We start from the raw sequence: 72089 nt of genomic DNA on the forward strand, positions 1-72089 counted from the left end.
TAACCCAGAAATTGGCAGGGAGAAATTATTTCCAATGCATTAACAAGCCAAAGGGAGAAAACAAAATTCTAAATCAGTTTCATGTTATCACCAAACACTGCTTCTTTCAAACTCAATGATATGAGAGGGAATTGGCAAATAATACAGAGACACAAGAAAATTGTTAGAAAGCGACATTCAGAAACACTGAAGCTGCACGAAATTTAATAAACTTCTTCCTTGAAAAAGAATAGCTTGTAACACTCACACAAACAGAAAGTGTTAGCAAGCAACATCCAGAAACACTGAAGTAGCACAAAGTGGAATAAAAGACTTCCTTAAATAGAACCAGTTGTTTTGATCAATTGGCATCCTTAGTTAATATTCTTAATTTCTTACAACTGAAAAAATAAAAATAAAACTGAGAGATTCTTAATGAAAAAAGGAAGAAAAGTTAATACCTCTGTTGGACCATTGAGATGGTAATAAGATGATGGATGGTCAAAAGATGGTAACCGTCCAAGTAATGATCCTGCAGTTGCTCCTGACTCAAGAAACTCTTTGAGAACCAAGCCTGTGTCATTGACACATTGAGAACTGATCGAAGATACTGATAAAACAGTCATTTCAATCCCCTGGCCAGCCTGGGAACTAGATAAATTGCCCTGGGGAGCTATTGCAGGACTGCATCTCTGAGAAAGAAACTCCACACCAGTTTCACTCTTATTATTCTCAGGAAATTCAGAGGGCCCATCTTCGTCACTGCAAGCAGCTGACAAGACTTCCGGAGAACGATTTTTAGGAGTACAAATATTAGCTTCTGGATAAGAGTACGCTTCAGAGAAGCCTCAGCAGGTGGAAACCAATTCACATCAAGCTGGGGAAAGACAAGTGTAATTAGGCATGAATAACATCTAAAGAATCAAATAAATGAAAGAGCATAATCAATAGGTTATAGTGTAAAACACAGTCCACACAACACAAGCAAACAGAAGGGGAGATGGAAAAAAAAAAGGGTGGGGGGGGGGGGGGGGGGGGCAAAAATAGAGAAGATTTAAATAAGGGGAAAAAGGAAAACGAAACATCAAAACAGATTGGCTTAAATTCAAATTGACGTGTAATATAAGCTAAAAATTGCAATTGAAACAAATTATAAAGCTTACACCACAATCAAAACACTTGTAATAAAGGGTTCCACTAAGTATGTCAGGATTTCATGCAATCAATTTCAATACTTTACATGCCACACTCAAAATTCAAGGAACTAAAATGGGAAAACATATTAAAATATTCATGACGCAAGATGAAAAGTGACAATTAAGCAGTCTACTTACAAACTTGGAGGACTTGATTATTTTGAATGGACTGAAATTAACAGGAGTTTCTGCTAGGAAGAGCTCCAGATAGTCGAGCAGAAATAGACCACAATCGCATGAATTCTCCTGCTGTGGCAGCTGACATGGAATGTGAATTAATGTCAGAATAACAAAAATTATACATAACCCATCATTTGGTGTGGGGGGAGGGGGGGGGGGATGTACAAATTACAGCCAATTTCTAGCAAAAATAGGTCAAAACAAATTATATGCTAGGGAAATGAAAATAACCAGATAAATTAAGCTAAAAAAAAATTGCATATACTTCATAATTTTCTCAACTGGTAACTATAACTCAAAAGGAGAGTTGATTATTTTTTATAGCAAAAGGGAGGAAATATATGTTAAAATTAATCTTCTTTTAAATTTTATTATCTTGTGTAACTTTACAGATTAGTTATCTATATAACTAAACAAAGTAGAATGCATCTGTAAATTTTATTATCTTGTGTAACTTTACAGATTAGCGATCAGCAAAAGTAAGTGTTAGATAGGATACAACAAAATACATTAATGTATTTCATTCATATGAGATATCTATAACAGGCTCATTATATAGAGTGCACATTCCATCCACCCGCTCACACATGAAAAAAAAAAAAAAAAAAAAAAAAAAAAAAAACAGGGATCAATAATTCAATATTAAACCCATAACTTAAGAAAACATGCACAATAACTTATAAAGAGAAACAGAATGCATATGAATTTACTTGCACTGAAATAGCTTACGTAACTGTATTTTCCGATTTGAGTTGTCTCCTTAATGAGAAATCAATGTATCCATTGGGGAAACCTATGTTACAGCTGATCCTTAATGAGAAATAGATTTGGTTCCAACTAAGTAGTACCTCCTCCATGTGCTTGAGGCTAGAGGGTTTGTACAAGCTTGGATGCTCCTGTCTGGAAACCAATGGATTGACTCAAATGAATTAAACAGGACTTCATTCAGCGCAAATCACCAGTGCAATATGGTAGAGTGAGAAACCTGAGTTGTACATTATATACTACAATAGACATGATAGATATTGTATTTTTTAAATTCCTAGTGCAATATGAATTCTTACTATTATAACACAAGCAGTAAGTTATTGTTCCTCTCCCAATGCCTCTTAGTCCTTTATGATCAATCAAGCGAATGGCCTTCAAGCCCCGCAGGTTCTTTTTGCAAAAATGGTTTGAACCTCCACATGAACAAGGCATTGCAAACACAATCAAAGACATTACTAATAGCACATTCGCAATACAAAGCACACGAAGGTATAGTTATTTGAAGCCAGCTCATGCAGGAGAGCAAAAACTGCCCGCTTTTCTTTAAAATATCGATTGTATGGAGTAGTTTATTTCAAGGATTCTTCTAAAAATTTGTGACCCACGAAATAAGGTTGCTTTAAATCAGGCTAGGCACATTAACTAGCATTTATTTCCACGGTGTTTTGTGAACCCTTGAAAAATGTGGGTCAAATCAAATCAAGTTTTGTAAGGTTGAATTTAATCAATCATGTGTGGGCTTTATTCCATGACAAATTTGCTTGTAATACAGCACTTAGAAACCTTGTATTTAGGTGGGAATCATGTAAGGGTAGTGTGTGAGAGAGTGTGAAAAAATACTCAAGACAGTGCAGTGAAGCAGAGACTCGCGGCTAGGACTCGCGGGTGGCTCGCGGCTTGCAAGCCGCCAAAAGTTGCTCACGTGCAGAGCATGCAGGGGAGCTGAACAGTCATGCCACCTGGAGCACTACACGACAAAAATCCAGACTGGCCATTAAGTTAGCTCGCGGCTTGAACTTGCAACTCAGTCAAGTCGCGAGGTCAAGTCGCCAGCCAGCCCTGTTTTTGGAAAAACTGACTCTTTGCATTCCATTCTCACACCAGTATAAATACCCCTCATTTCCACAAGATATGTGTGGCCATTCAGAGAGAAAAACCCTAAGAGAGGTTTCTTCAAAACACCCACCCAATTAGAGAGAGCTACTCATTCTTAGAGAGAAATCTTTGTAGTCTCTTCTCATTCCCTCTCTCATTGTCATACCTATTGAGATGAGATTTCTACCCAAACACTACCCACACCCATTTAGAGTGTTGAGTGTTTTTGGAGTTTTGGGAAGCATTGGAAGATGCCAAGGATGGCGGATGCTATGGTCAAGTAGCGGAATCCGGTAAGCTAGAAAAGAAAAAAGGTTCGACGCAACCTCGTTGGAGTAAGAAGCTTGGAGGGCTTAGGTACATCGGGTAGATTAGGCTTGGAGGGTCTATTGCTGTTCATGTATCCCAACTACATTTTCTAGTGGATTATTGACCGCTTGGAGGGCGGCGGAGAGGTTTTACGCCGAGGGCTTCGGTTTCCTCTTCGATAACACATCGTGTGTTGTCCTTGTGTTTGCATCTCTCTTCCCTTTATCTTTGCCTTTTATTTTCTGCTGTGGATGTGTTTTTAATTGGCTTAGATTGTTTACCAATTCTGTTTATAGCTTTTGTTCATTTTCCGCACACTAGTTGTTTGTCATAAAGCTTGAATTGGTTATTTTGTATTTGGGGATCTAAACGTTCAAAGGTGTTTATACACATATTTGAACTTTCAAGTTTCTTGTAGTGAGGCAAAATCCAAAGACCCATAAAATTTAAGGGTGTTTTTTGTACTTTAACACAAAGTTTTATCAATAGGCTATAAAAATTAAGTGAAAAGTTAATAGATGCCCTAAGCACATTAGTTTAGAAAATATTTTCAAAAACGTTTTATGGAAAAAGAAAAAATTAACTAATTTATTTGATAGTTTTTTATATTTCTATGAAAGTACTATTAAAAGTTTTATAAAATGATCTATTAACAAAGAATTTGAATTTAGTAAGGATGAAGTATAAAACTCATATTTTATACCATTTAATAAAAGATTGTCATATCAGTTTTTTACTTAAAACTAAATATATTCTAACACATCTAAGAGCATCTCCAACAGCTAATGTAAAGCCAAATTTGGACCACCAAACAGCACTGTTCATGCTCCAGCAGATTCTCCAAACATCCAAATTCTCCAAATTTATTTTTGAAGTTGCTACAGTGATTCTCTTAATTTAGAGAATACTGTAGCAACTCCAAACCTATTTTTCTGCTTAAAATATTATCTCAATTACTATTATATCAATTCTTTCTCTCTCCTCCGGATTTTTTTTTTCCTCTCATTCTCTCTGTTTCTCACAGAATCCAAACACAAAACACAAAACAAAATCCAATTCTTAAAATAAAATTGAATCAGAACAAGCAAATATGGAAAAAAATAAAAAAATTCATAACAATTCTTTCTCTCAAACATCTCTAAAAACTCGAGCATAATCAAAATACAACTCAAAAACATAATCTTAAAATTAATCAAACCATAACAATAAAAGCTTTAAAAAAAGAAAAAAAAAAAAAGAAACAAACTATCTACCATCAGGGCTGCGTTGGGAGGAAGACGAGCGGCAGCGGCAGAGGACGACGAGCGGCGGCGGCAGAGCGGAGCCATCTAACCCATCTGTTCTTTCTCTCTCTACCTATTTCTCTGATTCTTATTACAATGAAAAAAAAAAAGTTCAGAAAGAGAACTGGAGAAAGAAGATGAAAAAAAAAAAAAAAAGTTGAGAAAGAGAACTAGAGAAAGAAAGAAAGCCAGAGGGAGGTTCTGGAAAGTGGAAAGTAGAGAAAACAAAAAGGGTGGGGATGGGATATATGGGTATACATGTGTGGTGGAGAAAAATAAAGAGAAAAAAAAAAAGAAAAAAAAAAGAAAAGAGAAACGTATGGATGATAGAATAGAAAGAAAGAAATGAAAAATAATATATAAAAAAAAAGAAATGATAATTTAGAAATTCTACCATAATATTTTCACAATAATTTCATAATAAATTTTAAATAATATATTGTTATTAGCTAATATTGGTAAGTAAAAATATAACTTCAACAGTGGGTTTAAATTAGAACTAGTAACAATTTTTCACATAAGATTTTGATGTGATTCTTATGAAAGTATTGCGAAAAATATTGTGAATATAACACTTTCCATTGAAAAATATAATTGTTGGGAATGAATATAGAAAGAATAAATGATGATAAAAAAAATAAAGAAAGAATGAAGAAATAATATTTAAATGAAATAGAGAATGGAATAGAGAATCTGTTGGAAAGTGTATTTGAAAAAGTGGGTAGGTAAAAGTTAAATGTCACTGTTCATTCTCCAAACAGTACAAAAATTTGGAGAAGCTGCTGGAGATGCTCTAATAACACTACATCAATCTTTTACTTAAACCTCAAATATAATATTTATTAAGATGTTATCCTATGTGCTTAGATATATTTATATTTTAATAATATAATGATGTGATATGTACTTATTGGAGGGAGCAAACCAAAAGTTTACACCAAGTATTTAAAAAAATTTAATCTTGCTTGAGCACTCACAATAAAGATGCTAAAATAACTCAAAAGTTATTTTAGCATCTCAACCACAAAATAAAGCCCTACAACAAAGTTGCTAGAGCTAAAATTTTTAGTTATATTTTACCTTCATGTCACAATGAGCTGTTATCAATAACAGCTCAATGTAGCACGAAGGTAAACATAAAAATCATTGTTTTATTCCCAACATCTCTTTTATCTCAATCTCAACTCTCTTTTATCTTCTCTCTCCTCTCTCACTTCTATGTTCTCTGTTCTCTCTTTTCTCTCTCTCCTATGCCTTGTGATTGTTCATGGTGGTTTCTTGGTTGTGCTCTGGCGTTTCGTGGGTTTGAATTGGTGGGTGAGGGCATGAGACACGATGGTGATGTGGGTCTGATTTGGTGGGTTGCATGGGTTCGATTTGGTGGGTCTTAGTGTCTTGGCTGTTTTGTCTCAATGGCTTGATTTGGTGGGTCTTGTTAATGGAGGGTTCAGAGATGTGGTGGAGCACGGCGCATGGGCGGCGCCATGTATAGTTCAAGGGGTTCAAATGAACCCCCTAAGCTAGCAATTATATATATATATATATATATATAATATTTTTTTTATTTGACCCTTTAAATAAAAATTTGAACACTCTGATTCTAAATTTTTTTAAAACCCATTTGAAATAAGTTTAATTATGATCATCTTAACAATATTTTGATCTTCTTAATACCAAAAAAAAAAAAAAAAAAAAAAAAAAAAAAAAAAAAAAAACAACAATCCAAATTTATCTAAAATCTGGGAGAAATAGTAAGCCCAACAACAAAGTACATTTATTTTTTCATCTAAAATTGTTTTAAAAAGCCCATTTAGATCTTAATAAATTTGAAATAAACTAATGGAAAGTTCATAGTTTACACTGTACTATCATTGTAATATTTACATTGTTTCTAAACAAATGTGTACAATATTGTATAGTTTTTGTAAATGTGTATAGTATAAATCTTACATTGATAGTACAATGTAAACATATAATTGTCATAAACTAATAAATAAAAGTATTTTAAGCAATAATAATTAAAATTCACTTAACAACAACAATTAACATGTTCATTATATTAAGAAAAAATATGTCAAATGAACCTATAATTTCATTTTTATTCTATTACTAGTACATACTATAGAAATATTTGTAATAAGAAATCCATTTAGACCATAATATTCATTTTTTACCTAAGATGTATCTTTTTATTGACCCCTCCTAGAAACAAATCCTAGAGCCGCCACTGGCATGACGAGGCTATAGTTGGGAGTGTTGGCGTCTTTAGAGAGTGAGGACTTGGCGAGGCGGCGGGGCTCAGGGCAGTGGGGCTCAAGGTTCCATTCCATAATCGAGCTTGATTTTCAGATTTGAGGTTTGAGTTTTTTTGGTATTGATATTTGGGTTTTTGGTATTTTGTAGAGAATATTTTTTTATGGATATTCATAATCGAATATGATATTAGGATTTTTGATGGGTTGTGGGTCACTGTGGGTCATGGGTCATGGTGACTGTGTGGCTGAGATTTGGTGGTGTTTGTATCGGTGGTGTTTTTTGGAGTTTTGAGTTGTTATGTTTGTATTGGTGATGTTTGTATCGGTTGTGTTTTCTGAGTTGTTGGGTTTCTCGGCGGCAGTTGGTTGCTAAGTTTGTCTCAGTGGGTCTCGGAGGTTTGGGTTTTTTTTGGTGGGTCTCGGTCTTGAAGAGTCATTGGGTTTTTCTTGGCAGCAATAATTGTAATGGTGGATTTCTTGGTGGATTGTTTGGGTTTTTTTTGGGAGGTGGCTTTTGATTGTAATGATGGTTGTTGTGGTTGGCTGTGTTGCTCTATTTTTAATGGGTTTTGTGGTGGGTTGTTAATGACAGTGGTTGTGGTGGTGGTTTTTTTTTGGGTTTTTGTTTTACGGTGGGTTGTGGTTGCCACGGTGGTGGTGGTTGGTTGTTGTGAATTTTTGTGGGAAAATTTTTATTTTATTTTAATAAGTTGTGTTTTATTATTTTAATGAAATGAATGTCAAAATAGCGTCTTTGATGTTGAGTAATATTGGGTGTGAGTTGTTAAAATAGATAAAATTGATTTTTAAATTGTTAAAAGCTATATTTTATAGATTCCTTAATATGAATGCTCTTCACAAATGCACGGGCATATTGCTGTTATTTTCACAGAATAAGGGCAAAAGCCCAATATCCCTAACACGAGGATATGGGGCATTTGCCCTTATTTTGCAAAAATAACAGCAAAATGTCCCTGTTTTCAAACTATTTAGGTCCTTGTCCCTGTTTTAGTACTCGATTATATAAAAGTTGATTTCTACATGAAACTCGATCATACTAAAATTGGGTTATATATAACTCAATTTTACTATGGCCAAGTTGGTTTCTTGTTTTTACCACGCTGGATTGCCACTATGGCTTTTCTGCAATAAAATATTCCAGCTAGACAGTTTAAAACTCGGCAATGTGAATATCGAGTTCTATGTAGAATAAAATCAAATTTTGAATGTAACGTCTCCAAAACACTTTGTCTCCAATAGTCCGATCAATAGCCACCTCTCCATCGTGTCTCTTCTCCAAGTTCAGTACACTGAAACCTCTCCAACGCGCCTTCTCTCCAAGTTGTCTTCTTTCTACTAGTAGACCGTAACACAACCCAAACCCTAACCTAACCCTCACCTGCAACTCTCACTATAACCCTCACCTATAACTCTCACCATCAAGCATAGAAATTAGAGTTAAAGGATTAGAAACGCATTAAGGTAATTTCTAAAATTTGAGTTCAATTTTTATTGCTTCTGCATTTAATCTGAGTTAAGTTTGGCTTGTGCATTTAATTTGATTTGAATTTGGCTTCTTAAGCCTAAAGAGTTCTAAATTTTTCTCTATTATTTTTTGCCTAATTTGCATTGATTTGAGTTTGCCTGACATTCCTAATTTGCATTAATTTTCCTGAAAAAATCTTAGGCAACTGGTAGACAAAAGCTATAGCTGCTTTGAAATTGAAAATTATTTGGTTGTTCTTCAAATAATTGTAAATCATGTTTCTTGGTTTTTGTAATTGAGTATTAAGAGTTATATCTACATGTATTAAGTATTGCCTAATTGTCTTCACTTCCACTATGCTGATATATTGTGGCTAGCTAGAATTTCTTTCAAAATATAGTAATTTTGGTAGCACAACCATAATAACCCATGTTAACTTATAAAATCTCTCTCCATCCTCTTGATGCTGGCTCATAGGTATCAGTCATGACCAATTTGTTACAAAGGTCAACAAGTTACCTCTTATCAAGAACTTTCTCTATTTATCTTTTAATATTGTAATATATAAGTCTATGATAGAGAGCTTATTCAAAAGAGAATATAAAAGATACAATACTAAAGAAAAGCTAGCATTGAGTGGACCCATTTTGGATACAATAAGAAAGAAAGGATAGTAAAATAGCATAAAAGACCAAAAATAGTACAAAGACCATGAAGTCCCAATATAGCATCTCACATCTCAGAAGTGAGTGTGCTACTCTTGGACAGAAAGCCCACCTGTTTTTTTACAATTGATTAGACATATTGTATAAGCTCAAGAGTATAAGCTCGAATGTTTCTAAGCTAAAATCCTATCCTAAGTGATGACCATCTACATTGATATGTTTCTTTATGTCATGGTAAACTGGGTTATCACAACATAAAAGTATGGAAAAAAAACTCCATTTTCACCGTTCAACCTTTACCCATATCTTTTAATGGGTTTTATGGTAAAGAGATATTTTATTTGCATTTTAATATTTTGTATTGTATTATACAGCTCTAGCATTTTTATTATTTGAAATATTACTATTATTGCGTGTGTGTCATTTTGTGATAGTCAAGTGTCATTTTGTTAATGTTTGCCTGAGATCAATGGTTTATTAACATGATTGCATGTGTGTCAGATATGCAGCCATTGTCAAACGTGGATCTTGGACACAAGGATGCTACACGGTTGAGGTGGCAGTCGAATCATCAATCCATGCCACTGTGGGGGAGGCACACCGCTAGTCAGGTACATAGTTGTACTGAACTTTGGACATTTGGAAATAGTATCTTTTTCTATCTGTGGGGTTCTTTATTCGTATTATTTGTAAATAGATGTTGATTATGTTTGGTCATTGTATGTTCACGTCTTTCATTTTCTCTTTTGATTTTGGCAGAATTTTATTTAATCCAAATTAAAATTTTGCATACGTTTAATTTAGCATGAAGTGTCCACAGACATTTTATGGGACAATATCCCAATTTGGATTGATTGATCTCATGTGCATGATTTATACTAATCTTTGTATGTCAACCTACTCTGTATGTCAACCTGCATTGGAAAATATATCCTCAAGATTTAAATGAGCTTTTATTATTCTTTAATATTCTTAAACTCAAATAATGATTTTTTCTAGTAAGTAAAAAAGTATATATAATGAGAAGCTTATACTAGCCTTGATGCTAGTAAAACTATTGTTCTTAATATTCTTAATGTTTTGGTTCTTTCATGGTTTATTGAACATACTTCAGTAAATGAATGATAAGTAGGGTGGCTATTTTGGCTTGGTTGATTAATTAGGATGCAAGTTGATTAGAAAAGCTTATAGGTGGATAGCACCTACGCAAAAAACACCTAGTTCTCTCAAATAGCACTCAAAGCTACATATTTCATTAACTTCAAAACTTACTTATTACAATAGAAGGTTAAAGGCCTATTTATATAGGCCGTATCAGAGTGTAGCCAAAAAATCAACCTGATCTTATCTTATCTACTATTGAACTAGACTAAATAACCACTTAACATCCTAACTAATATATTACAAAAAGTTCTCAATGTTTACTGCTCTCTAGCAACCTTTAGCGTACTGTTTCTTGCATATTATTATTATGTAGTATTTTTATAGTTATTTCGTATGCACTATCCTAATATAATGCTCTTTCATGTGCAGGTAGTGCTAGGCATGCTAAAGTGTCGACGTCGATCTTGTTTGTTACTCCAGGGTGGGCTAGAACCATGAATCACCCGTTACCTAACTGAGGCGGGTTTGGAAGGATTATTTCAGGTTCTAGAATTGGAAGTTGATCACAGCATTGGTCAAGCGTTGGCGTCCGAAAACGTACACGTTCCACTTACCTCATGGAGAAATGGGTATCACCTTACAAGATATTGAGGTGATGCTGGGGGCTCCGTTGATGGGTTGCCCATGGTTGGGAAGACAAAGTTGAATTGGAAGGCGTTGTGCACTGAGTTATTGGGTCATCAGCCTCCAAACCCGATACCACATCCCAATGAAAAAAAGTCTATCCTTGCTAGGGTGAGGATATGAGTTAGCTGGCTTGAGGCACAGTTTAGAGGTCCCTTAGCTGTGAATGCTACTAACGCTGTAGTGCAGCAACATGCCCGCTATCACATACTAGTTTGGTTAGGGTCCATACTGTTTATGGACAAGTCGGTAGACCGAGTGTCGGTGATGCTTCTAGAGTTATTGAACCCAATCAGTGATGCAAAGAAGTATAGTTGGGGTAGTGCAGCATTAGCCTGACTGTACAAGCACCTATGTAAGGCATCAGACAAGAAGGCAATGCAGATTTGAGGAGCAGTGATGTTGGTGTAGCTATGGGCATATTCAAGGTTCTCATTGATATGACCTATTACGAGGCCGCCACAAGAGCTGGTGCAGGTAGGTCCCCTCGCTAATAGGTACGTTATTTTTTTCCATAGTTCAATTTAAGCACGTATTAGTGAAAAGCATAATTCAGTTTCCTCATTAGGGAAATTTCCCTTCAATTTTTTTTCTTGTTTGCATTCTCCATTAGCCAAATGTAGAGAAAAACTTGGAAAAACAGTTTTGCTTCATTCTGCAACAACACTGCAAACATAGATGCTTGTTGTAGCAAATATACATTGTTGCTACACTCATTATTCACCCTACAATTGCAAATACACAACTCTTTAGTGAAAAATTCACTTCATGAATAACCTTCAAAGGTTTGGCTAATGTATACAATCAAATGGAAGAACAAATGGGTTAGAAATTACGATCAATGGAGTTAAGAAATAAACTAAAAATATTAATGTAATGTCTTAAAGTTAAGGATTATTATCCATTTTCATTTGGCAGTCCATAGGAAGGTTTATTTTTACTTTCTTGCTTACAATAAGTGAGGGTGGGAGATTCAAACTATGTTCTTCTATAGAGATAACTAGGTAATACCACTAAACTATAAGACTCTTGAAGGTTTACATAATTAGCTTTCCCACAATATCGAACTCATATGCTTCACTGGGTTTCCAAAGAGAGTCATAATTTTTTTCACAGTTGTTGAAGTGACATGTTATCATTGATATACTGTCAGTGGTAGATTTATGTGAAAGACTAATTAGCATGAGATACTTACAAATTGAGGAAGCCAATCAATTTCATGATTCTACATACACACCACATCCAAGGGATAAGCAGCACTTCTCTTAACAAACCTACTTCATGTATCCCATCTTACATTATCATGTAATGAGTAGGTTTCTGAATAAGAGAGGTCTCCTCGGTACAACACTGCTTTTGGTTTACGGGGGTCATTTTGACAATGAGTGAGTGTTGTATTTGAGTTATAAGTTTGACTAATATCCCCTGCAAAAATTGTTCATTACATGTATAAATGATCAATTATTAGTTAGCCCAAAAGTGCAAAACTTTTTTTCTAGTTAATTAAAAAAATTACTTGGTGAATAATCTTCATGTGAATAATTATGCAAACTTTTGCACTGTACATCATAAGCCCGTTGTTGTTGCACCAAGTCTAGTCATATCAAACATATTTGACAAACCACATGCGCCAACAGACGCCACTGTTTAGCCAAGTCATGTTCACAATTATGTATGTACTATTCAACAGCTCGGCACTGTTTCACCCAGTCCAGTTAGATAAAACACATTCACGTGAATAATTACCCATGCAAAACTCTTATATATAGGAGGGAGAAAGTTTCGATGAGAGGGAATACTATGCCTAATTGAGGCGGGAGTGGGACTTCGTCATTAATGGGTCCAGTGCTCTACACAATGATCTAGTGCTACTCAGAGTGCCTCTAGTGGACCGTATCTCGCTAACAATGCTAAGGCGAAACATGGACCAATGTAGGCGTGCAGTGGCAAAAATTCGAAAGGAGAACAATCTGATGTTATTCCGTAGGTGCAGATATCACATGCTACAACTTGCAGAAGAGTTGGCTGCCATAACCAACTAGTAACTCACACCAGCGGAAAGTAATAATGTTCTCAACTATGAGGACTACCTGTTAGAATGAATACCTATGTAAGGCATCGCCTAGCTAGGTTCTATGTGGTATGTGTATTATGTCTAGGATTAAGTTAATAATGTTAGTACCGTTAGTATTCGATATGCAGTGCATGCATATTGATGGCATCGTATGTAAGAATATTTAAGTTTGTTGTGTTATGCATATAATAAATTGGTTCGATATGCAATTCATGCATATTGAAAAACATCATGTGTGAAAATATTTAAGTTTTCTGTGTTATACATATAAAAAATTGTCTACCTCTTCACCCTAAGTAGTCATTCAAGATTGCAAATTACGTGCATGCTTGTATTGACAATAATAAGGTTTACATTGTCCCCTAAAAGTAAAAATTGTTCTCTACATAGTACAAACACAACAACAGTGAGACACATACATCTAAAACATCGTTAAGGAAAGTAGTTATACAACAAAGTCCAATTAGACCACTACACAATTACTCTTCATCTGACATCTCCATGTCTGACTGATAAATGTCTGTTGCAAGAAGTGATTGTATGTATCGTGCTTGCTCGTACAACTTACACTCCACTAATTCTCGAATCTTGACTTGGGTCCGATATTGATTAAAACGTATCTTCATTTGATTATTTTCTTCTCCTATGCGATTCAATGCTTTAAGAAGATTGTCTATTGTGTCTCTTGGCATCTGCGATTCGAGTCGTCGAGGTACTGGCAACTTATAATCGACCAACTCATCATAAAGCATTTCCTGTTCATGGAGTAACCAAGCCCACTCCTGCCTCATGGTATTATGAACTAGTGCATTATTTCATAGATTCAGATTCATTCAATAGCTAAACTCATCTTCCAATACCCAGCAATGACCCATCGTGATGAACACATCACAAGGCCTATAGATTAAAGAGTTGCCAGAACCAGACATTGATGTTGAATACAATAACATCAAAATGATCGAGTTAACAGTGTGTATCAACTATTGGTAAATAATGTATAGCTACATAAGATGGTACGTGACAAAGATATTCATAAATTTATATACTATTACATGCTAGAAATTAATTGCTAACACTCACATTTGACCATACCGTAAATATATGAATAATCGTACCTTGGTGCATAATGCATAGCACTGTGTCAATTAAATATGATGCTCTGTTCAAGTATACTGCAACTACTGCACACATATTGAAATATCACTATAACATTGGGAACATGGATAATCCTGTTCGTATATTGTTTCTCCAGCTTGTATTGACATGACAAGCCCTGATAACTCATATATATTATAATGCTTGGACCATGAAATGAGGTTATAAATGCACCACAATAATGATTTATTTTTACCCCACTGACTTCTTAGATTAACTAAGTTATGAGTTGCAACACCTCAACATCAAATCGTACAGTGCGAAACAAGTTTGGATCTACTTCAACAAATGCATCATCACAAGTTCCAACAGAGCAACAACTACAGACATACATAGACCACTATGGAGGGAAATGGGTTGGAAAGAAAAGAGATTTCATTAATGTTCCAATCTACATGTACAAGAGTCTTGATAGCGTCGGACACATCATGGTTGGCAAACCTACAAAACTGAGAATAGATACCACCACAGCAGAACCACCATGGTCAACCCTATACGAGAAGAGGAGTGAGTTGGAGGTGTATTGTCGATGGCACGGATTACGAGTTCCTACGGAACGTTCAGCCGAGTTACCTAGAGATGAACCTGCTAACATACTTGCTCGTCTTGAATAGGAGAACAATCAAATGCAAAGGTGTCTAGACCATTTTCATGCAATCCAAAAAACTAGGAAACATCTATAGGGGAAGATGCAAGAGCAAACAATCAAGTCTATTAATGAAATTACTTCATTAGATGATGAAAAAGATATTTCAAACTTCTCAAATTCAAGCAATGATGATTTCCAAAAATTTCTACTTACAAAGATTAGATATTGTTGTTAATTTCTACACATTGTGTGTAATACAAAGTGTTGTTGTTAATGTCTGACAATGATGTACGTTTAACTTTTGCAAAATAAGAACTTCTGCTTTCTACCTACATACACTTTCAGTTGCATAATGCAAATTTCTGTTTTTTAAATTTTCATTTTTCAACATGAAGTATGAAATGCATTAAGATTTATTGTTCATTACTTCCAGCAAATCTAAAGATTTTAATTTTTTGTAATTAAAATTTACAACACCAAAGAACCAATATAACCCCAATGTATTCACACAACACTCATCACCCAAATAAGATTTATTGTACATTACTTCTAGAAAATTTAAAGATTTTCATTTTTTGTAATTAAAATTTACAACACCAAAGAACCAATATAACCCCAATGTACTCACATAACACTCATTCAACAAAATACCAAAGCACAAGCAATACAACCTATCAAACGAAAATTCTTCTCTAATATGAAAATACATTATGGATGATAAACATTTGCAATATCTAAAACTACTCCTCACTTACACCATAAAATTCTCTATGTGCATCAAATTCTTATATGAGTTTTTTACCTGAGATGATAGAGAGATAACACCAAATCCAGGGATGTCTAGCTGTGGATATGTAAGGAGAAGTTGTGAGGAAAATGAGAGAAATCTGTGAATGGAGTTGTGTATAGTAGCATTACTCGATTATTTTGAGGTCGAGTAAGCTTTAGTGTACTCAATATTCCTTTAATCGGGTTACATACACGACAAAAAAAATTCCCATGCAACTTGGTGATGTAAATTTCCCTCAAGAACTCAATTTTATTAGGATTGAGTTATGGCTTAATTAAAAATTTGGGAAAAGCCATGGTAGTAATCCAGCGTGTCCCAAACGTGAAACAAATTCGACCATAGTAAAATCGAGTTACATAGAACCTGATTTTAGTATAGTTAAGTATCGTGAATAAGCCGACTGTTATAAAATCGAGTACTAAAACAAGGACACAAACCTAAATAGTTTGAAAATAAGGACATATTGCTGTTATTTTCACAAAATAAGGGCAAAAGCCCGATATCCCCAACACAGATTCAAATATGAATACGTAGCTTCTTAAATTGACAAACTAGTCCATACACTCACCTATGTTGACTATGACAAATTAGATGACCATCACACTGAGTTTATGACCAAGACACTATTTTTGGAACTACCTTAGTTCAGTTAAAGCCAAACAGACTGACGTACCTAGAAATATCCACAACCCTTGACTGCCAAAAAATTCAATGAACCAAGACAATAGTAACCATTGCATGGCGATGTTGACTAAAGTAAGAATTTTGCTATAAGATTGATGAATTATACATATAATTTTGTCGTAGGCTATTTTAGGCCAAAGTGGTCAAATATCATCTTTACCCAAAATATTTAGTAATTTATTATTGTTTGTGAAATATTTAGCAATATATTACTGTTTTGAAACTCGAGTTTGTGAAACTCGAGTTTGACATGTAACTCAAGTTCTATGTAGAACTAAAATGGTAGTAAATTACCGAATATTTTGCAAACAGTGTTAGATTTCTAAATATTTTGAATAGAGATGATATTTTGCCATTTTGGCCAACAAGGAAGTGAAGGAGCATTAGACAGAACTCTAGTTTTACAAACTCACGTTCCATGTGGCATTTTTAATTTGAAAAAGCAAAATCAACTTCTGCCACCGGGTCATATTTTTGGAACTCGATTTTCATAAACTCGAGTTACAAGTCAAACTCAAGTTTCACAAACTTGAGTTTCAAAACAGTGATATATTACTAAATATTTCACAAATAGTGGTAGATTACTAAATATTTTAGGCAAAGATGATATCCGGCTATTTTGGAGTACTAAACCCAAAAAGAAGCTAGACTAAATTTTTCTAATGAGCTAGTGACCACATGTGAGGCCCATCCTTTTTTTCAGAGTTGGAGCACTACTTCGAAAGTACCTAATTGTTTTCCATTAGTGAAGGGACCTAGCCCTAGCATAGTACAATTTCTTTTCCTGAATCAATCACAGCCACTTATTAGTCAATCACACACAATAATTTCCTACAACTTTATTGTAAAGTTGAATCCACAAGAATACTTTATATAAAATGACAAAAACTGTTAAAGCATCCCCAGCCGGCCTTGCATATGCCAAATGTAAGATACATTTGGCATATAGGCCCAAAAAATCCCAACAACGGGAAGGCCAAATGGGAAAAGGCCAAATTTTTTTTGACATATAGCTACAGTACCATCTCAAATGTAAGATGGTACTGTAGTTGAATGGGATAAAAAAAAAAAAAATTTTAATACTCTCAAACCGTTTTAACCTATCAATTTCTCTCTCCTCTCTCATTTTTTCTCTTTCTTTTCTCTCTCTTCCTTCTCTCTTTCTCATCCCCTCTCTCTCTCTCTCGCCATTGTCAAGCTTCTCTCTTTCTCACTGAATCACCAAGCCCACTTTTCTCTCCAAATCACCAAGCAAGATCGGAGCTCACACGTTGAGTCTGTGCAGATCATCGGTGCCGTGGGTGGTTTTTAAAGTGGATTTTGCCGTGGGTGGTTTTTAAAGTGGGTTTTGCCGTGGGTTTTGCAAATCACTGATGTGGTGGTTTTGCTGTGGGTTTCTGGGTTCGGCTTTGTGTGTTTGTGTGTGTGTGTGTTTTTTTGTTGGTGGTTCTTGTAGTGGCTGTTTCTTATGGTTGTTGGTTGTGATTTTTTGCAGTTTCTTTGTGTTTTTTTTTTTTTTTTTTCTCTTGGTGGTTTTTGTGGTGGCTGTTTTGCGGTGGTTGTTGTGGTGGTGGGTTTGGTGGTTTTTTTAATGGGTTTTGGTGGTTGGCATGGCGGTGGCATGGTGGTTGCTAGCTAGTGGCGTGGTGGGTTTGCTGGGATGTGAGTGACAGTGGTTTTACGGTGGTGGTGATGTTTTAGACCCAGAGAGACTTGCTGGTTGTTTGTTTTTTTTTTTTTTTTTTTTTTTTTTTTTTTTTTTTTTTTTTTGTTCTTGTGCCAGAGGTTGAGGGAGAGAGACAAAAAGGAGAAGAGAAAGAAATAAATAGTAAAAAAATAATAAAAAATAATATTTAAATAAACTGGGAAAAAAAATAGAATTTTGGGATGCTGGGTGTATTGTAAAATGATATGGTATAATTGATAAAGTAACTTTTTGGGATGGTAAAATAAGATGAGATATGGCATCCGGATGGAGATGCTCTTAAGTTAAAATCTAATTTGAAAAATCAACAAAGGCAGCTATTCAGTCAAGGAGAAAACAAGGGCATTTATTAAATAATAGGGACTATTAATTCGAGTTAAATCAACACGCAAAGAACGGTAGGGGTGTCAATTCGGGTTAGCGTGTCAGGTTTGTGTAGTGTCAAGGTAAGGGTATTCGACTAAATGGCTCAACCCTAACCCGACCTATTTAATAATCGTGTCATGATCCTTCAACCCTAACTCAACCTGTTAATAAGGCGGGTTGACCTGACCCAACCCATTTGGCACGCTTAATAAACGAGTTGTGTTGGGTTGACACGAATGTAACACAATCCATTTTAATCTGCATAATATTAAATATAACATCCATCCAGAAATAATTTTTTTTACATCCTAAAAGGAGTGCATACACTTCAAGTCTTCAACCCGTATTCAAAATAATATAATTCAACAAAAATATAACATTCATCTAGAAATAAGTTCTTTACACTCCAAAAAAATGAATACACTTCAACCCAAATTCAAAATAATATAGTTCAACAAAAATAAAATAATATAGTTCAACAAAAACAAGTGGGCCATATCATGCAATCAAGAAAAACACAAGGCACATGGGTTCAAAGTTTATTGTACAAAAGCATTATGCAGGAAAAAAATAAACACATGAGAGAGAGAGAGAGAGAGAGAGAGAGAGAGATAACCGGTTTGAGAGTTGACACTTTGAGTTTGAGAATTGGGCATGAGAAGAGTAGTACAGCTGAATTTTTTTTTTTTTTAAAAAAAAAAAAAGATATTTATAAGAAGGTTTAGAGATTTAGGGTTTGTAGGGTTTAGAGATCTAGGGTTTGTAAAGTTTCAATTTTCAATTATATCCCTTGTAAATTTTTGTAATTACTCACTTTTCTTTTTAAATTTAAAATATATGTTGGATATAAAAGGTATTTGATAAATCTAAAATAAGATGAATATTTATTTATTATACAAGTTAAACGGGTTGTGTTAAGTGGGTCATTTCGGGTTGACACAAATAAATTGGCGTGTCAAACGTGTCTATTATAGGTTACGCAGGTTGACCTGCTTATGACACATTTCTTATCGTGTTGCTTTCGGGTTGACCTGTTTATGACCCAAACCCATTAAGGCCCAACCCTAACCCGAAAAAACCCGTGTCGTGTTCGTGGGTTAGGTCGAACATTGACACCCCTAAAGAACGGTAGCAAATTCTAAAAATTAATCCCATAAAAAAAAAAATTAAAAAAAAAAAAAAAAAAAAAAGGTTCTTAAAACATGCATATACGACAAGGCTTAATTCTATCCAAAATTCCTCACACGTATACCCAAATTTTCTTCATCAAACCATGCATGCAGCAAACACGCATGCAATATCCCTCTCCATCTCGAGTTTACTGTTCTAATAACAGATGATTCTTAAAATTTTGACTCTAATTCTCATATAATCACCATATCAATGTACTAAATTTGCATTTAATTTTATGCAGCATTACAACCAAAGAGTTAAAACCTCCTTTACAAATTTAAAACTTCAATTTGATTATATTATTGAATTTTTTAAAATTTTATTTACATATAATTCTTTATCAAGGCTATCTTCATTTTGCGACAAGTGTCTACACTAATTAATTATTAAGATAGTTTACAATAAATTAAACTCTTTTTCCAATAGTTTACTCTACATAAAAATCAATCACCTAAATTCCAAGAAATTTAAAACTCTACTTCGGATAAACTCTACTACCAAAAGTTTCAAGTCTCATCAAATCATATAAACTGAGATAAAATCCAATTAGATCTTAAATTGAAGTTTAATTTTACGCCATATGTCCCATTCAATTTTCTTAATATTTTGTGCTAACTTAGTTATTAAGTGAGAAAACCTTAGAATCAATAATAAATCTTTAAAAAAATCACAACCTTTTGTCGATGCCCCCAAAAAAAATGTGGAAGAACTGAAATGGGCCTTGTTTTCCCTTAATTAAAAAAATAACTTAGAATCCCACACAGATGTTGTAAAAAGTAATCAGTCTCTAGACTTAATGATTAATGGATCATATTATAAATTTGACTACATAAAATTTATAAAACGGTGTGTCACTATCAAATAAATTTATAAAGACAAAAACAAAACAAACAATTTAAGTATTACGTTACGTGTATGAAAAATGCTACGCGGCATTAGGTTGTTTAAATCCTCATCACCTTCACTACAATTTTTTAGCAAAATTGTTAATAGAGCATTTTCCTTTCCCTGTCGTCATAGGCTATTAAATTAAACCTGTCAGGTCCATGTATTCTTGTTGATTGAACCCGTTTCACTCTGGCAGTCATGGATTTTGTTCTGCCTCACCTTCTTTTCTTACTAATTCTGTTACCAATTTTCTCTATTGCTCAAAATGGTAATGTTACCATTGGAAGCTCTCTCACAGCCACTGATAACAGCACTCCATGGTTATCACTTTCAGGTGATTTTGCCTTTGGATGACACCCACTCAACCAGACAAATCTCTTCATGCTTTCCATTCGATGGTACAGATCACTTTCAGGTGATCTGTGCCATCGAATCCTGGTAAACAACTAGTCTTTAACCAGTCAGGCTATATATACATTCTGAGAGATAACAACCAAACACTTCCTCTACAGGAAAAGCTAGATTCATCCGCTGATTTCTATTTTAGAGCCACTCTCAACTTTGATGGAGTTTTCACGCTATATTCTTACCCGAAGAATTCCAATGCCAATGGAAGCTGGACTCCGATTTGGACTGTGCCGGATAATATTTGTGTGGACAATTCTGCATTACTAAACAGTGGCACTTGTGGTTTTAATAGTATATGCACCCTTGGATCTGATAAGAGGCCGATCTATACATGCCCCAAGGGATACTCCTTACTCGATCTAAATGACCCGTATGGCAGCTGCAAACCAGACTTCATTCAAGGCTGTGAAGAAGCCAAGCTAAGTCCTAGAAATGATCTTTATTATTTTGAAGTGATAACAAATATACAATGGATAAACTCAGAAAACTACGCACTCTTTAAGCCTTACACTGAAGATCAATGCAGCAAATCTTGCATGGAAGATTGTGTGTTGTTGCTGAAGGGAACTAACCCAAATTCCCAACCTGTGAGAAACAAAAAAATAGAGAAAACACACTTCAAAAAAAAATAAATAAATAATCATACGCACAAGACAATATTTACGTGGTTCGGCAATTTGCCTATATCCACAGAGTTACAGGGATTTCATTATTATCAGAGAAAAGTACAAAGTGCGGCTACAGTTTTTCTCTCACTCAAAAACACGGCAACAACACCCATAGACTAAGCCTCAATAAATCTCCTATTAAAAACCACGCAATATTATTCGGGTCAGGTCGGGTTGTCGAACCGGATCAAACAAAATTAGACTCCACAAAGCCCAACAGTTACTGTTTTTATCTAGGTTGCACGGACACGCCATTTTTGGCGTCGTGTCGGTGTCGGACACTGGAACGAGTACGACTCGCCGGATTTCGGTGTCCGGCGAGTGTCCTCTTTTTTTTTTTTTTTTTTTCGTTTCTCCGACACGCGCCGACGCGGCACCGACGCGTCCAACACGCCAGCAGTGAAGAAAACAAAAAAAAGAAAATCACAGATTTTGAGTCTAAGAAGTCATTTTGAGAAACCCACCTCTCAAGTTCTCAACCCACCCTCCCTCTGACCTCTGCCGCTGCCCACTGTCCCTCGCCGGAGCTAGATCGGGCCGATCGGCGAGCTCCATTGACGTCAAGTGACGCCGTGCCCTGTCCCTTCCAACGATCTCTCTCTCTCTCGACGTGGACAACAGGTCCGACGACTCCGACCTCCTCTCTCTGTTTTTTTTTTTGCCGCTGCCCTCTGTCCCTCGCCGGAACTAGATCGGGCCGATCGGCGAGCTCCATAGACGTCGAGTGACGCCATGCCCTGTCCCTTCCAGCGATCTCTCTCTCTCTCGGCGTGGACAACAGGTCCGACGACATCGACCTCCTCTCTCTGTTTTTTTTTTCTTTTTTGTTGGTTCTCTCTTTCAGATATCTATTTTGGTGTACACAGTACTGTACTCACTTAGTTATAACTTATAACGCGTTTTTTTTTTTTTTAATTAATCCCACCCTCACAGTTATCACAGTTAATGTATTTTTTTACTCATTCTTTTGTTTTGTCTTATAAATTATAATATTTATTATAAATTTAGTAATTTTTGTTTTAATGTGTCCTGCTATAGTTTTATTTATTTATTAAAGTTAAATATTGTGTATTATTGTACTACTTTGGGTGTTAGTTTACTTATTTGTAATTCTTACATAATTTAAATTTTAGACATAAACATATTTTATGTCTAAAAATATTTAAAAATATGCCTAAATATACAATATAATTAATTATTTAACCGCCGTGTCCCCGCCGTGTCGTGTCCTTATTTTTCAAAAATTGCCGTATCCCCGTATCCGTGTCCGTGTCCGTGTCCGTGTCCGTGCAACATAGGTTTTTATAGAGGATGGTAGCTGTTACAAAAAGAAGCTACTGCTCTCTCTAATGGGAGAGTGGACAAAAGCATTATGGGCACAAAGGCTTATATGAAAATCAGAAAAAATAACTCAATCACACTTCCAGATCATTGTTTGCCAGTTCTGGAAACAAAGAAGAAGAATCAGGACAATTTGATCCTCATGTGGTCAGTGCTTCTCGCTAGCTCTGTGTTTGTTGACATTATATTAATTGTTGCAATTTGTGTGGGTGTTTTCTCTATTTACCGTAAAAAGTTCAAAACTCCTATGAGAAATTTTGGTGCTGTGGAGATGAATTTGAGATGTTTTACTTACCAAGAACTTGTAGAAGCTACAAATGGTTTCAAGGAAGAATTGGGTAAGGGAGCTTTTGGTGTTGTTTACAGAAGAGCTATAGAAATGGGCTCTAGTGTCCAAGTGGCAGTCAAGAAATTAAATAGTTCATTTCAAGATTATGAGAGAGAGTTCAAGATTGAAGTGAATGTGATCGGTCAAACACATCACAAGAATCTTGTTCGTCTACTTGGATTCTGTGATGAGGGACTACTCTAATTACTGGTATATGAGTTCTTGAGCAACGGCACTTTGGCAAGCTTTTTTTTTGGAGAATTGAAATCTAGTTGGAATCAAAGAATCCAAATTGATGTTGGGGTTGCGAGAGAACTCTGGTACTTACATGAAGAGCACAGCAACCAAATTATCCATTGTGATATAAAGTCTCAAAACATACTTCTTGACAACTATTACAATGTGTGAATTTCTGACTTTGGTTTGGCGAAACTTTTGAGATTGAACCAAAGCAAAACTCATACTAACATCAGAGGAACAAAAGGGTATGTTGCACCTGAATGGTTTGGGAACATACCGATCACACCCAAAGTCGATGTTTATAGCTATGGTGTTGTGCTACTAGAGATAATTTGTTGCCGTAGAAGTGTATATATGGAGTAAATGAGGAAAAAAAGAAGCAATTTTGACTGATTGGGCTCATGGCTGCTATAGGGAAGGAGCACTAGATGCTCTAGTTGAATATAATGTGGAGGAATTGGATGACAAAGAGAAGCTGGAGAGGTATGTGATGGTTGCCATTTGGTGTATTCAAGAAGATCCATCTCTTAGACCTACCATGAGGAGGGTTACGCAGATGCTTGAGGGTGTTGTTGAAGTGCTTGTTCCACCTGGCCCGATTCTGTTTTGGTAGGACAGGTTAATCCAACATTAAAGATTTACAATAACTATGTGTGTCTTAGTCTTTGCTCTCTATTTGCAATGGTTAATGTACTCGAGGGTGGATGAGGGCCTTAAGATAGATGTCGAGGTAGAAGTTTTGTTTATAAAATATAAATAAAATTCCTATGGAATTTTTTTTTGGGAACTATAAAGTAGAGGTTTGCTAAACTGTGTGGTCTGTTTGTTTTGGGTGAAATTTGGTAAATAGTATATTTTTTGGAAACAATTCGATGAATAGCATGCGGCTGAAAGTATTTAGTAAGTTGGATTGTTTTTTGAAACTCGAGTTTGTCAAACTCGAGTTCCAATCCAAAATTGAGTTTCTCAAACTCGATTTACACCTGACCTGAGGTTTTTTTTTTTTTTAAGTGGAACTCGAGTTTAGTAAACTCGTGCTTTTAAAAAAAAAAAAAAATAGATGGAACTCAAGGGTAGCAAACACGAGTTCCGTTATTTTTTTTTTAAATGGAACTTGAGTTCCACTTTTTCTTTTTCTTTTTTAAATTCACATCAGGTTTAAATCGAGTTTGAGAAACTTGATTTTGGGTTGGAACTCGAGTTTTACAAACTCGAGTTTCAAAAAACAGTCCAACTTACTAAATACTTTCAGTTGCATGCTATTTATCTAATATTTTTCTGAAAAAATGCTGTTGAGCAAATTTTGCCATTTGTTTTGTGTTTCTGGGTTCGTTGTTTCTTGTCCAGTGACGTTGTGATTTTCCTTTTCATTGTGTTCTTTCTGTTTCTTTTATGTGTTTGTGCGTACAAGAAATTATTCGCTGATCAACAAACAATATAAGAAAAAGATTGAAAAAAAAAATTGCAATGAAACTAAGACAGCTAAGATGGTTTGTGTTCAATAGCCTATGGGTTAGTGACCTAAAGAAAATGTTAGATTTTGATAATTAGGTTCAATCTATTGCATCTGAAAAAATTTTGTGGTCAATAATTCTATGTTAGAGGGCTAAGCTAGCAACAAAGCACGGGACTGAAAGACTTGAGGATGCAAGTGTGTGCCTAAGCTCAGTAAAGGTTACTGCCACTTCCAATTGAAGGTGACATTTTGCAAAAGACTCTAAGGGTGTGTTTGGATAGAACTTATTTTGCTGAAACTAAAAACTGAAAACACTGTAACAAAATAATTTTTAAATGTGTGAATAGTACCGTGGGACCCATTTTTAATGAAAAAGTTGATAAAAAGTGTAATTTGTGGGTCCGTAAACAGTGCATATGTGCACTGTTCACTGCAGTATGTGCACTGTTCAATGAACAGTAATCACATTACTCCAAAACAAAACGCGTGAAAAAAAAAAAAAAAAAAAAAAAAAAAAAAAAAACAGAATCGCAGCTTCAGCAAACGCAACGCCGGAACCAGACACACACTAAAATACATAACGGGTGCATTAAGGTCTTGGAATCGACTCCCATCATACCTGGGAGTAGCAGTGGTCTTGGGTAGGCAGCGGGTTGCCAAAATGCACCTTGGGACCAGCAATATGCCAATATGTCTTGAACTCTTAGGCCACTAGTCCAACATTGAATCCTAAAGAATCTAGCATGAAAGGAACGGAACGGAACGCTCAATAGATAAAATAAAAAATCACAGGACAGGTCCTATAATGCCTAGATGTACAAGAGGAATGCATGATAATCAAAGTCAAAACTTGATTCCTAGACAATGTTCATCCCAATTCAAATTAGAAGTATGAGATAATAACAATGAAAAACACTTAAAACTGGCCTATTAGGAATTTGTCATTTTAACAAATACTTTTTTGTTAGTGGGCTGACGATAGGAACCAAAAAGAAAATAATTTTCAGTTTTCAAGAAATAAAGTAGGCGTAAAATTAATTTAAAGGCCAAAATAAAAATTAACAAAAAATGTAAGAAATAAAAATGTATTTTTCCCCAATATTGAATGAAATATCAGCCATAACTTTTAGTCATGACGTGAAACACGGGCCAAGGGAAAACCGATAAAGACATAACAAAAAATGAGTCATACTGAAGTGAAAAGACCTCCGGTGTCAAGTATGGAAACTTAGCCCACACCTCCAATCTAGCTGGTTTTGTCAAGCCCTACACCACTGATTGATATTCATGATGTTCTGTGCAGACTGCAGACTTTGACCATATTGAATGAAATATAAGCCATAACTTTTAGTCATGGCGTTAAACATGAGCCAAGAGAGGACGGATATGGAGGTAATGAGTCAAAACCCAATAAATATTGGCGTGTAAAAAGCCTCCGGTGTCAACTCAAAATACTTTATTGCTGATATATTGTATTTTAAGTGTGATACATTTGCAAGATACATACAAGATTCTAATTTCTAAAAGACATACAAGGTAGACTTCTGATGTCATGGGATTACATATGCTAATGAGAGATTAATGAGGTTGCTGAAATGAGCTGTATTTCCTTTGACATAGATGGTCTCTGACTTGTCTATTTGGTTAGACGTGGACTTTGTGATCTGTAATTAATCCCAAGATTGCACCGCCTTAAATACCAGAAATATTGCCGTTAGATGATATATTAGCACTTTTACTGACGTGGGGATTTTCTTTATCAGAACTTTCCTTCACAGTTGACACAATACAAACACTTGTCATCTAATACACCAGAACTAAGCCATGTCCAAAAAATAATTCCAATGACATGGGAGGAAAGAGGAAACATTTTAATTCCTTTTGGGCTTTGTTTGAGAGTTCATAAGGGAGCGAGTGAAATGGAATGAAATGAAATGATCATAAGAAAATGTAAAAAAATAGGATGAAATTGAATGTCTTTAAGCAAGGGAAAAGAATAGAATGAAATGGAATGGAACTAAGTCATTTTGATTGGATGTTTTAAAATAAAGGAAGGTAAATGAATGAAATGTAAGTAATTTTGTTTGGGAGTAACATAGAGGGAATTGAATAGAATTATTTTATAACAAAATTACTAATAGACCTCTATTTTAAAATAAAATGTTGAATATATATGGCTATTTTAGGAGTTTTAGTAAAAAATTCATTAAATATAATTCTATTCCCCTCTATTCCTCCCAATTTTGGGAGGAATGAAAATTTAATGAATCTGTCTCATTTAATGAGTTAGCATTAGAGTTCAAATCCTAGTAACAACATATTTTAGTATTTTTTTTTTTCTTAAAAAACTATCTTTTTAATTTCAACTAACCAAACATGTTTTTGATTAAAAAAATACAAGAATATTTTTTTTTCTTTATATTCTCGTAAACAAGTTTTTGAAAATAGAAAACAAAAACTGTTACTAAACATAACATAAAGTTTTAAGGAAATAGAGAGGAAAGAGTGTTTCCTCCTACTCATTCCATTCCTGCTCACTTAAACTCCAAAAAAAGAGAATGGACTTTTCATTCCATCCCTTAAAACTTCCAAACAAGAGAAGAGAAGAATATTCTAAAATTATTCTTTTCATTCTTTTTTATTCTATTCTATTTCTCCTCCCAAACGAGGGCTAGGACCATAAATTTTTTCATGGTCCTAGCATTTTTTCAATTAATCCCAAGATTGCAATGCGTTTGTATTGCAATTAATGCCTTAAATACCAGAAATATTGTCATTAGATGATATATAAACTTTATGACACATCATTTAATTTATATTGGACTAAAAATAAACCAATTAAAATTAATAGATCATAATCACGTATGGTTGGGACCTAATTTATAAGTTCACCCTACAGTTAAAATTGGTTTCTTTGATATATTTTAATCCAATGGTCCAATCAATGCTCATGAACTATTTTTTGATCGTTATGACCTTAAGACTCATTTCGTGTAATGTATTTAGAGGTCAAACAACTGAAATTACAGTCTTGCCTTAGAGATATGAGATGGTGATGATATGCAATACAATGCAAGTTGCAAATGGGGGTGTTTACATATCTTAAAACTTAAACATAGTATTTATGTTGAAGCCACATCAACATAACATTTCGGTCTACTTAGTTTATTTCAGTCCAATTAGGTCAACTTTCGACATTTGGTCCACTTGGCCCACTTCAGTAATGCTTTGGGAGAAGATGTTTGTGTAGAAAGATGAGCTCCTTCATTAACAATTATGTCACATTCTTAGTGTAATATTGGTAGATTATTGATAAAATTACATTTTTCTTATGTTATTAAAGTCTTGTGTTTTTTTTTTTTCCTAATATAAGTAATAGATTTACTTATATCTACTTTTTCTTTAGGCAATTCAAGACATATAGAGGATGAACCATTTGTATGGAGTACTAGAAACAAATTCCAATCACACGTTATATTATTTACAAAATATCTTGCTTATATAATATTTAATGTAAAATGTATTATGTTTCTTTGAAAAAAAAAAACTTACAAAATTTAAAATACTTTCAAATAACAAATGTAGATAGTTTAATTTAAAAAAAAAAATCTTATATATATATATATATATATATATATTGTATCAACTATACATTGTTAGAAAATAATCACATCATTTTAAGAATGGTTTGACACTAACACTTATAAGTTTCATATACTCTTTTTGTTATTCACTCCAAAAAAAAAAAAAAAAAAAAAAAAACACACACACACACACACAAACTGGAGTCATTTGGCTAAATATTGCAGAAAATCGAGTTTATTTGTGATATGGGTACTGTTTAAAGTTATTTAGAAAATTGAGGAGAGAAGTAAATTTCGGCAACCCCGTTGCCGAAATTCTTACAAAAAAAGGATGAGAGAGGAGAGAGAAATAATGTGGTAGTAGAGTGAGAAAAGAATTGAATTTCGGTAATGAGGTTACCAAAATTCCTTCTGTTCGAATTCGAAGTGCCCAAAGAAGAAGTGCTCAAAAGGAAAAAAACCAATTGTGACAACTAAGTTGCCGAAATTGTAAGGGAGAAGAATAGGAATTGTGGCAACCAAGTTGCCGAAAATAAAAGGAAATTAAAAAAAAAAAAATTTTGTGGCAACCAAGTTGCCGAAAATGAGAGGGAAAAAAAAATTGTGGCAACACAATCAAATAATAATAAATAAATACAAAATAACAAGAAGTTGCCGCTAAAAAAAAAAAAAAAAATTGTTAGCATTCAATTTTCCTATACAAGAGCAGCAATATTGGAATTTACATATATTATTATTATGATTCTAAAAAAAAAATTATTATAGTAAATTTTGTTGAACTTGCCAGCTTTTTTAGAAATGCGGTGCAGGGGTCCACCAAAGTGAGAGTGTTGAAGAGTAAAGTACCACTCTTTTTGTTTTTTTTTTTGTTTTTTGATTTTTTTTCCCCCTCTTATTTTCGGCAACTTGGTTGCTACAACCCTTTTTTTATCCCTTTTTTTTTTCTCTCTCTCCCCTTGAATTTCGGCAACTTGGTTGCCACAATCCTTTTTTTTTCTCTCCTCACTCCCCTTGAATTTTGGCAACTTGGTTGCCACAATTGGTTTTTTCCTGAGCAGTTCTCCTTTGGGCACTTCTTGGACATCGATCTAGGTAGTAGAAATCGAGTAGAAGGAATTTCAGTAACCTCATTACCAAAATTCAATTCTTTTCTCACTCCACTGTCATATCATTTCTCTCTCCTCTCTCATCCTTTTTTGTTAGAATTTCGGCAACAGGGTTACCGAAATTTGCTTATCTCCTCAATTTTCCAAATAACTTTGAACAGTACTCATATCACAAATAAACTCAATTTTCTGCAATATTCAGTCAAAAGACTCAACAAACGGTAAACTGTCATATGACCTAATTATAAAAGTATTTGATATTATTACAAAACTAAAGAAGTTCTTATCTTTCTATTTAATATCTATTTAGATTCACGTCTGTGTTTTACTTCCCCGCGTTTTCTCTTTATTTTATTTATTTATTTTAGTATCCAATTGAATTAAATATTAAATATCATTGGAAAATTTTGCCAATAAGTTAAATATGTTGTCTTTTCACGTCAAAGTGATATTGATGCTACAAGTGACCTACACCTTTGTTAATGGCAAGAAAAGTCTATGAAGCAAAGGCTACAAAATACGGCAATGGGAAGTAATTGATGAGTAGGTGGGCGTTGGGGAGGGATTTTTATTTTTTATTTTTTGACTGAAGGGGAGGGATTGAATAAGCCGTGACTATGGATTTATGAGGGAATGTGGGCTTTAGGAAGGATTAATGATGGTGTAAAGATCTTGCCTTTGTGAAAGAGGGAGAGAGATGAGCTCAAAGGCGCTGCATGGGGTTTGCAGAAAAGTGTTCGGCGTGACTTGTGAAGAGGGTAGAGAGAGAAAAGAGGGGCCTGCATGCGTTGGAGAGAGGGATCCGTTGAGATGTTGTCTAATCCAAGTGGCCTAATGTTTTTTAAAATATTTACAATAGTGGTTTGAAATTTGAAAATCGGTACGAGAAATTTTTTAAATTTAGTGTTTAAATACCTAAAAAAAAATGTAACTCAAACATTTAAAAAAAAATACTCGTACTAAACATTTTTTTTTTTAACAATAATTTTTAATATTTAAATATTAAAAATGGTTGCCAAATAGATTTTTATGTTTTCGTTCCGTACTTTGTCTTGAACGTACCAGAGTTGCTTCTGTTACAAACCTGTATATATACTGCAACAGCTACAAAATACGGGTAAGACACTAAGAGGTTGTTTGGATTGAGTTTTTTGATAACTCAATTTTCTGTTTCCATAACTCATAACTCAAAAATGGTGGGACTCATAGTAAAAAGTTTGTTTGGCAAACAATAACTCTGTTTCCATCACTCAATTCTCTGATTTTTGAGTTATGAGTTATGGAAACTGAAAACAACTTTTAGCTGTTTTCAGTTTCCATAACTCATAACTCAATGACAATATTGTAATTAAACACACATAAGGTACCCACAGCCGCAACTTTTGACCACCTTTTGACTTTTTTTTTTTTTTGGGTTAGCCGTTCAGTGTTTATATATATATATATATATATATATATATTAGCTTCGGTGAGTTGGGTACTAAAAAAAAAAAAAAAAAAAACTGTACTGACTGACAGGTGTGGGACCCATGAATAGTGTGAAAAAATTGAGTGATGAAAATAAAAGTGATGTTGCCAAATGAGTGTGAAAAAATGAGTGATGAGTGACGAGTGATGAGTTATGAATTATGAGTGATGAGTGATGAGTGATAGAAATTGAGTGATGAAAAAAGCTTACCCAAACAGGCTCTAAGTTTTAGCTTTGGTGCGTTCACAGGTGGAGTTAGAAATTTTGTTTTGAAGGATCGAGTTGTGATGTTAATATATTAGTTAAGACAAACCTCTACACACAGATAAATTAATTTACTAAAAGAATTTATTATCTTCTAAATTTTAATAAGTATATAAAAGTCATGTATTTCTTCTATTAAATATGTACAAAAATTTATCATTTTTTACTTAGTTTAATTTGTTAAACCTCTTAAATTATATGATTTTAATATAATTTCTCTTTCTTTTAAGAACACCATTAAAATGACTCAAAATTTAGGAGGGTCAACTTCAATTTTTACATACCATATTTTTTTTAATGTAAGTAATATAAATACTATAAAATAATCTATATATATATAAAACCGAAGCTTTTTAAGTTTTCACAATTTTCCACGTCAGCATTATTTAAAAAAAAAAAACAAAAATTCTGATTATTTTTTTCCTAAAGCCCGATAATACAAAAAACTAAAAACCTAAATTCTAATAAAAACCACGGCAAAACCAAAACCAAAAAAAAAAAAAAAGTTCTGATTATTTTTTTCCTAAAGCCCAATAATACAAAAAACTAAAAACCTAAATTCTAATCAAAACCACGGCAAAAGCAAAACCATGGGCAACATATACGACCATTCCTCTCTCTCCTCAGAAACCCTCTCTCTCCAAAAATCAAAACCTTCTCCTTCCCCCAAAAATCCAAAATCAAAATCCAAAACTTAGGATGAGAAAGAAGGAAAAGCCGATCGGAAACCAAGGAAAGGAAACTGGTACAATGATGAAGAAGCCAGAATTCTTGACGGCTTGCAAGGCTAACCAGCGGTTGCACTTCAAATCCAAGGTTTTCTTTCTTCAATTATATTGAATTGGGAAATTCTATCTCTTTATATTATAGATTTATGTTGCCGTTGACGAATTGTTTTATTAAATTTGCTATATATGATGAAAAAGCTTGCCCCTTTTTGTCACCGTTGTTTTCTGAAGATGTTTAATTGAATGGTACAGTGAATTTTCCTCACAACCCAAGTAGAAAAGGATTACATATAGTATGGATTTGGTGTCATCGAATAGTTGTTTTAATTTCCCAATCATTAACATCATAGGGATAGCTCCCCCAAATAGAAACTATTTGTCTTTTGATGTCGCAAGAGTTGTGTTCTTTTATGACTGATCTTTATAATATTTGACTGTAGCATCAGTGTTTGGCACTAATTTTCCAAGTTACCATCCTTCCTAGAATCTTCTCCTTTCTGTTTTTCTCTCCAACAAAATATTCAAATTTTGCTTTCTACTTTGCCAAGATTTGATCCTTTAAAGTTTAGCAAAGGGATTGCTGAATAGCAGTTTGTGCGTGTATAACAGTGACATTTTAGATTATTCTCAATAGAGACATAACGTCTTTTTTAACTATTGATATACCCTGTTGAAACAATGAAGTCTAATTCAGTCATGGGTAACTCTAAATATCGATTAATTATCCTACTTATCTCTCAAATTTGGAATGGTGGTTGTGCTTTTAATTGTGGCAATTTAAATATCAGTTTTTGCTTTATTTGACAAAATGATAAAAAGAGTCTATAATAGTGCCTGTAAGGTGTTTGATGCTATGTCTGCAGTGGGATTCTGCATATGGGATTCTACATAGTGCATATGAGGTGTTTGAGGTGTTTTTGCTTGTATTTTCATTCCTATTTTTTATTTTTAAGATCCTTCTCAAGTTAATTATTTTATACTTTGTAAAAGCCCTTTTGCACATAAGGTAGAAGTCATGTTCAAAGTTTAGCTCATTAAAAGAGGGGCGGCTTAGTGATGATCTCCCTCTTAAGTTTCTTCTTGGTTGGCATTTTTATTTTTAGCAGCTGATCTTTGCTATGCAATCTTCTAACTCCAAATTTTAAAGCTATGAACTTTTTAGTTGCTGATATTTTAATATTTTATACTCTGTTGCTAGGATTGTATTAGTGGAAATTCAATTTCATTCCAGCCAAGCTAAATAAGGTTGCTGTAATATTAGCTAATTGTGCAAGGTGAGTTATCTTCATTTTCATGATTTCTATTTTCAGTACATTATTACAACATTATGTTCAAAATACTAAATTCCTTGATGTGAGACTAGCAACTTTCCATATGAAATTCAAGGAATCTTAGAAATTTTAAATTAACATAAAACATGTAGCTCAAAGAAGATGTTCAAATTTATGTTCCATCCCATCTCTCTCTTTTTGTGTTATTCATGTTCAAAATCCTAAATTCCTTGATGTGAGACTAGCATCTTTTCATATGAAATTCAAGGAATCTTAGAAATTTTAAATTAACATAAAACATGTAGCTCAAAGAAGATGTTCAAATTTATGTTCCATCCCATCCCTCTCTTTTTGTGTTATTGCTTTGGTATTTAATAATAATAATGATTTTTGTTTGGTCAGTGAGAAATTGTAGGATTCAAATTATAGATAATTTTGGGTTTTTATTTAGTGTGTTTGGGATTCAAGAATCTTTATATAGCTATTTTATTTGTTTTATCAGTTGGTTGGTTTCAACTTTGATTCATGGTTATTTTGTTCTTGACTTTCCATCTTCTGGGTATTAAATTTTCAAATTTCTTTTATTGATACGGATTGCAATGACTCCTTCCATTGGATTTCCAAATCATCCACACAGAGGTTCTATCCTCATTGTTGTTTTTGATATTATGTGCATTCATTAATCGTGGATCATTTTGTATAATTAATTAGGTATATTCTGATGTGATTTATGTTTTACAGGTCTTAAGACTGTCAGTTACAGGTATACTTTGTCTCAAAGCTATTCAATTACTTGATTACTATTAGGTTTAATTGTAAAGAAATTGAAGTTGAGTTTTTTGGATCTTAAGTAGGCATTACTCATCAGGATTGTGTAGGCCATAAGGGTACAATTGGACTTTCCTTTTAGCTATGTGCTAATTATAACGAGTAGATATGTTATCTTAGAATAAAAAATCTATCTCTAATCTTAAACACACAAAGACAGACTTGTCAGTTTGAGATAGAGTTGGCTTCTTGATATCTACAATTAATAGACAGTTGATCATGAATTTATAAATATATAATGAGTGATTTATCAAATTGATGGTTCTTTTTAGTTGTGTGTTTCCAACTTCTTTCAATTTCTTTTTGGTTTTTTTTTTCCTCCAGTTTTATAGTATCTTCTAATATACTTTGCAAAAATTCTAGAACGGTAATGCACATTTAGCTGGAAAAGAAAAATGAAAAAGAAAAGTTGTGCACATCACTTTTAAGGATTCTGCAATCACACGCTGCTGAATGCAAATTAAACTTGAAATGTCATATTTACATGTTTGCACATACCAAATTAAAAATGTCATATTAAGTTTCCACATATTGACTTGATTACTCATATGCATATTAAATTATTTATCAGATGAATGAATACTCATGCATATTGGTAGTATTTGAGAAGAGTACTAAAGATTCATAATCATATCACTTAACTTTTTAATATTGTTATTGTTGATGTGATGCTACTTTAAAGTAGTGAGAATGGGAATTTGAATTGTACATGATGATCTATAGAATAGATGGGGTTTGATGGAAGGTTGAATAATCAAAACACTTTGAAATGCATATCATTTATGCCAATGGTGTGAGACCACTCCACAAACATTTTCATGCATGATAGCTTTGTGATTGACTTTGTGTGGATGGTAGAAAAGACTCATGTTGAAGATAGATGTGAAAGCATTTTTTTAACTCTTTGCTTTCTCTTTGCCCATTAAATAATAATTTCAGGGATATAATTTTTTTTTAAAAATATTAAATTCCTATCTTGCAAATTTTAATGTTGAAGTTAGATAAAAGAGCTGCACTTATCAAGTTAAAAAAGGACCAGTGTTTTACATTCCATTTTAAGTGTGTGTTCAATGCTTGATATATTCTTTTTCTTATTTGACAATGCAATGCTTTAGAAGATGATTTTCAAACCACATGATCATATCTTTTGATTTTCATGATGGAAACGATGGACTGTATGTGATTTAAAGTCTTTGGTGTTATCTTTAATGTGAGTTACGAAATTCAATGGTGGATTAGTGAAATTAAATAATATGATTCTTATTCTGTTAAGTGGACATTTTCATGTGGTGGTCTTTGTTATTGTCAAGGAAGTTAATAAGTTATTTTCTTTTTCAAGGCATATAAGTTGCACTTTTGGGAGATCTAGGGTACCATGGAAAAGAAAGAACACTGCCGGGGGCCTGAAAACAACTTTATGTTGCTCTAACTTTATGTTACATCATACAAAGATACAATTGTATACAATAATGAAGATTTCCAGCCATGAGAAGTGGGAGCATATAAGCATAAACAAATTATTTTTGTATTTATTTGTATGTAAGTTTTTGATATTATATTATTGCAATTTTAATGTGGAAATTGTTATTATAAACCTTGATTTATTTGTTCAAATATACAAATTTTATTTATTAGTGCTTAATAAAGGCAAAAAAAAAAAAAAAAACATATAATATATTAAAATAAATTTCTTGAACTTTCCCGTGCATAGCACGGGTTAGCGACTAGTTTTTAAAAATTTGGGGGCCTTCCCCCCTTGCGTTCAAGCTGATACACGTGTCATCCGATACACCCACAAATTTTTTCGTGGTCCTAGCGTTTTTCAGATAATGAAGCGGGGTTGAAGCTAACAAATCAAAGTCGTTTGCTTGACGAAGACCAGTACTAGATGTGTGTGTGTGTGTGGATGAACAATAGTAGATTATCTTTTCATCATAGCTAGGCTATTTTATTCAAGTCCATTTATTTTTTTGTTGTATGAACCCAATTCACTCTGACAGTCATCATGGTATTTGTTCTTCCTCACCTTCTTGTTTTCTTACTAATCCTGCTACCAATTTCTTCTATTGCACAAAATAATGGTAATGTTACTGTTGGCAACTCTCTCACAGCCACTGACAACACCACTTCATGGCTATCACCTTCTGGTGAGTTTGCCTTCGGATTTCGTCCTCTCAATCAGACAGATCTCTACCTTCTTTCTATTTGGTTTGACAAAATACCAGATAAAACCGTTGTTTGGTATGCTAGAGTAGATAACCCTGTACCAAGGGGATCAAATGTGAAGCTAGATGCTGATAATGGGCTAGTCCTTACTGGTCCTCAAGGGGATGAGTTATGGACAGCTAATACAATTGTTGGTACTGTAGCCTATGGCGTTATGAGCAACACAGGCAATTTTGTACTTCAAGATAGCAGCTTTAATAACTTATGGGAGAGCTTCAAGAATCCCACAGATACATTGTTGCCTTCACAAATTGTGGAAAGATCAGCAGTGGTGGTGCTTTATTCTCGACAATCAGAGACCAACTTTTCTAAAGGGAGGTTTCTGCTAAAGCTGCGGGATGATGGGGATCTTGTGCTCAATACCATAAACTTGCCCACGGATAATGCTAATGACCCTTATTATAATAGTGGAACTGTTGCTAGTGTTAGTGATTCGGGTACTGCTGGTAAACAACTGGTGTTCAACAATTCAGGCTACATTTACATTCTGAGAGAGAACAACCAAACGTTTCCTCTAAGCCAGGTAAAGCCAGACTCAACTGCTGATTTATATTTTAGAGCTACTCTCAACTTTGATGGAGTTTTCACCCAATATTCTCACCCAAAGACATCCAATGCCAATGGAAGCTGGACTTCGCTCTGGTCCATACCAGATAATATCTGTCTTGCTACTGTTTCAAACTCAGGCAGTGGAACTTGTGGATATAACAGTATCTGCACCCTTAAATCATCAGATCAAAGGCCGAAGTGTGATTGCCCCATGGGTTACTCCTTACTTGATCCAAATGACCAGTATGGCAGCTGCCAGCCAGACTTCATACAAGGCTGTCAAGAAGACAAGCAAGATCCTGGAAAAAATCTGTATTATTTTGAAGTGCTAACAAATACAGATTGGCCAAATGCTGACTACGCGTTCCTCAAGCCTTATACTGAAGATCAATGCAAACAGTCTTGCATGGAAGATTGTATGTGTGCTGTTACCATTTTCAGAGCAGGTGATAGTTGTTGGAAGAAGAAGCTACCTCTCTCTAATGGTAGAGTGGACAGCAGCCTTAATGGTGGGAAGGCTTTTATCAAAATCAGAAACAGTAGTTCCACACCGCCTCTGGGTCCTCACTTTCCAAAGAATCAGGACAATTTGATCCTCGTGGGGTCAGTGCTTCTCGGTGGCTCTTTGTTTGTTAATATTATATTAATTGTTGCAATTTGTGTAGGTGTTTTCTTCATTTACCATAAGAAGCTCAAAAGACCTATGACCATGAGCAGTGTTAATTCTCTGGAGACAAATATGCGATGTTTTACTTACAAAGAACTTGTAGAAGCTACAGATGGGTTCAAGGAAGAATTGGGAAGGGGAGCTTTTGGTGTTGTTTACAAAGGAGCAATAAAAATGGGTTCTAGTGTTCCTGTGGCAGTCAAGAAGTTACATAGTTTGGTTCAAGATAATGAGAGAGAGTTCAAGACTGAGGTGAATGTGATTGGTCAAACACATCACAAAAATCTGGTTCGTTTGTTTGGATTTTGTGATGAGGGACTACAACGATTGCTGGTATATGAGTTCTTGAGCAATGGCACTTTGGCAAGTTTTCTTTTTGGAGACTTGAAACCCAGTTGGAAGCAAAGAATCAGTATTGCTAACGGGATTGCGAGAGGACTCTTGTACTTACATGACGAGTGCAGCACCCAGATTATTCATTGTGATATAAAGCCTCAAAACATACTTCTTGACGACTCCTACAATGCTCGAATAGCTGACTTTGGATTGGCAAAGCTTTTGATGATGGACCAAAGCCACACTCGTACTGCCATCAGAGGAACAAAAGGGTATGTTGCACCTGAATGGTTTAGGAATATGCCAATCACTGCCAAAGTAGATGTTTATAGCTTTGGTGTTATGCTACTAGAGATAATTTGCTGCCGAAAAAGCGTAGATGTGGAGACTATTGAGGAAGAAAAAGCAATTTTGACTGATTGGGCTTATGACTGCTATAGGGATGGAGTATTAGATGCTCTCGTTGAACTTGATGTGGAGATCTTGAATGACAGAGAGAAGCTGGAGAAGTATGTCATGGTTGCCATTTGGTGCATTCAAGAAGATCCATCTCTCAGACCTACCATGAGGAGGGTAACACAAATGCTTGAGGGTGTTGTTGAAGTACTTGTTCCACCTTGCCCGTGTCCTTCTAGTAGGACAGTAATTATGTCGTAGTACATGCCATCATATATCTTTTGTTTGTAGTTGAGTTTGTTTTTGGTCTGTTGCTATAATGATCTTTGTTATTTTTGTTCATGTGCTCCAAGTTGTTTATCTGTAGAAGACACTAGATATGTTTCCTTAGTTTTTCAGATATGAAGAAGTTTATTAATCAATAAAGTGTCACTAATTCCTATGGAAAGTTTGTTTTCAACTCATAAGAGGTTTGATAAACTCTGTTCTGTTTTTTGTTTCTATGAGTTTCTTGCTTCTTGTCCCGCGTGGTTGTGATTTTGCTCTCCGTTGTATTCTATTTCTTTTGTGTTTGTGCTTATAGGAAGTTATTAGCTTATCAAACACCAGGAAAAAAAAAAAAAAGAGGGAAGAAAAATAAAAACAAAAAGCTTGCGATGATATTGAGACAGATTAATCCTTGTTTTGAAGTAAAATATTTTCATTAATTTTAGGTATTTGTTTTGTTGTAAAATATTGGTAAAACAGTAAAACATTTTCGGTCAACTTAAAATTAAAAACTCAAGGAAAACAAGAAAATCTGAAGCACATTAATTTTACAAAATAGCCTATTGGCCATGAGGGTAGAGATACCTGAAGAACATATTAGATTTTGATAATATTGCCAAATCAATTGCATCTTAAATCATTTTGTGGTCAGTAACTTGATGCAAGTGAGCTAAGCTATAGCTACAAAGCAAACTTTTTTAGTTTCAGTACGTCCAATTAATTATCTATTCTTTTGCAATAAAGAAAAAATGGAGGTATATTAAGTCGATCTGAACTATATATAAGTAATTATGGAGAACTTAGTTGACAATAGTTGTTAATTTTATGGGTATATCAACATAAAATAACTTGTGCAAATGTTGCATGGGCTTATAATTTTTTTTTTCTTTTTCACTTTCAACTGTTTGTACACCCTCTCCCAGAAGTTCAAAATTCCAACAGAAACAGTTAGCTTACCCAAGGTGATAAATAAAGGTACCCTCCTGTGATTTATAATTTCTTTCCTATCTAAGTTAAGGTTCCTGTGTTTAAAGTCATGTAGTTGCGATGCAAACCACACCAACAGGCAAACTTCAAATTTATAATTAATGTGAAATGCAAATTCAATTTGATGTAAAAGTACATGCAAACAGAACTTCAATAATTGTATCCAATTAATGACCAAGCATGCCACTTCACTTTCCATTGTAAAACAATGTTGTTTTCTTTTTGCACAAGGGCAAAATTGGCTTGTGTCCTTTTTGGACAAAATAAATAGCGTTTTACCTCATTTTTCAAATTAATTAGGGAAATATCCCTCTTTTAAAAATTGACTTTTTCAAAATCAAGTTAAGTTTTATAGCGACGTTTTTAAGAATCTATAATGGCGTTTTTTAACTCAAGCGCTAGGTAAAAAAATTGCATGTAACTTGACTTCAGGAAATTGAGTAACAAAACGTCACTATAGGTCATTAAAACGTTACTATAAGCTTCTTAAAACGCCACTACAGGGTTTTAGAATTTTTTTTTTAACTCGATTTTGAAAAAGTCAATTTTTAAAAAATGGGTGTTTTTCTAATTAGTTTAGAAAAATTGATAAAATGTCATTTATTTTGCCTGGAAAGGGCAGAGGCAAATTTTGTACTTTTGCGCCACTGACTTGTCATTTGAGAGATTGAGATTAGGTTGAACGATGCAATAGTTTTGAAAGAACGCTATTCGGACTTTTACAATCACAAAAGACCAATTCTAAACCAAAGCATACTAACCCCAAAAAGAAGCTAGACTAGACTTTTCTAACGAGCTATTGCTTGTTTGAATGGACTCTTTAATTTGTTGAAAGGCTGTGACCAAATCATCCTTAAAGCCAAACAGACTGACGTGCCTAGAAATATCCATTGACTGCCAGAAAATTCAATGTACCAAGACAATAGTAACCATTGCATGTCGATGTTGACTAAGAGTTTCGCTATAAGATTGATGAATTATACATATAATTTTGTCACACTCTAATTACTCCTGACCTTAACTCCCATTTTGTTTATTGAATTATTGGCAATGGCTTTAGCTTTTGCTCTTACTCAAACTCTCTTTTCTTTGCTGCTTCTGCTACCAATTTACAGTACTGTTGCTCAAACTAATGGTGCCATTACATTGGGTGCTTCTCTCTCAGCAACTGATAACTCTTCTTGGTTCTCACCTTCAGGTGATTTTGCCTTCGGTTTTCGTCAACTCAGCAATACAGATCTCTTCTTGCTTTCTATATGGTGTGCCAAGATTCCTGACAAAACCATAGTTTGGTATGCAAATGAAACACTTGCACCAAGAGGATCACAAGTGAATCTAACTGCTGACAATGGGCTAGTACTTACCAGCCCTCAAGGCCAACAGTTGTGGAACTCTAGCTCGCTTAATGTTGCCTCTGGTGTTATGAACGATACAGGCAACTTTGTGCTCAAAGATAGTAACTCCAATGAGGTATGGTCGAGCTTCAACAATCCTACTGATACGATTTTGCCTACACAGACTATGGAAAATGAAGCAAGGGTCACTTTTTTCTCGACAATCAGAGACCAACTTTTCCAAAGGAAGATTCCAGGTACGACTTCTTGATGGGAATCTTGTGCTCAATACCATAAACTTGCCCTCAACATATGCTAATGACCCTCCTTATTATAAAAATGGAACTATTGGTGATAATAATAATTCAAGTCCTGGTATACAATTGGCCTTAAACGAGTCAGGCTACATGTACATTGTGAGAGAGAACAAACAAAGATTTGTTCTTGGAGAGGGAGTAGTAAACTCAGAAACTGATTACTATTATAGAGCCACTCTCGACTTTGATGGGGTTTTCACCCTATATTCTCACCCAAAGACTTCCATTGGAAGCTGGACTGTCGTCTGGTCTGTACCAGAAAACATTTGCACGGATATTTTTCTTGAAAATGGTGGTATTGGTGCTTGTGGGTTTAACAGTATCTGCACCCTCAAAGATTCAAGGCCAACATGTAAATGCCCACCTGGGTACTCTTTAATCGATCCAAATGATCAGTATAGTAGCTGCAAAGCGGACTTCATACAGGGTTGTGAAGAAGATAAGCTTAGTTCCACAAAAGATATCTATAGTGTAGAGGAACTAACATATACTGATTGGCCAACATCAGATTACCTAAGGTTGGAGCCTTTTGCAGAAGTGGATTGTAGAAATTCTTGCCTGCAAGATTGTATATGTGCTGTTGCAATATTTACAGAAAATAAAACCTGTTGGAAGAAGAAGCTACCACTCTCAAATGGGAGATTTGACGGCAAATTTAGTGGGAAAGCTTTTATCAAGGTTAGAAAATCCACTATATCTATACCTGGTTCTTATTTCCCAAATCCAAACAATACTCCAGATCGAGAGAAGAAAAACCAGGACGGTTTGATAATTCCAGGGTCAGTGCTTTTGGGTTCTTCCGTATTTGTTAACTTTATATTGATTGGTGCTTTTTGTTATGGTTTTTTCTTCATTTACCAGAAGAAACGTAACAAAATTAACAGAGGTAGTAGTGCCTTGGATATAAATTTGCATTGTTTTACATACAAAGAGCTTCAAGATGCTACAAATGGGTTCATGGAAGAGTTGGGAAAGGGGGCTTTTGGAATTGTCTACAAAGGAGCAATCCAGATGGGTTCTAACATCCCTGTTGCAGTCAAGAAGTTATATAGTTTTGCACAAGATAGTGACAAGGAATTCAAAGCTGAGCTTAACATAATTGGTAAGACACATCACAAAAATCTGGTTAGACTAATCGGATTCTGTGAAGAGGGGCAACAACGGTTACTGGTATACGAGTTCTTAAGCAATGGCACATGAGCAGATTTCCTTTTTGGAGATTTGAGACCAAATTGGAAGCAAAGAATCCAAATTGCTTTTGGAATTGCAAGAGGACTCTTGTATTTACATGAAGAGTGCAGCACCCAGATAATCCATTGTGATATAAAGCCTCAGAACATACTTCTTGATAAATATTACGAGGCTCGAATTTCTGACTTCGGATTAGCAAAGCTCTTGATGATGGGTCAAAGTCATACTAATACTGCCATTAGAGGAACAAAAGGGTATGTTGCACCCGAGTGGTTTAGGAATATGCCAGTCACTGCTAAAGTTGATGTATACAGCTTCGGTGTCATGCTACTAGAGATCATTTGTTGTAGGAGAAGCGTAGATATGGCATCTGGCAGAGAGGAGACAGCAATTTTGACTGATTGGGCTTATGACTGCTTTAGAGAAGGAACATTAGATGCTCTTGTAGAACATGACATGGAGGCCTTGGAAGACAGAGAGAAGCTAGAAAGGTTTGTCATGATTGCTATTTGGTGTATTCAAGAAGACCCATCTCTTAGACCAACTATGAGGAAGGTTATGCAGATGCTTGAAGGAGTTGTTGATGTACCTGTTCCACCAAGTCCTTCTCCTTTTACAACTACAACGAGTTTGTAAAACTTTACAGTCACTTTGTATTATCTATTTGCAATCTTTCCTAAGGGAAGTGATTTGTAGTCAAGTTCGTATTGTGCTCCATTCAGACAACTCTGTTTTTAATTTTAGTTTGTGCCTTTATGAATAAGAGAGCTCAACAAATGGACATTGCTGTAGTGGATATGTATGTGGTTCTTCAAAAATGATTATTAGATTCAATAAGAATTAATGAAATTCATCTATAGCTCAAACGAAGATTAGCATACTTGAAACCAGAAGTCACATGTTGTAAACTGGGTAATGCTAGCAAGGATGTTCTTCTTGTGTGATCATGTGTCTACTCTTTTCCTAGTTTGTTGCATTTTGACGTTGTTTTTGTTCTTCCAACTCTAGCTTTTGCTTCCTTTACTCTATCAAAGCCACATATGATTCTCATTGATGTGAAAGCTACACGTGACTCTCATTGATGTCAAACCTACAGGTTTACAAATTCTGTAATATACTGGACATAAATGCAAACCGTGGCTATCACGCCATGGCGGCAACAGTATCTCTGGGTCTAGCGTGGATCCAAAAGTCCAAATTCCTTGTTTACAGAGAATTCATGTATATTTGGTTTAGCTTTGATTTGTTTTTTTTTTTTCTCGATTCCGTGTTGAATCATTCTCCAAAACTATGCACGAACATGAAAGTCAACTCAGCAGTCACAATTCATGGAACTTTTATGCGCGTTTGCTTGCATTACATTGTCTACTTTTCAATAGCCATATTTCCAGCCATAGGTATATTGGCCAATGTCTTGCTGCATGCAATAGAATTGAGGGGACAAAATTTCAAAAACGTGCAAATAAATCAACTTTGGAAATCAGAAAATCAATCCTTCTATATTCATGGAACCGTACTTGAATCATGGTGCAGGGACACCATGATATTGTGGGAAGCCTTAATTCAGCATTTGCTTGGACTATTAAGAATCAAGTTGTATCGGTTTGACATTCTCAAAAAAAAAAAGTTGTATCGGTTTGGTGCTATGCTTAGATTTTGTAAGGTCATTTTTTTTTTTTTTTTTTGGTTATTTGTGTTCGTTTGGTGTTATGCTTAGATTTAATTAATGCACTGTCAAGGATATTGTAGCTGAATTTGACACATTTCCATACACTAAAGTGTTTGGAGGGTTTTAGGGGAAAAGGGTTAAAGCTGTGAGGTTAAATGATTTGATTAATGCATTAAATCAACACACATAAGATTATAAATCTTCTACTATTTGTATTGAAAATCTTATAAATGTGTTGTACTAATACTCAGTTTTTTTATAAAAATAAAAAAATAATTATCCAATCCATGAGCCATCCCAATTCGCATGGATTGGGTTAGGATGAGTTAGAACCCTCTGATTGATTGAGTTGAATTGGTTTAAAGGAAAAAGTGTTTGAGCAGTAGGGTTAATAGCATATTGTAATTATCTCTAAAAAAATAATTTGATTAATGCATTAAACTAACACAAATAAGATTATAAATCTTCTACTATTTGTATTGATAATCTTATAATTGAGCTGTTCTAATACTCAATTTTTTTATAAAAATAAAAATAATTATTATTCAATCCACAAGCCATCCCAATTCACATGGATTGAGTTGGGATGAGTTAGAACCTGTGATTGATTGAGTTTGATTGGTTTTTTTTCAACCCAATCATAGTGGGTTGGAATGAAAAAACTCCTCAACCAAACCCATGCACTATGTAGTAGTACCTATTTTCACAATAAAGTTTGCAGTCAGTCCAATCATCAGTCTTCATGGTAAGAATGAAAGCCTATCTTAATATTTGAAAGAATGAGCCCTAGAATATTAGTATTTGACCCCATTAGCGTAAATGTCATGTATCCTATTTGGGGAGAGAGACCATTTGTCTTATAAAAATAAATAAAAAATAAAAAATAAAAAACAAAAAAAAAACTAACTCATTGATATATCAATTACTCACTTCTTAAACCAACTACTCTAAGAGCATTAGTTGAAAAAATATTTTTTTAAAAATTTTATAGGAAAAAAAAAACATTTTTACAATTTTTTTTTTAAATTTTTTCATGAAAGTAGAATTAAAACTTTTTTAAAATAATCTATTATTTAATTCTCAGCACGGAACTCAACTCTTATATGTCCCCTCACATCACTTTCAATGATTACACAACATCTATACTGCATTAATAAAACTTTGTCATAGGCCTACATTATAGCTCTATCATCTAGGCGACCATGCATAGCATCAGTTTTGCGCCTTTTGCTTTTGCCATGCTATAATTAAAATGAATTCAAGAACATGATTCACTAATTTAGTACAAAGTGTTATCTCAACCAAGACAACTAAATTCAATAGCCATGTGTTGGAATTTAATTGGAAAACCTGTACTAAGTTTCACCCACTTAAAAAAAATAAAAAATAAAAAATTCTAATCCTTGAGTAGTGGAAGTTTCCTCAAGCACAAATGCACGTGAAGCAGAGAGACTCCTCTGGCAACAGATCTTGATACGATGTCTCTTTACTTCATTGTTGATTGTGTTTCTGAAGAGGGGATATAGAAAAGGAATATTAATACTTATTTGATTAAAATTAAGCTTCCACATCTGTTGGTTATACCTCTTTCTAGAACGAAGATCAATTTTTAATTATACAAGAAAACCTTATTGACCATGAACATACAGATGAAGTTTTTCTTATGGTGAATGTTTCAAAATGCAATTAATTAATGAATCTGATTTGACAACTGAACCTGCAGTGCTCTCAAAATTCAAAATCAAATGGAATGATCAACAAAAGATTAGTGACCTATACTTGGACCAGAAAAAATCTTGCTTATTTTATGTCAACAGTTTACCTGACAATCTCCAAGGACACAACTGCTCAATGGTCAATTACTTTTTTCAATATAAAATTCATCTCATGTTTTACAGAATCAGATCAACAAAACATATGAGCCTAACCAAGCTACTGATTATAAATGACCTCATAGATTTTTTTTTTTTTGATAGGTAATCAGAAATTTATTAATAAAGAGAAAAAAGAAAAGAAAAGTACAAGTTGTTCATGATGATGAACAAGAAGAAGAAAAAAAAAACAACACAGCAAAACAAGAAATTAGGAAACTAAGCTAAGAGAAGACATAAACTCAGAGAGAGAAGAACATTCAGTAAAACCCCAACACCGAGACCACTCCCAAAGACTACGTTGGCATAAAACTTTTAACTCGTCCAAAGTCTTCTCATTATCCTCAAAGGAACGACGATTTCGTTCCAACCACACAATCCACATTAAGCACCCTGGAACCAAATTCCAGATGTCTGAATTATGTTTCCCGAGCCACTGATGCCAGCAAGATAACAAACCCGCCACTGATCCTGGCATAACCCAATGAATACCAAAGGCCTGAAGCATAAAAGTCCAAAGGGAATGAGTAATAGGACAGTGAAGAAGAAGATGGTCTACTGACTCCCCATCACAACAACACATACAACACCAAGTAGCCAACGGACGACCCCTAAGCATTAGATTGTCCAAAGTGAGGATCCGACCATGAGTAGCTGTCCACAAAAAGAACGCCACTCGTCTAGGAATCTTTGGTTTCCAAACACCCTTCCAAGGAAACAAAGAATTCGAAGCACCCCGAATCGCATGGTAATAAGACCGGGTGTCAAAATTTCCATCACCCTTCAACCGCCAACAAAGAGTATCACTCCTATCACCCCGAGGAATGCGAGTTTGGATAAGCTGGAGAAGAGAATAAGATGCAGCTAACTCCCAATCTTCAAAAACTCTATAGAACCTTAAATCCCATACTCTAACAGTACCCCCATCTGGCATCCACAAAACCTCAGAGATACAAGCATCCTTGACCGCTGAACACATATAGAGATCAGGATAGAGATTTTTTAGAGTATTATCACCAATCCACCTATCATGCCAAAAGCGTATACGAGTGCCTTCACCCACTACGAAAGACAGATGCTTAGAGAAGCTCTCCCACCCTTCATAAATGACCTCATAGATTAATCAGGGAATATAACATCCGTGGCAACGCTACACAAGAATAGAAACTTTTCCTAGTTTTTGCAAGTTCTGAGCAAATACATAATTATAGTCTAGTGGTTTGCCCAAAGCACTTATGCAATAGGTAGCTAAGTTTCCTAAGTATGTGAGGTTCCATTACCATGGGACAATTTCTTTCCCAAGCCTGTCTATGCGTGTATAAACATGCATAGAAACACAAGAGACACTAATAAGGGTGACCTAGGAAAAGTCCATTTATGTATACTGTACCCTTTTCATAATATCACTTTAATAAAATGAAAGAAAATTTTGAATTCTTAACTCTCTGTCCTTGTGAGAACATTCTTTAACTTTGGTATGAGCATGATGCGGTCTGCTTGTGTATCTTGCAGACCCTTTAGCTGTTCAAGCCATTTTAGCAAATCAATCTGAGGCCCATGGACAACCCAAGGTTTAGGTGACCCATTTTATGCCTCTGGCACATGGATATATTATCAATTATCCTTAACTTATTAGTACTATCCTCAACTATCTTTAAATATATAAAGATCAACCAAATAAATTAACTTTGGAACTTACACTGCTAGAAGAGGCTTGAGATCGTAGGCTATCGAGGGCAACCATAAATTCTGCACGCAATCGTGCCTCCATAGCAGTCCTTGCTGCACTCTCTGCCTGCAACCGTGCCTCCATCTCAGCCCGTGCCGCACTCTCTGCCTGCAGTTGTGCCTGTATCACACTCCGTGCTGCACTTTCCTCCTGCAACTTCAACTTCATCTCACCAAGCTGCTCTTCAAGTGCATCACGCTCCATTTGAACCTCACCAAGCACCTCTTTCTGCTCTGGGATCGACCCATGTCTCTGGCCCCGTACATGGCCTGGTCTAGAACCAATCACTGAATGAAACAATTCATCCTCAGTTGATGACGATAGTGGCCCCCCCTCTTGTTCAGACTTCTGAGTAATTAACTCGTTAACTTGCTCCTGCAATAAGAACGCAAACACGCATCAGGTAGAACACACACAGAAATGTAAAATAGAAGCATCACACAAAATTTTTACTAACATAAATCTGTCTGGCATTGTCATCACTCCAAGTACCATCAGAATGACGATGGCACAGAAGCCATGTCCTGTATTCACTAGGCTGCTGACCAGTCAGGGGGTCCCGCTGTATTCAAGTTAACATAAAAGATTAACTAATAAATTAAAGACAAATGTAAAAAATAATTACTTTTTTATCATTAATTTTTCTACTCACCGCATCATAACTCACAGCTGCAAAAGACTTGCTTCCTGTGATTTTACCTGTCTTTTGCTTCGATCGGTTTTCTTTATTTCTATCACTAATGGTCTTCATAGGATAAACATATTCAAGTAGTCAACGTAGTGTACGTAATTGGAATGAAAAAGAAAACTTAGCAAACATAATTTAAGGGAATAGGAGGAAAATAAAGTAAATAGCATATAAAAGATGCACGGATTTTTACCTTAAAATCATCAGTACCAAAGTATGCAATAAGAGACTCCCATTGCTGCTCTGTGACCTCCTTGGGTCGGTTCTGCCTGCGATCCTCATCGTTGTCGTACTTACTGTAGTCCTTGGAGAGTTTTGCTCGCCAACCCCGATATCTTCGATTAGCCAACTGTAATATGCTGGCTCTTCGCAAGGGCGTATCTGGGACTCTCCACCTACCCTAAAATGACAACAAATAAAATACAATTGACAAACTAATAAAATAACAAATAGATTATTTACATTACACAAACAAACACACACACACGCATATATATACATACATATTTCCTTACTTACCAACACGGCTGCAACAATGTTATCTTTTGCCTCCTGCGGTACTTCTGCCCACTTCTTAACATTAAGCGGTGCATACGTTCTCATCTGTTGTACCACCTCATCCACAAACATCCGCTGATTTGGCCCCACAGCTGAATTAGACTTGTCTGAGAACTCAATGTCCAACTTCCCATCAGTACTCTCTTGTGCTCTCTTAGCCAGCTTCAAGCCTTTTGCAGGTCCTCGTCCTTTCTTTCTGCTTGAGGCTGAAGCTGTAGTATTAAACATCACAACCTTAGACCAATTCAAAAGGTCTAACAAGTATAAATGCATTAACAAAACTAATCATATTGTAATAATGGACTTATACTTTCAGATGTTATTGTTAGTGTGTCCACTGAGAGCTCCGAAGGTGCTGATGATTGTGCAGGAAGGGGTGTATGCATGGAGGGATCAGTAGGTTGCTGATCAGACTGAGCATCTGTATGGTCTGGCTGTGATGCACCCATAATGTCCTACACAAAAGTGTAAACAAATGGCAACTTTAATACCTGTGTCTGTGTGGTCTGTGCACATACAAACTGTAATTGAACCTATTACAACATGTGAAATGCTTCACATGCCACTTTGCAATCGGTAAATTGGATAGTTTTTATTCAAACAGAGAAAATGCTGAATCTGTTTGCCAAGAACACATCCTCTGAGAACAAGGGAAAAATCTTATGGAACTTCTCAAGACAAAGTGATGCAACAGCTCATTAATGCATTCAAGAGCCATTTGCAATGCATGCATAACACAGATTTATGATGATGATTAATGATGAGGATTTAAGGCTTTTATCCATGAGTAGATGGATGCCAAAACTTTATAGAACACCTCAATATATCACATCTCTGTACCATTCTCCCTCACTTAAAACTATAGTAATCAATAACTCATATCATCATCAATATCAACCTGAACCACTCAAAACCGTCCAACCCAATCCGACCAGACACCAAACAGCCGGCTCTGAGTTCACTTGCAGTCGAAAATGGGTTCTGTTAATCAAGACTCACTAGGATTCAGGTGGGTGTCAGGTTTTCATATCATTATGCAAAACTGGTAAACCCGACCCGGCCAAATTCTTTTAAAAACTAAGAAAGCTACATGTCATTTTCACATTGGCTATTTACATTTCTCACTTCTCCAATAACAAATATGTGCTCTCTCTCTCTCTCTCTCTCTCTCTCTCTCATATTTTGTGGCTTCTACGCAATCTACTAGCCAAGCTCCTGGACTAGATCTCGACTTTGGGCTTAGTGATTCAATCCCACAATCCGAGCTAGATGCCAAGATCATATGGCTTAAATTAATAGCACTCATTTGAAACTTCAAGAACTACAAGTGCTCAGTGACCAAAAGTTTAAGGTAAAGAGTTTGTAAATGCTTCACTTTCTAGATCAACATCACATGTAGAAATCATCCCATATAGAATAACAGCCATCATTTATTCACACAACAAGAACTAATTAACAACATCTAGCTACAAATGAAGAATAGGAGAGAGACCTGTTGTGAAGGGGAAGCAACAAAAGCAATGTCCACGTCTTCAAGCGTTTCTTCATTAGCAGTGGGCGCTTCTTCTGCTTCTCTTGTACTTGGACTCTGCTCCTCCTCAGTTTTCTCTTGCTCTTCTTCTTCATGCTCCTCATGGTCTTGCTTAGGACCCTCCTCAACCTCTGATTTGGATTTCACTTTGAGTTTGTTAGTGCTTACCTCTCCTTGTTCCTTCACCTCCTTTTTGTCCTTGATCTTCTTCTTCTTCTCTCCTTCCAATTCCAATATTCTAGCACTCCTCCTCTTCTTCTTACCCACTTCTTCTTCTCCCACCTCACCCATTTTCACTCTCTCCCTAAAATTTTAAATTTCCAAAATTAAACCAAAAAAAAAAAAAAATTAAAATTTATGAAATTGGGGAACTGGGTATTGGAGAAAATTGAGAAAGTGATAATGGGTTACCTTTAATTTGAGTGAATCAGAGTGGATTTTCCGATTTGGGGATTTAGGGTTTTTCAGAGCTGACAGGATTTGCAGGGGTTTGAAAAGCTATTAAGGCGAAAAAAAACAAAACAGAACAGAACGAAACGTTGTTCGAAACTTTTTTGTCGGGGCTAAGCTAACATATTATTATCGCCACGATAAAGTTGCTAAGGGATCGCCAATTTATCGCGATGAAAGAAGTAACGTACATCGCTATAATACAGACTACAGTGCGGGTTCCAACTTTATCACGTCGAGAATGATAAATGTGACAACTAACAAGTGTCTACACTTTTGCCACAATAATGTAACTGAAAAAAAATTGAAAGTGCATTCTCATCTGGTCTTTTAAAATATAAAATATAGTTCTTGTCCTGCAAAATTATTAGTTTACATTATATTAGTATAATATAAGACTATGCTTTCAAAAAAAAAAAAGACTATAAGATTTACATTGTATATTCTCTCAAAAAAAAAAAAAAAAAAAAATTAAATTACATTGTATAAAATAAATTTTGTGAAAATTTTTGCCACATTAATATAACTGCAAAAAATGTATTATATTGTATACATTTGTTTTATCTACAATATAAGATTTATATTAGTAGTATAATTATAAACCAACAATTATCAATTTTTTGTTATAGAGTATATCAATTATCATAAGTAAAAATAGGGTAAAGACATTCTACAGGTAATATTGTATTTTGCAAAAAATTATACAAGAAATTATACAAGTACGTGAACTATAGTATTGGTTTTGCGTTTTGATGAAAAATGAGTTACGTTAAAATGTATCTTCTATGCTCAAACTTTTGATAGCTTGACAAGGTTGAAAAGAATGGTTCTAAAGTAAGGTAATCACATTCATCACATTGCCTTCGCACACTAAAGATACGTTTGGTACACTAAGAGTCTGTTTGGATTGAACTTATTGTTGCTAAAACTGAAAACTGAAAACTGAAAGTACTGTAGCAAAATAATTTTTAAATATGTGAATAGTATCATGGGACCCATTTTTAATATTTTTTAGTGTGTGAACAGTGATGAACAGTGCTGCTACAATACTGCTACAGTGTTGCTGCAGTGTTAGTTGTCCCTTGGAACGCGTGAAGTGAGGAAAAAAAAAAAAAAGGAAAAACGCAGCTTTGGATTCAGCGGAAAACGCTGAATCCAAACGACACCTAAATAAGAATTACGACAGGAATTGTAATTTTTATTACTAGGAATAAAATGTGTTGTAATGTAATAACTAAACTTATTCATTAGTTTGGTTGTGAGTTATAACATTAAAATGAAACTTAACATTCATTTTTGTAATTAAGGCTAAAGTTTTCTTTTATGCAACTCTCTTATACCCACACTCACTCATAGTATAGGGTATTTAGATGATTTGAATCGAGTAGGATTTTATGCTATATAAATGCTATTGTAACCTTAATTTTTCATATAGTAAATTGATATTTACTTGTTCTCATGGACGTAGGCACATTGCCAAATCACACAAATTCTCTATATTGATTTTTCTCATCTCTATTTTTTAATCTAGCTTAACTAATTTTCACAACATCTGCCATCAGTAGATTGGAGATGACTGACGTTTGGGCTATTACTAGAGGTAGAATAAATTAAGGCCACCCTATGTTTCCACCCATGATGAAGAGAAAAGGGGATGGGGGGTCACCTGTCCAAGGCTTCTCTCAAGATTGATTAGATTGAATGGAGATCCGTTAATTAAGATAGAGAAGGAGCTATATAGATACATTTATTTATCCTTACAGAAGCCTAATTTCCTCATTACTCAAAAGATATATGAAATACCACTCCATCTTATCTAACGCTTTCTTCATGTCAATCTTTAGTGTCATGACTTATGTACCCTTGCTTTCCTTTCATTTTCCACATCAAGTTAGGTATTTCTTGGACAATTATGGTGTAACCTTGGATCACTCTACCCGTTACAAAGGCCCCCTACCAAGGTGAAATATAATGTTTGGAAGTATTTGTTTTCATGTAGATCACATTATATAAATTAATTAGCCTAAAAAGATCCACTTTGGAGGTCTCATCCACTAGACCTGCCTGCTATCCAGACTAGAATAAATGAAGCTTTTCTAATAAATAAATAAAAGCTACTAATGGAGGAAGACTTCCTATGGATAAGAAACATAGGATGAAAGAGAGTCAAAAAAAAAAAAGGATAGGATTTTTATTTAAAAAATTATAGAGAGAATTAATCATTTTAATATTTGTCGAGAGACAATTTTTCTGACATGCCACATGTCTTAATTTCATTTGCCCACTCACCAAAAAAATACTCATATAAGCCCCATAAATTATTTTGGGCCCTCACAAATATTTCTCATATTATTACCCAAATTGGGCTCTCACAAATATTTCTCATATTATTACCAAAATTATGCCACAAAATTATACCATCTCTATAAAAGGCCAAACTTATTTATCATTGGCAAAACCCAAAAAGCCCAGTAAATTCATTACAAAGCCTATTGCTACACGTCACACTTTACAAAGCCCATTGCTACACGACACCGATTACACGGCATCTATTACAAAGCCCATTGCTACTCGATATTTATTACAAAGCCCATTGCTACACGACACCAATTACAAAGTCCGTTACTTTACAAAGCCTGTTACTACACAGCACCCATTACAAAGTTCGTTGCTACATAGCATCCTTTACAAAGCCCGTTGCTATATGGTACCATATTACAAGCTAGGAGAAACACTTGGCAATATTTATCAAAGCCCAGACCCGCACCTGGCATTAATATTTTACAAAATCCCAAAAGATTTTTAAAAGTCCAAATACTACTTTTTGCAATATCTTATTAAAAGCTCAAATATTATTTTGGCAACATTTTACAAAAAACCCAATACTAATTCGGTAACATTTTATTAAAAAAAAAAAAAACCAAAACTATTAATTTTTGGGCAAACAATTATTCTCTCAAAGCCCAAATATTATTTGGCAAAGATATTATATCATGCTCAAAGCCCAAAGTTAATAATCATTGGCAACAACATATTTTGACATGCTAAATTCCCTAGAAAATATGATAACTCATGGGAAACATAGACATATTACCAATCTCATAAAACCATTTATTCTACAAAATTTATGGGAATTATACTTATCTTTTCCATAAGAAATTACAATTATAAAAGCCCATGTATATTACAAACTCATGGCAAGATAATTTATTTTGCAAAGACATGCAAGCCCAAGAGCTTAATGACAAGGCCCAACCAAAATAATCCAGCCCAAGTGCCAAATCTTAGCAACTAAAGCTCATGTGGGTGACTAAAATTGTTAAGCCAATTACAATCCAGTTTCAGCACATCTAGACTGACAGTTGGGACCCACTACAATCACCTTCAGCTTGTCAAATTAGGTTAGAGGGGGACATATGTCAAGCTAAGCTTAAACCCTTCCTTGGCAAGTTGATTTCTTGATGATCGACAAAACGTGAAGGTTGTGCTAATGCGTGAAGGCCAAAGTTAGCCACCTCTTCTCTCTTTTCTAATAAATTCGATCAAGAGGCTAAGGAAAGCAATAACCATACCTTCGAAGTTTTTGGAATTACTACTAAACAGCTCATTACCTTACTAAAAATATGTATTATTTGGTTCATAAACCAAGCATATGAACCTTAATGGGGGAAATTTACGGAAATGTGATTTGTAAGGCACCAAGGAGATCTCCAACAGAGTTTCCAACAAGGGTCTCCAAGATTGACTCTTGGCTTTGAGTGACACAATCTACCCTAGAAACTCTGATACTAGCAATAGATAACCAAGATCAGTAGCCCTAATACATACTCTAATCTCATTGGCTGAGGACAATCCAGCATTTAATGCTAAGTCAGAACCTCTAGCTAACATTACCTGAAATAGCAATTACTTCTTAAAGCTGGACATACCATTCTTGGCCAAATCCTAGGATGGATTTTCTGAAAATTTATTGCTAATTGGGACAGATTTTAGCTGAGATTTTTTGCTAAATACCCCCTTAAACTCAGTTATAAATAGAGTCCCTCATCAACACACCAAGACAAACCATACCACAAGAGAATGACTAATCTCTCATAGCTTCTCTAATTATTCTCGTGCTCTAATTATCTTCTTAGCTCTTTAATGAGGTTCAGAGGTTCTAAGTTCTCAAGTTAGTAACGAAGCTCTTCAATCCTTAGATTATAAATACCCTCACACTACTACTTATAAATACTTATCCATCTTGGAGCAGAAAATTACAGCAACATAGCTAAATATTCTCTCACTACTCATTCATACTACCAAAATGATCCCTACTACTCACTACACATACAACTATTATGAGCATACCTTGGCATAAAAGTGATCTTTTTATACTAGTTGGAATCTCTCTCTCCCTTCATCTCATACTAAGCTTTCTCCATCATTTGTCATAATGGATCCTATAGAATTTGTCTATTGTTTTATAATTGAAGGCTATAATGTATTTGTGACTATAGAATTTTTCCCTCATGTTATTATAATGGAAGATTATCTGTCAATGGGCCCTTTCGATAATGACTTTAGAGATGTAGATACTCTGTTCAATGGTATGTCCAGCTTTAAAAAGTATTTGTTGTTTCAGGTAATATCAGCTGAAGGTTTTAACTTAGAATTAAATGTTGGATTGTCCTCAGACAATGAGATTAGATCATATATTAGGGCTAATGATTTTGGTTATTTGTAACTAGTATTAGAGTTCCTAAGGCAGATTATGTCACTCCAAGCCAAGTGTCAATCTTCGAGCCCCTTGTTGAAAACTCTGTTAGGGATCCCCTTGGTGTCCTTCAAACCACATTTCCTTAGGTTTCCCCATTAGGGTTCATGTGCTTGGTTCATGAATCAAATGATTTTTAGTAAGGTAATGAGTTGTTTAGTAGTAATTCCAAAAACTTCTTTTTATTGATGTAATGTAATCGTAATTTCTTGTGGATAATATTCCCATAAATTTTGTAGAATAAATAGTTTTATGAGATAAGTAATATGTCATAAATTATTTATATCTCCCATGAGTTTGTATATTTGCTAGGGAATTTAATATGTCAAAATATTTTGTTGCCAAAGATTATTAAATTTGGACTTTAAGCATAATTTAATATTTTTGCTAAATAATATTTGGACTTTCATGGAATAATTTTTTGCCCAAAAATTAATAGTTTTGGGTTTTTGATAAAATGTTGTCAAAATAGTATTGGGCTTTTGTAAAATAATGCCAAAATAATATTGGGTTTTTTTGTAAAATATTGCTAAAGTAATATTTGGGCTTTTGCAAAAATATTACCAAGAATAGTACTTGGGTTTTAAATAGAATATTGTCAAAATAGTATTTGGGCTTTGATGAAATATTGCCAAAAATAACAGTTGAGAATTTTAATAAGAATAATGTTACAAACATAAATTATTTTTACAATATGTTCATGTAACCAACCTCTTATTGGTTTTCATCTAGGCCCACCATTAATATTACTTTTTTATTTACCAATAATCACTCATAACATCAATAGTTTGTAAAAATTTTTGTAAAATAGTTTATATCTCTATCATTATTCTTTTAATAATATTTTGGGATTTTGTAAAATATTTCAAGGTGCGGGCCTAGACTTAGATAACTATTGCTAGGTGTTTCTCCTAGACTTGTAATGGATGTCGTGTAGCAACAGGCTTTGTAATGGGTGCCTAGCAGCAGGGTTTGTAATAAATTTGTTGGGCTTTTTGGATTTTGCCCATAAGATAAATGGGTATGGGCTTTTATTGAGATGACATAATTTGGTGGCCCAACATTGGTAATGATATGTGAAATATTTTTGTGGGTACAATTTTAATAATAATATGGAAAACATTTGTAAAGATCTAAAATAATTTGTGGCGTTATAGTTTTGGTTGTAACACATAACTAAATACAACAAACTCAAGGATATTAGACGTTTCTAGGGCTTTTTTTTTTTTTTTAGGGGCTACTAATAGTACAAAGAAAAAGAAAGAAGCCAGAGGGAAGATTGAAATAGAGGGTGTAAGAAGATTATGGAAATTGGTTTACAAAGTATACGACTAAGAAGAGATAAAAGATCACATGAAAATAAGGGATTGAACACAGAACTAAATACAAAAAACTCAAGGATATTATTAAACTTAACAACTTTTTTACATTGGATATGCTAGTGGACATCTTACAGGGATTCTTTTCTCTCCTTTCTTCACTCTGCCTCCTTACAAGGCCCTTTGGGGGCTATTTATAAGCAAAACTTTACAGAAATATATTACATTCAGAGTACAATGATCTTTGAAAAGAAAGTAGGGGCCGGCTCCATGTTGACATCTGGCCAAAGGGGCAGAGGCCTGAGCTTGTCATGATTAGGTTGTGAAGCAGGTGCATGGTAGGGGTCCTTACTACAGAGGTGGACAGCTGGGAATATGATCTGTAAAGTATGTTGCAGGGATAAGGATGAAACGTCTGAAGACGTTTCTAGGGGGTTTTTTTTTTTTTTTGTACAATATATTAGAAAAGTTCTAGTCCCATCCATCTCTTCCTTGGAACCATTCTTCATCTACATCAGCATTTACATCTGGATCATGGTTATGGTAATAGGGGTCGTCATACCCCTCAAGAGGATTTGGCATTTCCCAATGGTCTTCATGTGGTAACTGCTTTCTACAGGTTTCTGGATCTATGGGTACTGTTTGAGGTAAGATCCCTTTATTTAGAGATTCTGTCAGTGTGAGAGCATAATAACAGGATGCCCAAGATGGGTCCTGGTGTGTGTGTAAAGTGCCATCTAGATTGGTAAGCCACTATATTTCTGCAGGGTAGAAAAGTCCTTCTGCACGAACATCATTTTTGGAGTTAAGCTTAACAATCAAAGTTGCTGAAGTAATCTTGCTTGCAAATCTTGGATGTTCTGTAGAAGGATATTTTATCCATTCTCCATTATAAGCATCATTTTTCAAAATATCAAACTAGAATTTATGGAAATATCTGTTTTCATGTGGGAAAATATATTTGTAAAATTCTGGCTCAAAATGGATGCACAAATGATACTCATTGAGTAAATACCACATGTAAAGATAATGTGCAACCGTCCAATTTGTTATCCAGAAGGCAAAAGGGGTTTTCCATGGTTGGTCAATATCAGGGAAAACAGCAAGGAAGTGGGGCTGGTGATTTCTGAGATAATTGTGGAGGATTCTGATAATCCTTTTGGCTCTGGCTTGAAGAGTTAAGGTCTTTATTTGGTCTTTTATTTCTAGAGGGAGATTCTCTATCATGTGAAGGATATCACTAGGAATTGTTGGAGAAGGATCTGATGATGAGGAAGGATCTGTAACAGGGTATACACAAGGAAGAATTGTGGCATTGAGGACTGGAGGCTTTCTGGAAAGATAATCAGTGATAAGGTTATCTCTTCCTTTGATGTGCTTGACTTGGAAGGACCATTGTGAAAACCAATTTGACCATCTGAGTAACTGAGGATGTGGAAGCATTTTCCTTTTGAACTGAAGCATTTTAGGGAAGGAAGACATATCCATTTCTACCAGGAAGTGATGCCCAAGAAGATGAAACTGGAAATTTTCAATTCCATGTTTGACTGCAAGAATCTCTTTAAAAGTAGAGTGGTAGTGCAATTCTGAAGGTTTAAATGCACCACTCTTATACCCACAAATACTTCTTTTACCATCAAGTTCTTCAAAAAGAGCTGCTGCCCAATACTCATCACTTGCATCTGTTTGCAATATCTGTTTGCCTGTTCCTGGGATCTGCAAAGGAGGAAGCTTTTCTGCCAATTTTTTCAACTGTTGGAATGCTTTTGTATGGATAGAATTCCATTCTGGAGGAGATTTTTTCAGCAGTTGGGCTAGAGAGTTTCTATACTTGGAAATTTTTGGAATGAAATCTAACATGTAATTAACAATTCCAAGAAACTGTTGTATCTGTTTAGCACTTGTGAGCCTATCTGGGAATTCACCAAGGGAGGCAGCTATGTGAGGCTGTAATACGTACTTTCCATCTGAAATGTTTACTCCCAAAAAATCTATAGAGGATTGTCCAATGATCATTTTTTTTCCGAGAGCATAATCCCTTGTGATTTCACTAAATTATAAAATTCAGTGAGCAATTTCTCATGGGATTCTTCATCCTTGGAAAACAGGAGAATATCGTCTACGTAAATCAATGCATTGTTCAGGAGTGGCTGGAATAACGTTACCATTGCTTTTTGGAATTGGGATGGGGCATTTTTGAGGCCAAAAGGCATGACAGTCCATTGATAGTAGTGATCGGGGATGCAAAACGCTGTTTTGTATCTTTCTTCTGGATGAATTCCCAATTGCCAAAACCTTGCTTTCAGATCGAACTTTGAGAATATTTTTGCATTTGAAAGATGTTGAAAGATTTCACTTTTGTTTGGTAGGGGGAATTTATCATCTGCAAGGAAGTGATTGAGATCCTGATAATTAATCACCAATCTGAGTTTTCCTCTGACTTGTTCGGAATGCTTATTAACATAAAAGGCTTCGCATGCCCATGGAGAGGTTGTTGGTTCAATGAGGCCTTCAGAAAGGAGGGTGGCGAGCTCTTGTTTGGCTAAAGTTAAATGTTCTGGATTCATTCCCCGATGACTGGCTTTTGTGGGATTAACGTCTTCATTTTTCTTGAAGGGAAGGGATATGAAAAAGTTCGGGCTTTTCCACAGAGGATTTGAATTCTTAAGGAGGAATTCAGAGTGGGTATTTGCACAACAGTCATGGATAATCTAGAGTTTTAAAGACTGAAAGGGGTCAACTGTGAACAGATGGGGGACTTGGGTCCATGTGAGAAGGTGTTGTTTGTACATAAGTCCTTTTGAGGACCATCTGAGGTTAGGTATTTGATGTAGGAGATCAAATCCTATGAGAAGGTCTCTTCCTGTGAGAGGGGATCCAAGGACTTGGTGTCTAATGATGAGAGTCGGAAAGATTCTAATGAATAGAGGTTTGCTTTTCAAGGTGATAAGGAATGTTTCACCATTTGCCGCTCTGAACATTTGATTATGGGGTAACCAACATTCTGCAGGCAAAATCTTGGGGTGGAGAATTGTTGCTGCTGCTCCCGTATCAAACAGGGCTATTACTGGGATAGGTCTAGAGTAGGTGTCTAGGAGGATGTGTACCTGGGCTATAGGGGTAGGATTGGATAAAGGGGCTATAATAGGCTGGGATGTATAGATGGTCTGGATTTCTGGTTCTGAGTCTTCATCATTGTCCGGATCTTGTATCTTCTTCTGAAGTGGAATAGGCCACGACAACCAAAGCTTGAGGGGCCTTCCTCATCATCAAATCATTCTCCAACAATTCCTAGTGATATCCTTCACATGATAGAGAATCTCCCTCTAGAAATAAAAGACCAAATAAAGACCTTAACTCTTCAAGCTAGAGCCAAAAGGATTATCAGAATCCTCCACAATTATCTCAAAAATCACCAGCCCCACTTCCTTGTTGTTTTCCCTGATATTGACCAACCATGGAAAACCCCTTTTGCCTTTTGGATAACAAATTGGACGGTTGCACATTATCTCTACATGTGGTATTTACTCAATGAGTATCATTTGTGCATCCATTTTGAGCCAGAATTTTACAAATATATTTTCCCACGTGAAAACAGATATAGGGGTTAAGGGTTCATTTTCTGGCTCTAGGATAAAGAACATAATAGTCAAATTTTCCAAATGGTTCTCCAAGGAGGTCAACTTCTGGATCTCTTGCTTCATATCTTTCTTTAAGTTTTTGCTGGAAAGATTTTTTCTTTCTTTGCGTAGGATCTACTTCAAATGTCTCTTCTTCTTGGCAATCAACACAATTACAAACATCCCACCAGATGTGGCCAGTAGATGATTTTCCTTCATAACAAGGCTTCCCGTCTTCTCGAAATCCTTGAATCTTAAGACCATCTTCTTTAACATATGAGACTGGTTGGAGCATAGCAATCTGAGTTGGAAAGACTGTTACATCTTTCTTTTCTAGAGGAGCTGCCAGGAACTTTGTCTCTACTTCCCCATTCTCTTTTCTGATAAAAAGAGGAGTCTTTGATTGAATTGGTTTAGCCGCTTGATGGAGCATCTCATAATTCGTAATCCATGATTCTGGGAAGAGAGAAGTCATCTGCTTTCTATTGAGTTGTCTTGGAACGAACGTACACATAGGTGTCATTCCAGGATCGACTTGAATTAATAAGGCATCATTAGATTGAGCCATGTCTGGGACCGCCATGTTGAAAGCATGATTCTGTAGTCTATAAGCAAGCTGGTAGTGGAGAGTGGCTGCAAATGTATCTTGCACCTGGGAGGCTCCTGTAATTTGGACCTGTACCTTAAGAGCATCACAAAAATGGGGATCTTTAAGGGACATATTAAAATTAGGGAAAAGTGTGACAGAGACTGTTCCCGCATTTAAGGTGGTTTAAACTGTCCCTAAAACTGCATTTTGATATTCCAGGAATCTGGAATCAAGAAGTGAAACTCTAGAGACTATTGGGAGTCCTTTTCTTCCATGGAAAGTTAATGCCAACCTAACTGCTCCAAAATGAAGATGGGTATATCCTTGTTTCTGCCATGGGATTATAAATTCTCTGGGAACGGCAAGGGTAATGAAGTTTTCTGTTTCACTTGCTAGGATATTATACTGATCAAACTTGGAGGCTTGGACATATTCTTTTACAGTAGAAGGTTGAGAAGGGCCTAAAAGTTTTTTTATGGATTTTTTGAAAGAGACTTGGGGTTTATCAAATACAGTATAAGGATTTACAATAGGAAAGTTAGTAATAGGGATTTTACTATCTTCAAGAACGTGAGAAATTTCATACAGGTAGTCTAACCTATTTGCAGTGGATTTTCGAAGGGAAAGATCAAAGGCAGATTTAGTGGTATCAATGACTTCTGAAGATGAACTTGCCATGATATTTTCTTTCAGATAGAACTGTTTACCAAAGACCTGACAGGACTAAGATGCCAATTTTAGGCTGAAGCGTCCACAAGGTTACTATGTAGAAGCAGGTTCTTTGAAATCTTTAAAGGCAAACCCCTTAGTGTTCTATTTGATTATCAAATCCAGTGTTCTAATGTGATTAATACGGAGGATCCACAAATTGTGGCAACTGTAAATCACAGAGCATACTAATCAGGACAATAATCAAATATACTAATCAAAGGAGAGTGAAACTGATCACAGGCTTTGAAGAAAGATACAAAACATCCTGAACCACAATCCCTTCAAACCAAGTGGAATTTTTCTGGCCATTACATATTCTACCCTACCTCAACCAGAGCCCCAAAGTAAACCACAAAATGAGCCTTCCCCAATAAAAAAGGACAAAGAACTATTATACCAACTTCCAGATCCAACTATAAGAGCCTCTTCAAGACCTCCAAACATGAATATGTTAGCCATGAATCCTGATCCCCCAAACCCAATCTCTTCATTTCTCAAAACCCTCACCCTTGGAGACCCCAAAGAACCTTTTGTGCTCCCTATAGTAGAAGACTCAGACTTAGACTTGTCTGATCTTGGTCTGGAGGAAGTATTTATGACTGATCCAAAAGAAGAAGAAGAAGAAGATGATGTTCTTTGTCCTCAAAGGCCTCCATCTCCCCCACCAATCTTTTCTCCACCACCTTTTATCCCAGATCACCAAACCAGATTGTCTTACTCACCAATTACAGATTCAAAACATTTGTTCACTCTTGATAATGTTCCTCCCTCTAAATGGCATGATGAGTTTTTTAACATGTACTCCTGGTGCATAGCTGAACTTCAAGCTCCAAATGCCACTTTTTCTCAGATTATTGCCAAGTTTGTTGCAAGGATTACAGGAAGATTAAGAGAATGGTGGATCAATTTGGGAGAATACAGACAGAGACAGGCAGCTCAATGTAATACATTGGAGGATTTCTTTACAATTGTCCATAATGAATTTCTAGGTGCACCAACCCATTATAAGGAGGTAGCACGAGAAGAATTTTTGCTGATGAAATGTTGCTCATTTCAAAGAAAAGATCTGGAGAAACATTTTGACAGAATGTCTAGAAGATATTACTCTTTCAATGGTATGGATGATGTCAATGCTAAGCATACCTTCCTCAATTCCCTCCCAGAACCACTAAGGGATGAGACACTTTGCATGATGAATCTCCAGAAAATAACTCTGCAACAAGCCTCCTTAGGAGAAATTTACCAGCATGCTCTTATTGCCCTTGAAAAACTCTGTAACTAGAAAAAATTTCTTTCATAAATAGACAAAGTTCATAGCAAACTCAGAGATAATTGCAAAAGAAAGCATTTGCAAACAAAGTGTTATGACAAGAATTGTTCCTATTCAACAAAGAGAAGAGATCATTTCAAGAAACATTCCTGGAAGAAAAAACATTATGCAAGCCACAAGAAAAGATTTTCAAAGAAGAAAAATTGGAAGTTTCTTCGACGAAAGCAGTTTAAAGGGAAAACTTCAAAAGTCTGCTTTGTATGCAGAAGACCAAGACATTTTGCAAAAAATTGCCCAAAGAAGGAGAAAGCAGCAAAGCTTCTTGAACAAGCCAAGATCCATGCAGAGGATACTCCATTCTTGGACGTAGAATCACTTTTCTCGCTGGATGATGAGTATTCCCCTCAAGCTTTGGTTGTCATGGCCTATTCCACTTCAGAAGAAGATATAGATTCGGACAATGATGAAGACTCAGAACCAAAAATCCAGACCATCTATACATCCCAGCCTATTATAGCCCCTTTAACCAATCCTACCCCTATAGCCCAGGTACACATCCTCATAGACACCTACTATAGACCTATCCCAGTAATAGCCTTGTTTGATATGGGAGCAGCAGCAACAATTCTCCACCCCAAGATTTTGCCTGCAGAATGTTGGTTACCCCATAATCAAATGTTCAGAGCGGCAAATGGTGAAACATTCCTTATCACCTTGAAAAGCAAACCTCTATTCATTAGAATCTTTCCGACTCTCATCATTAGACACCAAGTCCTTGGATCCCCTCTCATAGGAAGAGACCTTCTCATAGGATTTGATCTCCTACATCAAATACCTAACCTCAGATGGTCCTCAAAAGGACTTATGCACAAACAACACCTTCTCACATGGACCCAAGTCCCCCATATGTTCCCAGTTGACCCCTTTCAGTCTTTAAAACTCTAGATTATCCATGACTGTTGTGCAAATACCCACTCTGAATTCCTCCTTAAGAATTCAAATCCTCTGTGGAAAAGCCCGAACTTTTTCATATCCCTTCCCTTCAAGAAAAATGAAGACGTTAATCCCACAAAAGCCAGTCATCGGGGAATGAATCCAGAACATTTAACTTTAGCCAAACAAGAGCTCGCCACCCTCCTTTCCGAAGGCCTCATTGAACCAACAACCTCTCCATGGGCATGCGAAACCTTTTATATTAATAAGCATTCCGAACAAGTCAGAGGAAAACTCAGATTGGTGATTAATTATCAGGATCTCAATCACTTCCTTGCAGATGATAAATTCCCCCTACCAAACAAAAGTGAAATCTTTCAACATCTTTCAAATGCAAAAATATCCTCAAAGTTCGATCTGAAAGCATGGTTTTGGCAATTGGGAATTCATCCAGAAGAAAGATACAAAACAGCATTTTGCATCCCCGATCACCACTATCAATGGACTGTCATGCCTTTTGGCCTCAAAAATACCCCATCCCAATTCCAAAAAGCAATGGTAACGTTATTCCAGCCACTCCTGAACAATGCATTGATTTACGTAGACGATATTCTCCTGTTTTCCAAGGATGAAGAATCCCATGAGAAATTGCTCACTGAATTTTATAATTTAGTGAAATCACAAGGGATTATGCTCTCGGAAAAGAAAATGATCATTGGAAAATCCTTTATAGATTTTTTGGGAGTAAACATTTCAGATGGAAAGTACGTATTACAGCCTCATATAGCCGCCTCCCTTGGTGAATTCCCAGATAGGCTCACAAGTGCTAAACAGATACAACAGTTTCTTGGAATTGTTAATTACATGTCAGATTTCATTCCAAAAATTTCCAAGGATACTCTCTAGCCGAACTGCTGAAAAAATCTCCTCCAGAATGGAATTCTGTCCATACAAAAGCATTCCAACAGTTGAAAAAATTGGCAGAAAAGCTTCCTCCTTTGCAGATCCCAGGAACAAGCAAACAGATATTGCAAATAGATGCAAGTGATGAGTATTGGGCAGCAGCTCTTTTTAAAGAACTTGATAGTTAAAGAAGTATTTGTGGGTATAAGAGTGGTGCATTTAAACCTTCAGAATTGCATTACCACTCTACTTTTAAAGAGATTCTTGCAGTCAAACATGGAATTGAAAATTTCCAGTTTCATCTTCTTGAGCATCACTTCCTGGTAGAAATGGATATGTCATCCTTCCTTAAAATGCTTCAGTTCAAAAGGAAAATGCTTCCACATCCTCAGTTACTCAGATGGTCAAATTGGTTTTCACAATGGTCCTTCCAAGTCAAGCACATCAAAGGAGGAGATAACCTTATCACTGATTATCTTTCCAGAAAGCCTCCAGTCCTCAATGCCACAATTCTTCCTTCCCCCTTATATGTATACCCTGTTACAGATCCTTCCTCATCATCAGATCCTTCTCCAACAATAACTAGTGATATCCTTCACATGATAGAGAATCTCCCTCTAGAAATAAAAGACCAAATAAAGACCTTAACTCTTCAAGCCAGAGCCAAAAGGATTATCAGAATCCTCCACAATTATCTCAGAAATCACCAGCCCCACTTCCTTTCTGTTTTCCCTGATATTGACCAACCATGGAAAACCCCTTTTGCCTTCAGGATAACAAATTGGACGGTTGCACATTATCTCTACATGTGGTATTTACTCAATGAGTATCATTTGTGCATCCATTTTGAGCCAGAATTTTACAATTATATTTTCCCACATGAAAACAGATATTTCCATAAATTCTGGTTTGATATTTTGAAAAATGATGCCTATAATGGAGAATGGATAAAATATCCTTATATAGAACATCCAAGATTTGCAAGCAAGATTACTTCAGCAACTTTGATTGTTAAGCTTAACTCCAAAAATGATGTTCGTGTAGAAGGACTTTTCTACCCTGCAGAAATACAGTGGCTTACCAATCTAGATGGCACATTACACACACACCAGGACCCATCTTGGGCATCCTGTTATTATGCTCTCACACTGACAGAATCTCTAAATAAAGGGATCTTATCTCAAACAGTACCCATAGATCCAGAAACCTGTAGAAAGCAGTTACCACATGAAGACCATTGGGAAATGCCAAATCCTCTTGAGGGGTATGACGACCCCTATTACCATAACCATGATCCAGATTTAAATGCTGATGTAGATGAAGAATGGTTCCAAGGAAGAGATGGATGGGACTCGAATTTTCTAATATATTGTACAAAAAAAAAAAAAAACCCCCTAGAAACGTCTTCAGACGTTTCATCCTTATCCCTGCAACATACTTTACAGATCATATTCCCAGCTGTCCACCTCTGTAGTAAGGACCCCTACCATGCACCTGCTTCACAACCTAATCATGACAAGCTCAGGCCTCTGCCCCTTTGGCCAGATGTCAACATGGAGCCGGCCCCTACTTTCTTTTCAAAGATCATTGTACTCTGAATGTAATATATTTCTGTAAAGTTTTGCTTATAACTAGCCCCCAAAGGGCCTTGTAAGGAGGCAGAGTGAAGAAAGGAGAGAAAGAATCCCTGTAAGATGTCCACGAGCATATCCAATGTAAAAAAGTTGTTAAGTTTAATAATATCCTTGAGTTTGCTGTATTTAGTTATGTGTTCAATCCCTTATTTTCATGTGATCTTTTATCTCTTCTTAGTCGTATACTTTGTAAACCAATTTCCATAATCTTCTTACACCCTTTATTTCAATCTTCCCTCTGGCTTCCTTCTTTTTCTTTGTACTATTAGTTGGTATCAAAGCTCGTGATTAGTTTCACTCTCCTTTGATTAGTATATTTGATTATTGTCCTGATTAGTATGCTCTGTGATTTACAGTTGCCACAATTTGTGGATCCTCCGTATTAATCACATCAGAACACTGGATTTGATAATCAAATAGAACACTAAGGGGTTTGCCTTTAAAGATTTCAAAGAAACTGCTTCTACATAGTAACCTTGTGGACGCTTCAGCCTAAAATTGGCATCTTAGTCCTGTCAGGTCTTTGGTAAACAGTTCTATCTGAAAGAAACTATCATGGCAAGTTCATCTTCAGAAGTCATTGATACCACTAAATCTGCCTTTGATCTTTCCGTTCGAAAATCCACTACAAATAGGTTAGACTACCTGTATGAAATTTCTCACGTTCTTGAAGATAGTAAAATCCCTATTACTAACTTTCCTATTGTAAATCCTTATACTGTATTTGATAAACCCCAAGTCTCTTTCAAAAAATCCATAAAAAAACTTTTAGGCCCTTCTCAACCTTCTACTGTAAAAGAATATGTCCAAGCCTCCAAGTTTGATCAGTATAATATCCTAGCAAGTGAAACAGAAAACTTCATTACCCTTGCCGTTCCCAGAGAATTTATAATCCCATGGCAGAAACAAGGATATACCCATCTTCATTTTGGAGCAGTTAGGTTGGCATTAACTTTCCATGGAAGAAAAGGACTCCCAATAGTCTCTAGAGTTTCACTTCTTGATTCCAGATTCCTGGAATATCAAAATGCAGTTTTAGGGACAGTTTAAACCACCTTAAATGCAGGAACAGTCTCTGTCACACTTTTCCCTAATTTTAATATGTCCCTTAAAGATCCCCATCTTTGTGATGCTCTTAAGGTACAGGTCCAAATTACAGGAGCCTCCCAGGTGCAAGATACATTTGCAGCCACTCTCCACCACCAGCTTGCTTATAGACTACAGAATCATGCTTTCAACATGGCGGTCCCAGACATGGCTCAATCTAATGATGCCTTATTAATTCAAGTTGATCCTAGAATGACACCTATGTGTACGTTCGTTCCAAGACAACTCAATAGAGAGCAGATGACTTCTCTCTTCCCAGAATCATGGATTACGAATTATGAGATGCTCCATCAAGCGGCTAAACCAATTCAATCAAAGACTCCTCTTTTTATCAGAAAAGAGAATGGGGAAGTAGAGACAAAGTTCTTGGCAGCTCCTCCAGAAAAGAAAAATGTAACAGTCTTTCCAACTCAGATTGCTATGCTCCAACCAGTCCCATACGTTAAAGAAGATGGTCTTAAGATTCAAGGATTTCGAGAAGACGGGAAGCCTTGTTATGAAGGAAAATCATCTACTGGCCAAGAAGAAGAGACATTTGAAGCAGATCCTACGCAAAGAAAGAAAAAATCTTTCCAGCAAAAACTTAAAGAAAGATATGAAGCAGGAGATCCAGAAGTTGACCTCCTTGGAGAACCATTTGGAAAATTTGACTATTATGTTCTTTATCCTAGAACCAGAAAACGAACCCTTACCCCCTTCCCTTCATGCAAAGAAAATCTAAACCAACACCAGAAACCTCCATTAATCCCATATTACCAGAAAGTCCTTCCACAAATACCAAAATACCAGTCACTCCCTACTACCCAAATACATAATCCTCCACCTTGTTACATGTTTGATCAAGCCTCACCTTCTTATTCTCAAAACTTTCCTCCACTAGAAAGTTTTGAGCATCCCCAGACCAATACCAAACATATCTGGAAAATCAAAAACCTTGTTGGAACCAACCCAGATGGAACCAAAAAACAAGTCTCTTCTGCAGAAGCAGCCTTAAACTGGCAAGCAGAAAATGCTGTGGCTCAAAACAAAATCCTTTCAATGATAACTTGATAATCAGCAAAAGATGGCGAAGGTAGTTACTCACACCTTTTCCGCCTCAAATGCTCTAGTTCAAGATTTGAAGAAAAAAATTAAAACTGTTGAACAGGAGTTGGCCACAATTACCTCCACAGTCAAAGACTTGTCTGTGTCTTTTCCTCTCATTGGACAAAAAGAAAAAGAAAGGAAGCAGTTGTTGCTACAACTTCAATCTATGGAAAGATCACAGAAGGAACTTACTCTCACTCCTCCCTTCTCATAGGATTTGATCTCCTACATCAAATACCTAACCTCAGATAGTCCTCAAAAGGACTTATGCACAAACAAAACCTTCTCATATGGACCTAAGTCCCCCATCTGTTCATAGTTGACCCATTTCAGTCTTTAAAACTCCAGATTATCCATGACTGTTGTGCAAATACCCACTCTGAATTCCTCCTTAAGAATTCAAACCCTCTGTGGAAAAACCCGAACTTTTTCATATCCCTTCCCTTCAAGAAAAATGAAGACGTTAATCCCACAAAAGCCGGTCATTAGGGAATGAATCCAGAACATTTAACTTTAGCCAAACAAGAGCTTGCCACCCTCCTTTCCGGTTTTGATAAGGAGAAGTTGGTGAAAATGGGGAGGTCGATGGTAGCTTGAAGTTTAGCTATGCACCAGGAGTACATGAGCCTTCCCCAATAAAAAAGGACAAAGAACTATTATACCAACTTCCAGATCCAACTATAGGAGCCTCTTCAAGACCTCCAGACATGAATATGTTAGCCATGAATCCCATCATTTTTGGAGTTAAGCTTAACAATCAAAGTTGCTGAAGTAATCTTGCTTGCAAATCTTGGATGTTCTGTAGAAGGATATTTTATCCATTCTCCATTATAAGCATCATTTTTCAAAATATCAAACCAGAATTTATGGAAATATCTGTTTTCACGTGGGAAAATATATTTGTAAAATTTTGGCTCAAAATGGATGCACAAATGATACTCATTGAGTAAATACCACATGTAGAGATAATGTGCAACCGTCCAATTTGTTATCCAGAAGAAAAAATGGGTTTTCCATGGTTGGTCAATATCAGGGAAAACAGCAAGGAAGTGGGGCTGGTGATTTCTGAGATAATTGTGGAGGATTCTGATAATCCTTTTGGCTCTGGCTTGAAGAGTTAAGGTCTTTATTTGGTCTTTTATTTCTAGAGGGAGATTCTCTATCATGTGAAGGATATCACTAGGAATTGTTGGAGAAGGATCTAATGATGAGGAAGGATCTGTAATAGGGTATACACATAAGGGGGAAGGAAGAATTGTGGCATTAAGGATTGGAGGCTTTCTGGAAAGATAATCAGTGATAAGGTTATTTCTTCCTTTGATGTGCTTGACTTGGAAGGACCATTGTGAAAACTAATTTGACCATCTGAGTAACTGAGGATGTGGAAGCATTTTCCTTTTGAACTGAAGCATTTTAGGGAAGGAAGACATATCCATTTCTACCAGGAAGTGATGCCCAAGAAGATGAAACTGGAATTTTTCAATTCCATGTTTGACTGCAAAAATCTCTTTAAAAGTAGAGTGGTAGTGCAATTGTAATTGTGTTGATTGCCAAGAAGAAGAGACATTTGAAGCAGATCCTACGCAAAGAAAGAAAAAATCTTTCCGGCGATCAGATCAAGGAAACTAGTCCTCATAGGATGGAAATGTTTCCTACAAAGAAAAGCTGCTCGGGGAAATCCCTGGGGCTTTTGAGCATGCTTTCAACTTTGGGTTCAACATGGATACGGAAGCGGAATCTGACGATGAGTTTCTTGAGTTATGACTCGACAAGATGGCGGTGAGATTTTCCGAAAGCATGAAAATGAAAATTAGAGCACTATGGGCGAACACATTGATTGTGAAGGCGTTCGTTAAGACCGTGTGTTACCACTTTCTACACTTTCGTATCCTCAGTCTTTGGAAACCAACAGGGAAGATGGTTTCCGTCGACTTAGGCAACGATTTTTTCCTTATTAAATTCCAGCTCAAGGAGGATCATGCAAAGGTTCTTAGAGAAGGCCCATGGTTCGTTTGAGGCCACTATTTATCCATCAGGTGCTGGGAGCCTAATTTTAAGTCTTCCACAGCTAACCTATCTTCTGTGGCGGTCTGGATTCAGCTCCCAGAACTTCCTATAGAGTATTATGAGCCTTCAACATTAAGGGAGATTGGAGAAGCTATCAGACCTGTCCTTAGGATTGATGCTCACACAACGACAGAATATCGAGGTAGGTTTGCGAGGTTATGCATCCAAGTAAATTTTAATGAGCCTATTATCAAACTTCTAAAAATAGGGGTGATAGATCAACGGGTCTAATATGAGGGGATTCATTCATTATGTTTCGTTTGTGGTCGTGTGGGTCACAAAGTGGAGAATTGCCCTTACAAAATCAACACTCCGATGATGAGTGAAGTGGAGAAGGAGGCGGGAAAAAGCCAGGAAGTAGTAGGACAAAAACCATCAGAGGAAGCACTAGACCCTTTTGGACCACAGGTGCTTGTTGCACGAAAATGGCAACCCAATAAAAAATTGTTGAAAGATAAGGTTCAACCTTCCCCTTTAGGGCCTTTTAACCAAAGCCCAAGCAGCCAGGCTGTCCCTAGCCCTTGCAGACCTACTGTGGGCTCAGTTAAAGTTGGTGAAAACAGTTTTGGGGGAAACCAAAAGCCCATTTTTAATCTAGAATTTAGTGTGAAGCGGACAGATCACTCTGTTAAGCCTAAGACCTCAAGCAAGCCTACGCCTGGAGTGAAAATGATGGGAGCGAAAGGCAGTGAGTTAGGCCCGAAGTCTACTTATCATAGAAAGAATTATCGTGAAGCTTCTGGGAGAAAAGAAACAAACAAAAATACTATCCCCTTTTGGAAAGAAGTGGTGGCTAACCCATTTGGCACATCAACAGAGTGTGGTTCGAAGCTGAGCTCTTTAAGCTCGTCCAGTTCTGACATGCGTGATTTCAGAGAGTTTAAAGCTAGGGGATCCACTACTACCATGGAGAAAGCGGCAAGTTCGTGCACTAATGTGGAGGAGCTGAACATGGTGGATGGTGATGCCCAAGGTAATCAGATGGTGGATTCTTTTATGATGGTAGATAAAAGCATAGTAGGTGCAGAGGTGCCTTTGATCTCATGTATGGTGTGACGCCCATCGATGGAAATTCCTAATCAACTAGTTTCCGATGAAGGACTGGCTGCCTCCACTGAAAGCATCTTGGCGAACATTTCAAATTGTCCTTTGAAGCAAATTGATCCTACTCTTCAATTAGGACGTGTGGGTAAGGAGAATGAGGAGGCTC

The 72089-nt window shown here is 35.6% G+C and overlaps 2 protein-coding genes and 2 pseudogenes across 5 annotated transcripts; 3 read left to right on the forward strand and 1 right to left on the reverse strand.

Moving 5' to 3' along the window:
- Positions 1–11417: 11417 nt before the first annotated feature.
- Positions 11418–24026, forward strand: LOC115950250 (annotated as a pseudogene).
- An 11933-nt stretch (positions 24027–35959) lies between these two features.
- LOC115981863 (G-type lectin S-receptor-like serine/threonine-protein kinase RLK1) lies at positions 35960–38740 on the forward strand. The gene has a single exon (XM_031104279.1). It carries the CDS (start codon positions 36124–36126, stop codon positions 38551–38553), a length of 2430 nt encoding a protein of 809 aa, XP_030960139.1. The 5' UTR covers positions 35960–36123; the 3' UTR covers positions 38554–38740.
- A 1856-nt stretch (positions 38741–40596) lies between these two features.
- On the forward strand, positions 40597–43024 carry LOC115950257 (annotated as a pseudogene). Its single transcript, XR_004083049.1, has one exon. The product of XR_004083049.1 is annotated as a G-type lectin S-receptor-like serine/threonine-protein kinase RLK1 (transcript).
- A 2159-nt stretch (positions 43025–45183) lies between these two features.
- Positions 45184–51062, reverse strand: LOC115981887. 3 transcript variants are annotated; one of them, XM_031104330.1, is made up of 9 exons: positions 50846–51060; positions 50396–50738; positions 49214–49358; positions 48865–49115; positions 48539–48745; positions 48310–48402; positions 48115–48219; positions 47628–48032; positions 45184–45566 (listed from the first exon to the last, which is right to left on the reverse strand). In XM_031104330.1, the coding sequence occupies exons 2-9, from the start codon at positions 50723–50725 to the stop codon at positions 45549–45551; spliced, it is 1554 nt and encodes a 517-aa protein (XP_030960190.1). In that variant the 5' UTR covers positions 50726–50738; positions 50846–51060; the 3' UTR covers positions 45184–45548. The 3 variants fall into 3 exon arrangements, with proteins under 3 accessions (XP_030960190.1, XP_030960183.1, XP_030960175.1); XM_031104323.1 differs by lacking the exon at positions 45184–45566 and adding an exon at positions 46098–47026 and having other exon boundaries at positions 50846–51061; XM_031104315.1 differs by lacking the exon at positions 45184–45566 and adding an exon at positions 46099–46897 and having other exon boundaries at positions 50846–51062.
- Between the last annotated feature and the right edge of the window lie 21027 nt (positions 51063–72089).

The sequence above is a fragment of the Quercus lobata genome, chromosome 1 (genome assembly GCF_001633185.2).
Source record: "Quercus lobata isolate SW786 chromosome 1, ValleyOak3.0 Primary Assembly, whole genome shotgun sequence".
Taxonomy (NCBI): domain Eukaryota; kingdom Viridiplantae; phylum Streptophyta; class Magnoliopsida; order Fagales; family Fagaceae; genus Quercus; species Quercus lobata.

Excerpts from the sequence above, each read along its gene's own strand:
- LOC115981863 (XM_031104279.1), top strand. The coding sequence starts at position 36,124 with ATGGTATTTGTTCTTCCTCACCTTCTTGTTTTCTTACTAATCCTGCTA.
- LOC115981887 (XM_031104315.1), bottom strand. The coding sequence starts at position 50,725 with ATGGGTGAGGTGGGAGAAGAAGAAGTGGGTAAGAAGAAGAGGAGGAGT. Across the intron at positions 49,359-50,395 it reads TTGCTTCCCCTTCACAACAG|GACATTATGGGTGCATCACA; the intron begins GTCTCTCTCCTA and ends ACTTTTGTGTAG. Across the intron at positions 48,220-48,309 it reads CAGCTGTGAGTTATGATGCG|CGGGACCCCCTGACTGGTCA; the intron begins GTGAGTAGAAAA and ends ACTTGAATACAG.